The 61,894-nt window shown below is 34.6% G+C and overlaps 5 protein-coding genes and 1 pseudogene across 5 annotated transcripts; 4 read left to right on the top strand and 2 right to left on the bottom strand.

Annotated features, from left to right (window-relative positions):
* The first annotated feature begins 7,934 nt into the window (after nucleotides 1-7,934).
* On the top strand, nucleotides 7,935-9,527 carry LOC132551102 (uncharacterized). Its single transcript, XM_060215209.1, has one exon. The coding sequence runs from the start codon at nucleotides 7,935-7,937 to the stop codon at nucleotides 9,525-9,527; it is 1,593 nt and encodes a 530-aa protein (XP_060071192.1).
* A 3,439-nt stretch (nucleotides 9,528-12,966) lies between these two features.
* LOC132551101 (uncharacterized) lies at nucleotides 12,967-15,553 on the top strand. Its single transcript, XM_060215208.1, has 4 exons — nucleotides 12,967-13,007; nucleotides 13,499-13,617; nucleotides 14,714-14,881; nucleotides 15,420-15,553. Exons 1-4 carry the CDS (start codon nucleotides 12,967-12,969, stop codon nucleotides 15,551-15,553), a joined length of 462 nt encoding a protein of 153 aa, XP_060071191.1.
* Nucleotides 15,554-18,301: 2,748 nt separating this feature from the next.
* LOC132551119 (uncharacterized) lies at nucleotides 18,302-20,566 on the top strand. The gene is made up of 4 exons (XM_060215228.1): nucleotides 18,302-18,354; nucleotides 19,140-19,285; nucleotides 20,126-20,293; nucleotides 20,496-20,566. The coding sequence occupies exons 1-4, from the start codon at nucleotides 18,302-18,304 to the stop codon at nucleotides 20,552-20,554; spliced, it is 426 nt and encodes a 141-aa protein (XP_060071211.1). The 3' UTR covers nucleotides 20,555-20,566.
* Nucleotides 20,567-20,896: 330 nt separating this feature from the next.
* On the bottom strand, nucleotides 20,897-29,109 carry LOC132551108 (geranylgeranyl transferase type-2 subunit beta-like). Its single transcript, XM_060215217.1, has 9 exons — nucleotides 29,048-29,109; nucleotides 28,147-28,254; nucleotides 27,531-27,728; nucleotides 24,615-24,720; nucleotides 24,350-24,402; nucleotides 23,550-23,772; nucleotides 23,194-23,282; nucleotides 22,789-22,863; nucleotides 20,897-22,395 (listed from the first exon to the last, which is right to left on the bottom strand). The coding sequence occupies exons 1-9, from the start codon at nucleotides 29,048-29,050 to the stop codon at nucleotides 22,258-22,260; spliced, it is 993 nt and encodes a 330-aa protein (XP_060071200.1). The 5' UTR covers nucleotides 29,051-29,109; the 3' UTR covers nucleotides 20,897-22,257.
* A 2,013-nt stretch (nucleotides 29,110-31,122) lies between these two features.
* LOC132551100 (monocarboxylate transporter 7-like) lies at nucleotides 31,123-48,282 on the top strand (annotated as a pseudogene).
* A 12,496-nt stretch (nucleotides 48,283-60,778) lies between these two features.
* LOC132551099 (prion-like-(Q/N-rich) domain-bearing protein 25) lies at nucleotides 60,779-61,672 on the bottom strand. Its single transcript, XM_060215207.1, has one exon. The coding sequence runs from the start codon at nucleotides 61,670-61,672 to the stop codon at nucleotides 60,779-60,781; it is 894 nt and encodes a 297-aa protein (XP_060071190.1).
* Between the last annotated feature and the right edge of the window lie 222 nt (nucleotides 61,673-61,894).

Genomic DNA, 61,894 nt, shown 5'->3' with positions numbered 1-61,894 from the left:
AGAGAGAGAGAAAATACAACAAAACAAAGCAAACAACTAAATCGACTTAGTAGAAATGTAGGTGTGCACTAAATTAGAGTTAAATGTTCAGTGAATTGATCATGCAGATGTCCTTGAATGAAATCTATACGTATATTTTTATTTTACAGAACATCTTGGCTCTCGTCCAATATAGATAACTCTGTTTTCCATGGCTCTTATATGAGCAGTTATAAATTAGCTTAAATATACTCAACAAGAAACGAAAGGCTCAAATTTCCACCTGCAGTGCGCCTTCGCTGTAAGGAAATGATGGAATGTTTGGTTAGGAATTACATCAAGAATGATCTTCTCTCTCGACAATATACCCTAAAATCAGCCAAGTGTGGCAATGTCATTGTCTGACTGTACTCCAAATCACGCGGCGAGAGATTCATTCCCACTCAGCCAACATCTTAAAAAAACATTACCTGTAGTTACCAGTATTTACCTGGACAAAGTTGGCTATAGTCTATTTCAGTATTTATGAGCGAATCAAATTATCTGTTCAACTCAGAATGAAATAATATAAATTTAAAAAGTAGTAAAGACGAGGAAGAAGAAATAACTTCTTTTAAAATACACTTGCACATATGTCATGATAGAGACAAAGTTCAAAATATATATTCATAAAAGTTTAATAAATTATATCATTTTATACTGGCATATCAATGTGTTGTTTCAACCAAAGTAAATACTTGTCTTTTATAAACAACTAGATATAGTTTATTAATGCAATCATAGCAGTTTATCAAAACATTCATTCCGGTTTCTAAAACAATTTTTTGTCAATATAAAAACAATTAATTATTATTTACTCTAACTGTGATATGTAGAGAACAGTGTGTTTCCGTTAGTGTTTGCTTTTCTACCCCACAAACGTGAACAGACATATGTGAGATTTTTCACCCTCCTTTGGGATGCCATGACACATTGAAACTTAGCCTTTGATCCAGAATGCATAATTTTGGATTTCGAAATGGCAGTGAAGAACGCAATAAGGACAATATTTCCAGCAGTGACAATCAGAGGATGTTTCTTCCATTTCACGCAATGCATTTGGAGGAAGGAAGATCACGCCAAGCCGGATATTTTTTTTCAAACGAATAATTTCAACGGATACTATAAGTTCAGCCACATCAATTTCCCTCGTTTACATTTTGATTTCGCCATTGACCGAGATGCCATGCTAACCGCAAATTCAGAGGGTTAAAGCAATTGCGATGTTGACGGATGATCATAGCCAAATTGCTGTCGCACGATTAACTATCTCTATACACGTTTCCACGCTGTTGGGTTTGTTTCCGGTCGTCTCAAGAGCGGACCTCCTCGTTTAACGATCGCACGACAAGACAGGGCGATTCGATTGTGACACTTGCGCAACAGATTCAAGACTCCTGTAGAGATTGCGCCGCAGACGTTAGCTACTCATGGCAGAACCATTAGTGTTCAAACTGCCAGAAACCGCTTGCATGCCGAGAGAATCATTGCACGCCGACCATATGCCTGGTCATCTCTAACACCACGGAGACAATTACGTCTTGACTGGATGCGCAGACGTGGCCATGTTATGTTTTGGATGCGTCTGTGGAGGCGGGTGATATTCATTGGTAGTCCTGCATCCAAACTTCAATGCCGTTCGATACAGACAAGATCTTCCAACCACATGTTCTTCCACTTACCTGACGTCATAACCTAATTTTCCAGCAAGATAATGCTCGACTGCATGTTGCCAGTCTGTCGTGATTTTCTCACGGCAAACAGCGTTCTGCCTCTGGAATTAACCCTTAGAGCCCCGAAATGTCTCCCATTGGGCATCTGCGGGATGAGCTGGACATGCGTATTAGTAAACGTCAAAACCCCCGACTAACTGCGCCCATTTGATCGCAGCATTAACACAAGAATGGAACAACATTCCCTTAAGGTGAATTAATGTTCTCATGAATTCAACGCATAGAAGAATCCTTGCAGGGATTCGTGGAAAAAGTGCCCACACCAGCTACTGAATTGTCATTTTTTTTCACGGGTATACCCACTTTGAGTAACTACTGATGACATGAGTGACTTCAAACAGACTTTTCTTATACAGCATTGTAAAGAGTAGACTGGTTTCTTCACATTGATATAAAATTTTGTACACATTTCCCAAAATATCATAGGCTATTGATTGCATAATTTACTGATGCGTTTCGTTTTTTGTTGAGTATATATCTATTTAAATATCAATAGAAATTTTCTTTTCATACACTTTGAATGATGTGCGGAATGACGTATTCCACTAAATGATGATGGTCAACACGTCATCAACACAGAGCGAAAATAAGGTACAAATTATTCATTGTCAAGGGTATCAAGTTAAGAACCCTACCTACCTCATCGGTGTAAGAATGAAATTAGTATACCATACATGATATAAGCCAGATATCGATAATACTATTTTCTGAATCTGTTGATGCCCGTTCCTAATTCTGCCCCAAAACTGCCCCAGATTTGGTACAAACCATGAGAGCGGTGGTCAAAACAATCGCCATTTCTATTTAACTATTAGTTACAACAACAATGCCTGCCTGTAGATGATTTGAAAATTAAGTGAGATGTCTCGAATACCATCTATTTATACCTCAAATTTCAAGGTCACGGAGAGAAGACTAGCAAGTTAGTACAAACAGTCTATATATATCAACCAGAGCTGGAAATCAAAGAAACATCAGCTGGTTATCTCGAGTTTTCCTACAACGAAACCGACAGGGACAGCTTTGCATCAAACTTTATGATAAAAACGATGATTTCAATTCCCCTATGGTGAATTTTCCATTTCTGGATAGCAATACTCCGGCATCTCCAACCTATGGTCTTCACATGCTACTGTTGATTCGATATTCAAGGGTCTGTTCTCATTATCACGATTTTCGTCAACTGATTGAAAAACTCAAGAGTTCCATCGATGCAGGTTGATATAAATTATGGTTATGTTTTATGGTTGCCAAAGTGATCTCATTAAGAAATATCATATTTTTTGTGTGACATGAAGTTCGACGTATTTGATGCTCGTTAGTTTGCCTGTTGGGTCCGTTGTTGTATACTTTATTCTCATTTGAGAACGTGACAATACTTACCTGGATTGGACAAGCTTTACATAGTCGGTGTCGTCGATGAAGCAGAAGAACCTTACTCTTCCGAACACTTGGTCTTGTACTTGTACTTTTTCAGGAGTCTCCGTGTAAATCATTCTTTTATTCATATGTTCCCTAGATTTATGGAATGAGTTTGAATTATGATTATATTGCTATGTTGGTATTTTTGATGTTTTATGGACCAATACCTCAACCTCCAATAGATATGAAACTATTTGGATAGATAAATAAGACAAGAAGCGAGAACATGCATAGCTAAGTGAAAACATGAATATACCCTGAATGGGCATCTATAAAGTTAACAATGACATTGATGAAAAAAAAAACGATTAAGACACGAACCACCCAGTGAAAGGGCAGGTAGTTATCTCTTATTTTAAAGGTTTGTCAGTAACAATTCAAAGGATTTACCGTAGTCATGGTATTGCAACATCTATGAAACCTCACGAGACTATCCGAAATGTCCTAGTTAACCAAAGCGAACGTCACAGAACGCGTATACAAAATCGGATGCAATCACTGCGACACATCGTTTATCGGAGAAACGGACTGGAGATTCAGAGTATGCGATACTGAACAATCAGAAAGACATAGGATTCAAAAACGACAGAACATTCACCATATGAAAGCGAAGGTATTTCCATCCCAGATCAATGAATTGTTAAGGATTCACCGCAGCGGATTAGTACTTAACAAGTGCAAAGTTGGGCTCTCGCATATATATGACAAAGTGTTAAGCAAAGCGTAACCGAGTCGACTATGTACACTTTTACCATCATCTATAATCTGTTTACCATTATGTTTACATGATGCTAACGTGCACTTATTATCCATTATAAATCGATTCAGCTCTTCACTGACTCAAAATTATTCCCATAATAAATATATTTTCTCATATATATCGCTATTGTTCGAGTTACCTCCATTCTAAGTACAACACATCCCTCAAACGAATGTCGGTATTGTTATGGTTTCCTCCCTTTACATGTACAATAGATCCATTATGTATCGCTAGTGCGCTACTGTAAATACAACACGTTTCTAAAGCGAAATGTCGGCTTTATGACACTAACCCCAATTTTACATTGTACATATATAACCAGTTCACGTTATCATTACTACGGGTATTAGCATGATAAGTACAAGAAGTCAATTATATAGCGCTAATGCAGCGCTAACGAGTCCCTTTTTTATAGAACAGTAAGTCCCTCGACAGTAACTCAAATTTAAATACAATGACTCCCTCCAACACGTGCATATATTAGAGTAACCATGGTTTTAAGAACAAGAATTACTTCCCTCACCACTGTTATTATTTCAACACTCCATTGAAATACAATAGATATCTTACATGTGAGTATAGATATCATTACAGAAACCTCAATTTAATACAGAATTAATCCCTAATGTGTCGCTATCATAAGTTACCTTATAAAATTTAATCTTTTTGTGTCCCAATATATACAGTAACACACATTATGATAAACAAGAATTTTCTTCTGTACTGTTATACCTACAGCCACTCGAAACAGCAATACTTTAATTGTGTCGATATACTTAATATCTAGACAATCGGATGTGTAGTACTGTTCACATGTGTATTACAGAGTGTGGTAACATACACGTATACAATTGTGATTTAATCAAAATAATATCTTTGATAAAATACAACAATATGTTCTATCGTTTAACATGTCACTAATTAAGTTGCTGATTAAATCAACATTTGTGTAATGAATATACAAGTTGTGAAGCGCGGTATTGCTACTAGTCTACGGTACGATATAAAAATGTGGTGTATATAGATACGACACAGATATCTACCGCCGTGATCTGAATTAGAAACAAACTAGTCCCCCAAACCTACATACCCGCATAGTGTGACGTACATTTGGCCATAGTATTGGCTAAATACCGCTTTGTCTTATGATTTGATTAAATTAAGACACGGGGTACCTGCGTGCAGTCTGTTTCAGTCATTCCGTTTTTATTTCATTTTTTCCCGCTGATTAAAATTCAGAATATAACATAAATGATGTATATTAATACCAATTTCCATTTCTGAATTTGTCCGTTTAGGAAGAATGCTTTCTGAGGCCCAGCAGTCCCCTAGTCTGGCCTCCTATCAACAGTGCCCCTGGTTATAATACACTGTATATCTACCGATGTCTTTCAGTTATAAGCCCGTCATCATCGCTCCGGTAAGTACCGCACTCATCACCTATTGTAGATGTAAAACTGAAATTTTAAGGTATTTTCTTGATCATGAAAATATTAAGTTCCATCTTAAAACAACATCAACATTTCGTTTGTATTCTGTTTGATATAAATGAACTTGACACTAAATCGGCTATCATTATTTTATATAATGTTTCAATAATTAAACTATAATCGATAGATATTCAAACGATCAAAAAGAAATGGGCAGTTGTTATGTAATATCTACAGAAAGATAAACGATACAATATGAATAAAGTACGAACCCACGACCTATATCATTATACATTATTTCACGCCATATCTTATTACTATTTGAACATGATATCGACACATGTGGAATACGCATTATACTGCTAAATAACTAAGGTAACATTGAAGTATAAAAGTAAAGAATATGAAGATTAGCTATGCATACTAATCGTTTCATAGGATGAAAATGACAAAATATTTAATTATTTTTTGCATTAGGCGCCGTACATAAACATACTTGGAATAGTAATAACTATGTCGGTATGTAGCGAACGTCGTATTAGTAATCTTTTTGTATTGGGTACACGACAATGCGTATACCACTGGTTTGTTAACTTTATAGCTGGTATATTGTTACATATGTATCAGTAAATGCACGGGAGTCATACGCAGAAAATTTGAGAGAGATCTTCCAGGTAAACCGGTTATATTGTTCTTTTAAAAGAGAATCAATGTTGATATCACGCGAGTTAACATCAACACTATAAAAACTTAATCTTAAAAAAAAAAAAAAAAATGCAAACAAACAGGTGTCAGCGGTATACGATTCTTTCCAAGGAAAAAGAAAGCCATATTATTGAACTATTGTGTTAATATTAGAAAACGGTTCGAGCTAAAGAGCACATGTTACGACAGTATTACGTATTGTCCTTCGCAGTCTTGCTGGCAATGTGATATATTTGTTATTGAAATAAGTCAGAATTAAACACGAATCGAAAAAAAATAATTCAAGTTGACTATACTTTCTATTTCATGTCACACAGGTAGACCATAATCCTATTTAGAGCATGCTTTCTGTGCAATCAGCCGGTGAAAATAGTCGATAAAATTATTGATGTCAAAATTTTTGCACCAAATACAGCATAAACGTTGATGTTTTTTTTATACATTCACGTTACAAATCGCAAGTAACTGAAGCAATATAAATCGGCTGTTGAAAATTTGATGTTGATCGAACACGATATTGATTGTTTAGATCTAGCTAAGAGAAACCAACCATATGTAATTAATCCAAAACCTAACCTATTCTATGAAATGTTGTAACAACGTACACATGTAAAAATATCATCTATATATTTATATATATTCGGTCTGCCCAAAAGATTTTAAAAGATATCACTTGATAGCTTGACAGCAAATATTTCTTATTTCAAACTAAAAGAAAAAAGTGAATTTAGATATTTAAAGAAACCGAGATAATGTATGAATATATATCATACAGCTGTCTCGTCCAGAAATGACTATTTCTTTTGATACTAGGGATAAAAAGAGTGGATATCCTTAACAACATTTATTTACAACATTATTTAAATATTTATTGTCTGCTTTTTAAAAAAACTGTATGTTTTATTCCTCTGTCACACTTATAAGTATTGAGATTACACAGTACCATGCAAGACTATCTTATCGCTTCGCAGCATAAACTACAATGCGTTAATGTACCATTGTCCTTAACCATAGAAATAGTTTAAAGGTGTTAAATGTGTATACATAATTTGAAAGAATCAGATTATGAACAGTTTTATTTTAACTATTAGGTGTACACAAATACCGGTATCACAAAAGATGTAATATTGAGTGTTATCGAGTATCAACAAAACTATGTATTTTTGTTTGTGATTAAAGTAGTGTTTTGGATTTCTTACATCAAGTTGATTTTATCAAAAGGTTATAAAACGTATAAAGACTGTTTTTAATTATATTAAACTCCTACAGAACCCATCCACCCACTCACTCCTCGTCAGCCCATCTCCCCCACCCCACTCCCCCACTTTACGAATTCATATTCACTAGAAAATCCTCATACTTTACTCTTTACACTATTTTGAAAACAGCAGTCGAAGTGAGATTAAGGCTAGTCGTATATAATATCAATGAATCCATATATTTATTTTTGTCAATCCGATTAATGTCCTCATTCATTTCTAAAATAGGACAGAACTCAATCATGATTAGTCAGTTTAGTCAAATTAGCACGATAAAGCAAAGACAGTGAATGAATGTCTTCTTGTGAATAATATAGCATCAGTGTAATCCAGAGTCCACAAAACAAAACAAATAACCAAACCACAGAACCAACTTGAATGTAATTTTAAAAAATGAAGAATCTTTAATAACATTAGCTTATGTAAACGCAAATAGCCAGCTTTAGCATGGATGAAAACAATAAACATTAAAAATATAATACAACGCGGTTTTGATTTTCTTTGTTGTCTAGAATTATATTGACATATTTGTATTTCTGAACTTGCAGACTATAAAGAGAATCTGGAGGTAAAGAGAAAGATTTATGTGGTCTAGCTGCCAATTAACATGTCTGTATCTGGGCGAAGTTTCCCCTTCAGTGCCAGTTTCGGCACAAGCAACAGTTACAGTGAACAAGAGTGCACGCTACATCCCGGGAAGCCAATTACCATGGTATGTGTAACGTGTCAGGATGAACTGGTATGTCCCACTTGCATCAAGTCCGATCATCGGAAACACGAGTTCCTGGAGTTGGACGACGTTGTACAGGATCGTCAGAATCTCATATTCCAGCACCTTGACGTTTCTGAGAGCTCTCTCCTAAAACTGACCGACAACGTCGCCCAGGTTAATAAACGTTTAAGGGATTACAATGAGCAGGTGGATGACATCGTCCGTCAAATAAAGAGCCGAGGTGAGATAATCAAAAACAATGTGGACCGGGTCACTGAGGATCACATTCGAGAAGTAGAGCGAATCAGGCGAAAAAACGTTGACAAGCTAGCAAAGGTCGTCGACCAGTTGAAAAGACTTGAGACTGAAATTCTCAAATACAGCAAATCTGGCAAAAGCTTACCATTGTCAATGATAGATACGAGTCCAATTAGACAGGCTCTAGGCAAGAATGGAAATCGGCCACTGGCTAATGCATCTATACTGGAAGTTCCCAAATTTGTTCCAGGTGACTTCAATCTATTGGAGTTTCGCAATTTGTTTGGCGAACTTCGTAGAGAAGCAAAAAGTGTCATGGTTGTCACCAATAACCAGATGGAACAAGCCTACAGCTTTTTGTCCTCCAAAGACATCGGCTATCCAAACCCAGGCGCTGCTCTGGAATCACCCGTTCGGGTGTCGGAGCACGAGACGGAGGTCACCAACATCTGCCCCATCAACAATACGGAAGCATGGGTCGTATTGTGTGATACTGACGAGGTCAACCTCATGTCAACCATCAGCAAAAAACCTGTACAAGTCGTGACAACCAATGGTGTCGAGGTCATCGACGTAACAACTTCACCTGACAGAAGACGGACTCTCATGTGCTGCGCAGATAGAAGCATTAGAGAAATCAAGGGTATATACGGAAGGACGAAGGTCATTTTTTACACGGAGGCAGTGCCCTCTAGTCTGGTTGTCACGCGGGAAAACTTCATTATTGTGGCGTTCAAAACTGGAGGACTCATCATCAAGTTCGATTCGAGAGGGAACGTACTTCACAAAGTTCGGGGTTCTTTAGTGGGACGAATCGACTTTGATAACACCCCAAAACCAATGCGATTAAGACAGAATCCCCGGAATGGGGATTTGGTTTTATTCAACAGAGGCTCAGGATACGTGACAGTGATGGATAGTGAAATGCGCATACGATTTCACTCAGCCTGTGGTAAAAACCAGGTAACGGGACAGTTCGTGAAAAGAGGAGGGATCTCGCATTTCATGGTGGTCGATGCATGCTTTGACTCGCTTGGCAATATTTACGTTATTGATACACTTCGGTCTGCAATCTTGGTTCTGGACAAAAGAGGATCGATTCTAAGGACTGTGATGAACAGACAAGAGTACGTGCCGCGCCCCACGGCTATAGGTGTACAACCAGACGATCGCGTATGGCTTGGCTATGAGGATGGTACAGTGCAAACTCGGGAGGCCAACACGTTATAATATACATGAACGTTCACAAATCGACTTGTAAACAGTGATCCGGCAGGGACAATGTTAAGTGACATTTGTAAGATATTACGACAGAGGAGAGATGTTTAAAACTTTAAAACTGCCATGTATTCAGAATTGAAGTATGTTTTTATAACTCTTCCGTCGGTTTAAAGGCCTGTTCTGTTCAATATCTGCTGATTGCCCCATTTCATCATGTTTTTTTTTTTTTTTTTTTTTTGTTAAATGTGGTAAAGATATTGCAAAAACTCGTGATGCTACTGACTAGCAGTAAAGCGTCCGAAAGATAAACTATCAATTCCGAAAATTGAACAATGTTATCTTCGATTAAAACCAGCCACAGTATTATTTAATATGGAGATATCAATAAATACGCAGTGCTGATGAAAAATTGAATACCTGAAACATTCATGTTGGAATGAAATTGTTTTGTATTGTCGTGTCAGGAATTAATAGTTGATACTCTTATATTCTGTACAAATAAAAAAAAAAGTTAAATAAATCAAACACCTAGTAGTGTTTTCTTTGTGTAGACTCGTCTTATTTACTGATGTTTTATTCATACATTTTTCTAGGCAACCGATGGCGATCAATTTAAAAACAAACCACCATTAGTCGTGAGATGTCTGGTCGGTTAATCCAGCCGGACAGAAATGAATTACTGTGGTGAACTGCGATTGTGTTACCTGTTCCGGATTCTATGTTTTTCTCTTTGTTTATTAGTCCCGCCGTCAATTAGATGAGAGAAAGTTGTATATATCTTACGCTAAGTATTGATAAATACACTTATGACATCACAAGGTAATTAAAGAGATATATACGTGCCTGAATAAAGCTTTTCTGTATCGTTCTGTTGACCTGTAGTACCGCGATAAGTTCCTGTAGACTACGGAGGAATATGTTCCTGAGTTAAGGTTTCACTTCTCTCGTGACCGATACATCACTTTATACGTAAGCTGGGTACAATATCATTGGGTCTGTCCGTTGTTCACGAGTCTCTGAAGTAGTGAGTGTTCAACATAAGTGAGTACTCATCACGAGTCTCTGAAGTGTTTGGTTGACACGGTAGAGAAATCCTGATACCTCAAATAGGGAATTTATATCTTTGCTCAAGGAGCACTCAGTTTTGTATATAGTATAATTGATAATAATCCTATAGTTGTTTAGTTGTCATAGAGTGTATTCTTTATTGAGGATTGCTGGAACTGTGCAACAGTTTTATGTCATGCTTTATAGTTATAGAAAGTTATACAAGCTAGACAAACTGTCAATTCATAATACCTGTATATATTTGTACTGAGTGATGTTATTACTACATTAGACATTGTAAATCAACTGTAACGATAGGCACAAATCTTAGTTGGTTGTATCTATGTGTTTCCATAGTTACACGTCTCTTTCCTCTATATACACAGAAGGGTCACATTCTAACCTCTACGGTATAGTGTTATCTGCTAATATTTTTATATTACATGAATGAGACCTGCGTAGTTTTGTAGTTAGAAATCTAATTAAGAAACAGGTTTTCGTCACTCCATAATACATCATGCATTGTTAAGATAATTGTTTTAATCAGATTGTCGATGTAGACTGATTAATCTTTGTCGTTGTGAAATTGATAAAATCTTCTGTTTCGGAGCGACTACCTAGAAAAGATTGTTATAATTTTACAATAGTGTGACATATGAAGATAATACATCATCTTTATCTATAATCTACGCCAACTTATTGACAAATGATATTGATGATTGTACAAGAATGATTTGCAACGATTACTTTCGAAATCGTTTGACGCCGATTTACATTCGTAATTATTTCACTAACAAAATCAATAATGTGCTCTCAAATGCATTCATTTCATATAAAATAAAACATTATTGGAATATTAAAATTGCTAACTACCATAAGAATTGCTTTGTTTCAATGACTTGATTGACTTTAAATGTATCGGATTCAGACATGATTGTAATGTCATTAAAAATGTATGTTGGAAGTAGGCGTTGACAAGTTGCAATAACTAGTGCCTAATCCATTGTCTATCTTTTAGCAATAAATATATTTAAACTGAACTTCAGACACTATATCTAATTTGCTGTTTTTTTTTCAAAAGTTGAAACTGGATATTTCAGAATTATTAAGCTCTGTTTCAAACCCTTGTATTCCCCTGAACTGTAGCTGTGATGGATTTATCAATATTGGAATCTACAAAAATTATTTTCAAATTGATAAGAATTTTAACTTCAAACAAGCTCTAGTTGTATCGGGAATCGTTACAAAAATGTCTCTAAAAATTCCCTTGTCGTAAATGAAGCTGATAGAAATTTCATCAAACTCATACACTGGAAATTCCAAGCGATCAGAGGCCTAGAAATAGCGCCAGTTGTATGGCAGTGTTCGTTGTGTCATAATCTGTATACGTATCATATATCATCTAAACCAGAAAAATATTTATTGTGACCAATTAAAGGCCAAGAAATTGTATCTATTCCGTTTCGCTAAAGTTGTAGTGGTGTTGAAAAAGTAGTAACGTACCTACATACAAACTTGCAGCTAAATGAGACAATATCAACTAATTAGCAGCTGTTGTGGCAATCTTGGATCGATAAAAACGTTGTAAACAACCTATACGGTGAGAAATACTCACCTGAAATGCCATTTAAGAGACATCAGATCAGATATCAGAACGAAAAATGAATAAATGAAGCATATAGTTGTATAAAAAAGACAAATAGACAAGCACAACTTCCTTGTGATCATCTAGACTCGCGAGAAGTTTCGTTAAGAAAGTAAAAAAAATCACTCTTCAGTTTGTCTGGTGGACGTGAGGTTTTTTCTAGTAACATCGATACTGATAACGATTGAAAAAGTGGGCTATAAAATTGACATATTAAATGAACATTAGCCGGCTGTGATAGTGCTATCAGTTGCAATCGTCAGCTCTATTTTCCTTTTTGGGGCAAGGCATATTGAGTCTTATCTGAGGTCTCTTTCGAGGTTTTGCTTATCTAGTGCTTGGAACACGGGATAATAGGTCTCTGTATTTGTACCAACAGACAATGTAAGTACCCTATTCATTTACGCACAGCCATGTCGTTAAATCAGTATAGAAACACGGTGGTGCACAAAAGTTTGGTAGAACAATTGATAATTAAGAATAATTGTCGTATATTATTTCCTTTGAGATCTGAAATGAATTTCTGTGCTTAATAAACAAACCAGCAATACCGTTTACAGTCAAATGTTAGAACCCAACTTTTTGTATCAGATAAGATTAACAGCTATAGACTGGTGTTCTTTAACAACAAGTAGATATTTTTTACAGCTGACCTATAGACATGTTGTTCTGTGCTTATTCCAAGTGTTTCTATATTTGTTGTTTCATACAATATCATTTTTCTGTATAAGTACGATGCATTGATGTTTTTTTCAGATGTTGTTCCTGCTTGTTGTATGCGCACTAGCTGCGTCAGTGTAGGTATATTGTTCAATTTTTCCTATCGTAACTCTCAGAAATTATGGCGAAACAATATGCAGTGACTTAACATATCTACTATCGTAGCTCCTTCTTTATGGTACATAGTGAAAGTATTGTACGTGTATCTTCATATATACATAAAAGTATGCCTTTGTGAAAATGTGTTGTTAACTGCAAAAGAAAACAGCACGTGTATGATTAGGCTGAAAATAGTTACTGTACGGTGCTAATGGGATCGAGGAAGCATAGGAATGAATCGTTTGTTAATAAAATGTTCTCCTTTAGTAGTACTGAAGAGTCTTTGATAACAATTTGTCTGAAACACCCTGAGATGCAGAAAATTTAAATAATTTGTCCTGTAACATGCATTTATGTACGCAATTTATGTAATATGTGTATCATGAATCAGACACACAAGTTGCCAATGCTTTCAACAGAATACTTAATTAAATCACGTTGTTTGAGATCTACATTACAAACAAAACAGACTGTCGGATTCGGAACCACAAAGAGAGGTGATCCTGTTTGACAAAGTGGATGGTGACCAGGACGGACAACTAACTGTGTCAGAACTAGACAACATATTCCTCGCCTTTGATGTCAATCGTAACGTATCTTTCTAATTTTGTTTACTAACATCATGAATATTGTCAATATTTTGTTAGGACATGTTATTATATATAAGGAGGTTTTCAGTAATAAGAAATATACTTCACAAGTGTGTCTTCTATTTAATATCTTTTCACGAGTGAAATATATGTGTTATTACTAGAGACACTATTTCATATTCTAGTTATTACACTTTCACAGGCAAAATAACCAAATTTACTGGCATATTTAGGACATATACGGACAAAATTTGCCGTGGAAAGAGTTTAACCAGTGTCAAGTTACTGACAAGCTGAAGATATCGCGGCAACCTAACTGTTTATGACACGTATCCTCTTGAAATGTCTAGCGCAGAAGGTGTCCGGTTGGGGACTGGGTTTGATCTCTGTTAAATTTGAGTTGCATTGTTTGCTGACTTTCATAAAAAGGACAGTTTACCACGGAAATGAAATGTAAGTCTGCGAAAGTGGTATTTTTCATTACTGAAAAGTAAAAAAAATGTGTTACTTTTCACTTGCGAAAAACAACACTTTTATCAATGAGACATTTCTCTGACAAAATGTAATAAAATGTCGATTGCTACTTTGATAGTGTTACAATTTCAATGTCTTCCAACTTATTACATTTTATGCACGATCCAATATCAATATCTCTCTTTAAAAAACAAAACTGTTGTGATTTTAGGAAGTATTCATTTACACACTGAATTAGAAAACTATCGCTCGACCAAATAAAGAGGCAGAATAAACATCTCACCTAACCTTAAAATGAAATTATTCGACATTCCTTATAGAAATATGCGAAGGGTTCCGAAATGCATCTTCTTTTCGAGAACAATGACATCAACATACTGGACACTTCATTAGAACATTTCTCAGAGAGATGATTATAGTTTATGCAAACAGCGTCTATACTTGTTATACTGCCATGCCATGGATTCCATGTGTGTTTTTTATGCAAATTATGACTTTGATGGAGAACCCTCGTCGTTTATATGCCAACATTACCTTATAATACACGTCTTGATAGTTATATGCTGTATATCAGAAAAAAAGGTGAAAACTACGTTTAACAGTATGCTTCCGACTTTCAGACGACCGTGAGGTAACATCAAGTGAATTTGAGAATGACTGGACTGTACTTTACAATCTTGGAGCCCCGCTAGAGGCACGCACACTGTTCTCTAAGGCTGACACCAATGACGACGGTCATATAACCGCACAAGACCTCCCAGAGATTTTTATGTATTTTGACATGAACAGTAAGTGTTATAAATAATTAAAATACGTAAGATTTTCTGGGAACCATTATGGTTTTATATCTTTACAGATTCGACGGTGTAACGAAATCCTGTATCGTAACCCGGGTCTTCGAAATACTGACATTCGAGAAACGATATGTCTGTGTTACTTCTGATCCAGCGGACACCAATCGACGTCAAGAGATGTCTACAGTAAATTTTTAATATATGGTTTATATGTGGAAATGTTACAAAGACACCGCGGATTCTTCTATATCAGTTGCTTACCTCGCTCTTTTCCAACAATGAAACCAACAATGAACAGTTTTCCACCGAGCTATATGATAAACGTGATGATTTCAATTTCCCTAGAGTGAATTTTCCATTTCTAGGAAACAATATCCCTGCATCTCCAACCTGCGGTATTTACATGCTACAGTTGATTAGATTTTCAAGGGCTTTTTGAATTTGAGTTTGGATTATGATTTTGTTGCGATGTTGTTATTTTCTTCTTGATTTTTTTTTATCCGAATACTTCTGAATCTATCCCCAATTATAGGCGATTCATCCATTAGTCTTGACGAATTCCTGACTCAGTGGGGAGATCTAAAGAATGCACCGGTTGACAACGTTCACATGTCTGTTGCCACTACGTCAACACCAAAACCACCCAGCTCCAGTCAGCCACACTAAAACCGCCACCCTATCTCCAAAATATCTGTCGTAAATAACATATCATGTAAAGAAACCTTTTGAAATAAACGGTTTCTTTCTCATTTGACTTGACGTTTTGCTTCATACATTTTGGATTTCTAGTGATTCACTTACATCGTCGCACATGACGTCTCAAATTCTATATACGGGACTTTCATTCTTCTCAATATGTTTAGGGACAAATACAAATGTTTTTGAAGATGAAACAAAAAAAAAATTATAATGAATGTAAGTAAGATTATTTACCGCACTAATTATTCAGATGTTTAAATATCTTTAAACAATAGAACCTTACATTTTCGTAGGTAAAATAAACTTCATTCCATTTATTTTAGAAGAATCATATGTTTTATGGTATTTGTCAGATGATGAGAAATGTCAAAGCGATATCGAGAGGTACTTTCACGATTTTATCTAAGAGACCTTGGAGAAGCCACACATTTATGTCGAAATTGACTGATCGCATCTGAAAAGTCATTTTATTTATACTATCGCAGCTCACAGATTTCGCACGATCAGCAACACCATCTGCCTGTCAGCACATTTTATGAAGGTCTGACATCAACACGTTTCGCTTACCTTCAATTTATTATATTTCGAATCGTAAAAGAATTATTATTATTCATTGATTTATTTTTCTTTAATAACACGGAATAACATATATACAGCTTGCTTGCAATCTTACCTTTCAGCTGTTTTGAAGAAGTCTTTATAGCATGCTCATGCTTATTTTGCGAAGCTAAACGTGTTAAAAATATACCTGCAATGATGTTATTCTAACGTTAGACTGATGTTTTCGAAAGGATGAGAAGTGACCAAACAATAATGATTATGTTCTCAAGTTTGGGTTACAATGTGAGATCCTGGGAATAAGTTTGAAATATATGCCTTATACTTGATATAGTCGCTTTGCAATGAAATAAGAATCGATCTGTCTTTTAACGTCGTCAAATTATAAATTGATTCGGAACATAGCATAAAATGTAAACGCCCGCTTTTTTTTCGTAAATCTATTTTTTGCGCTCTTCAAGCGGCAAGTATTGCGCTAAATCATGACTGTGTTCATTGTCTCTTTTGAATGCTGTTATATGTTTAGCAATTATTTCCGATGCGCGAAATAACCATTGGGCTAATTTGTCAAAGACGTGATAACGCGCTAAAATTTGTTTTCGCTAGATTAAGCATGTTTAATGTAACTAATATATTTTAAGTTAACTAAATCTATACCAACCTGTTTCCGCACTCTCTGTTTTAGTTTTTAATCTGAACCTTGATTTGCATTATGACAGGTTATGTTCATAGACATTTACTTATTGAATGTTTTTGTATTACCCTAATTTGTATTATGGACCTAATGTTCTTAGCATCCTAATTTTATATTGTAAAACATGAATAGTCACCAACGGTATATCATTCTGGATGTCAGCACATCAGAACAAAAATCAAGAATGAAAGATACAAATAAAAGAGAATCACATCAGGAAACTCCCACGCAAAAAGCATGGAGAAGACAACCATGACAATGTACCCCTAAAAATGAAGCATGTAAATAACAACTTCCGTCATCTAAATATTTATAGTAACAACCACAAACGTCTAAAACACATGTTAAGGTTCATAATGTGTACGTACAGCACTCATGCGTCATCAGCATGTTCACTCAAACAATTGTCCTTAACCTGTCGTGACTACGTGTAGTATATACGATAGAACAATCTTTGGAAGACAAGAAAACTGTTTTAACAAATTAAGTTTAACTACAATTTTCCACTAAATTCTATCTTACACGGACTAAACATTGCGAGACAAAGCGTTTATGTTGATGTTTTCTTGGACGTTGATTCAAATGATAGCAAAGCTGGATAAATAACGTATTTTATACATTTAAAATAAAACCAAGACAACATTTTTTATTGAACAAACACTATTAATATTGCATCTAGTCATATAACAAGACTTGTGAAGTATATGATATCATCATTATCTTATATCTAATTGCTTTTAAGATATATTTTTGTAATGAGATAACCACATATTTCTCTCATGAAATCCAAATGTATTGATATGTTTCATTTGCACTTGAAATCAGATATTTATCCACTGTGAAAGATGATATCAATTCTTCTGAAGAGCTTTATGATTCATGTATTTCAATGAAGCATATTTTTCATCAAAATATATTACGCATGTAATGCATTTCCTTTTGATCACGAAGACAATAATTGACGCGTTTTGCTTTCCGAATAAATGTAACATGACTTCCGCATTTATTCCATGATGACAATGCTGTTATAACTAACTATACCATTGAGGTCCGACCTGCAGTCTTTCCAAGATGTGCACTTAGTCAGCGTTTTGAGAATAAAGTGCAGACAGTCCATTAGACAATGTGCTTGGTCTTTTATCAGTGGTTTTGTCAACGATCGCCACTTGTTCATTTCACACAGTCAAACACAAGTCCTTCCTGTTGTCTGTTAAGTGTTGAAGTAACAGAATATCCGACCAGGTAAGAATATGTAATTAATGCAGTTAGTATATACACGTTTCCGTTTTATAACGTTTTTCATAAATCTTTTTACCTGTATGTTATGTCACAGAAACTATATCATGGTCTTTAGAATGATTATGTCCCTTTTCATACCAATGTTTGTATAGATAAGACATCGTGTTATAGCTACTGCTGGCTACACGAATGTACAACATATACACAATTATGATATTTTTCAGATGATTGGGACAAAGGGATATATTCTTTTGGTAGCGTGCGCTGTTCTGTGTGGGTAAGTACACATGTATGTTCATGTGTGCTATGGTAAAAAATAAGTGTACCATGTTACATTTCTACATTCCATGAAAGTAAAAATGTTAGTCATAAATATTGACACTTATATCAGTAGGATTAGATATACTTTGATAAATGTTATTGACTACAATGCGGATGTATGATTACAAGTATCATCAATCACGTTATAGAGTAACATTTACATACGATATGTAAGTAGTGTATCTATAATTAAAATTACATATCTGAAATACTTGATCGGTGACTTGCATATGTATGTCAATAAAATGAATAATTGTCTGCAATAGGATAATGAATGACTTATGGTGTAACAATAAATATTTTTCTTTAACCCAATTATGTGAACATGAAATTAACATCTTACTGATGAATATGCCTTGATGCCAATTCGTAATCTAGTCTTTTGATGTACACATAGGTTATCTTAAACACGTGATTATAAGTATATGTTAATGTCATTTGTTGGCAAATGTAAAGCACTATGTAAGTAAGTAAGTATATATGTTAATAAACTTAAAATGAATTTATTGAAATACGAACATTCTTATTTTTTTTAATCCGTTTCGAATGTGAACCAGAGTCATTTACGTTTTTTTTTTTTCATCTGTGGTATTTGAATTGAAATTACAAAATGTAGCGTGTATACAAATAACCAAATAGGCAGGCAACAATGCTCATTTGAGGTGTTTACATGCCTGTGAAAGCGATTTTCTCAGGGCTATTTTATCACTCTGTATTATTTTTAATTCTGTTTTAATTTAGTGTATTAAGTCACCCTGACCGTCCCGCCCTACCAGACAGCCCAGAGGCGCGTGAACTCTTCCGTTTGGCGGAACAAAATAGAACCAATGATGGCTTTCTCACAGAGGCCGAAGTTGACGACATATTCACCGACTTTGATCTAGATAGTAAGTTTCACTTCTTACAAACAGATACCATGCTTCTGACAATCATTACTTGTATCTAAGACTAAATAAGCGCTTGATTGCATGATACAACTGTCATTAAATCAGATTTGAGAATGAGTCACCGAAAATCGATTACTGATTCAAACATGTTTTATTCATTTAGAAAACAATCAAAGGGATTGGGCACAAGTTCTGAAATTTACTAAGCCCTCTCCTGAATCGACTGCTTGTGAATCAAAGTGTATATGTCAGGCATCATACTTACTATATACTTCCTTTTGACTTGTCGATAAATGCTTTATACCATTAAATTTAAACTGTTGTTTTTTTATCTATAATTTAACCACATTTGGACAACGACAATACATTTTAACAAAATTTCAGGGACAACGAAATGGTTATCGTTCAATGAGATTCAATTATTTAGACCAAATGAACTCCGAGAAAAGTCTAGTTCATCGAGAACATAGTTTTAAATGAAAATTTAGGTGAACACTATCAAGGTTAAATAGTTTATCATAACTTATCAGTACAATGTACCTTCTGTCTGCATATCTTGTAATAACGTTTAGTTGCGCCAAAGACCAACACAGTGCAAAGGTCATCAGTCAGACAATTTATAAATATGAATCAATGTGGCAAACTTTTAATTTGCACATGAAATATTTTAAAATATGAAAAAATAAATCAAAATCTGATTGAAATACTCGACAGAGCTTACAGATATCTTCTTTTAACCATTCATGATCAATGCATCGGTATACGAAAATAATTTACAGCATTCAAATGTATGTTTTTCCTCTTGAGTATTTGTCAACTTTGTTTGTTTCCATATTGCAGTGGACGGGGATGTTAATGAGGCAGAGTTCTTGCAGGTTTGGAAGGACAAACATTTAGGGACACCGGAGAGTGGCATGACGCTCTTCAGACACGCTGATACAGATCAGAACGATGTTCTTTCACGAACACCAGACATGAGCAGGGTGTTCTACTACTTCGACAGAAACCGTTAGTGAACACTTTTTACATTTTTTCAAGATATTATGTTGATGTTGACAAAATCAATTTTTGGTAAGTTGTCATTAATAAGCAAAACATTAAGGATAAAATCTGTTCAATGAATCTCATATACTTCGGAACAATAAGATTTGTATTAATCTACAGGATAGTACATCATCACTTTAGTTCAATCTGGAGTTATATATTTCAGAGGATTCCAGAGTAAGCCAAGCCGAATTTGTAACAGTCTGGATAGAAATGTCCCTGTAAAGACATCGCCAACCAAAGGATACAGTCGTGAACATCATATCACATTAGAATAATTAAACAAGCTTTTGCGAAAAAAAAATAAAAATCTTTTTGTTGCCAGCATATGTTTCAGTTGAAAACGCTTTATGCGAAAGGTTTAAAGATAAGTAAAAAACAAACATTAACACTCATAAGCAGATGGCAAAATACAAAGATAATTGACAACGAACAGACATCGGGGGTTAGATAGAAAATATTTTCATAAAAGAGCTGCTAACAGCTTTCCGACCGAGTACGGATTAAAAGCAACAGTATTGTGATCTCTGATAACCTTGAATTTCAACCGATACAAAAAGAACCAGGTTTTCAACATATGGTATTCATTTTATTATAAATAAGACGATCAACAACTAGTAAAATAACTTGTGCGACATTAGTATTCAAGTATGTACTAGTTAAACAGAATATAATCATGTAACATAGACTGATCAAAAAGCATGCGCTATATCAACACACAAATTGCTGATAATTGACATATCTTTGGGAGGGGTAGGTGGGGGGTGGGTGGGGGGTGGGGGGTGGGGGGAGTTGTCTAAAGGGGAGAAATACTGAAATTGATCTACTAAACAATCAATGAATCGGAATCAAACATGATATTCATGAAAACTACCACATGTACAACGTATCTATGGTAGAGGCTCATTTGCATAAATTTTTCTTCATTTCAATTACCGTTTGTGTTACCTTTTATACGTATCTATTTTTGTACATAGACAATTGTACAATTCTTCTTATTTTTGTTTAAATCATGACCACAAATTTATTACTAATAAGGATATTATCATATAATACTCATACCCCTTGCACCCCGACTCAAAAAGTACCACGTCTGGTTTGACATGGCATTTCTTCAGCTGTACGTTCATTAAACTTGCTGGGTTGCATCAATGAAATTTGGATTTCTGTTCGTCTTTTATTCGTCTTTGCTTCAATAAACATGTACATACTCGCATACACTGAAACCTCATGAACATCCATATTAAACTATCAACTCTTCTGGATAGATTTCCCAAATACATTTCCAACATATGAACATCTTCTTAACTTTTCTTCACTCAAAATGTGTGTTAATAGATTTCAACAGTTTATAATCTACTGTTACATTAAGAAACAATGCTTTGCTTGACTTTGAAACATTATCAATATCAAAACAAGTAATTCAGTTACTGCGTAGATCATCCTTCATCCGTACATTTTTTTTACATTGGAAGATAAAAGATAGAATTAAAAACACCTACACTCATACTACACTAAGCAGCATGCTGATCATATAATTATAATGAGCTCTCATTCATGATACAAATCAGATAAACTTAATCAAAAGTAAAATTGCAAATATACCATTAAATAAATAACATTCATCCACTGTTCTGACCTAAACAGATTTAGTTCCCTCATAATCATACTGGATCCTGTCATTATTTCAGATAATATATTTCACTTGATCTAAAGTAATTAGAAAATTCCTTAAAATTCACTTGCTTGCAGAAGAACATCCTGATCAATATATCCTATCCTATACATTGATTGGCTGGTGTCCTTACATGCAATTTACTCCACATTTACTCTGTTACAAAGTTTCAGCATGTAATAATTACTACCACTGCATTATCAAGAAATAGACAGACAGACAGACAGACATAACATAAAATCACACTAAGTTATCACAACAGTTCAAGTCTTATTCCCACACGCTGTATCACTTCCTCAGGCATACAATACACAGGGTTCACATTCTTAATGTTTTCATTGCCCAGCAAAGACAGGCCACATACACCAAATAAAGTGTGAAAGGGGTCAACCTGCAAAAAATATATACACACAAATATAAATTTCAATATAATCTCTTTTCATATTCACATAGAAAATATCATTCATTCATGTCACTAACAAACAAACTTTTCTGTAAAACGTTCATGTCAATGACATATATCTTCATTAAGTGTATTGCTCCCCTTTAAAGATGTTTGGTTGCAGAATTGGTTTGACATCTGATAAGGTTATTAAAGTTACTGGCTTGCCTTGTTTGCTGACTTCCATTGAAATGAAAATTTATCAGGGAATTGAAAGTTGTCTTACAAGTAAACAACCCTTCAAGGTTTCTGGTCTTGTTTTTGTTGCACAAAAATGTAATAAAATGCTTTATTTACAATCAGCCTAAGATAAAATGACAAATTTCTGAGTGTGTAACTCACCACATCACCTGGTCTGTCAGATATGCCCCCTGTTTCATCATCTTGACATGCTAATATAAACTTCTCAAGCTTTTCCTGAAACAAAAGTATTTGCAATAACTCATATGGATAAAAAACTATTTTTCTTGTCTGAAAACCATGATCAGGTTATTTGTTATTCTGTTGACAGGAATAAAATCCAAAACTCTTAATGACACTATTGATTCAGATAATGAAAGCAAACCTGTAATCAGTGAAGAAAAAAGAACCTACAGTTGTAAATAAGGTAATAGAGTGGTAGACAACAGTCATATTAAGAAAGAAAGGTTTTCAGAATGAAAAGTCAACAGGAGAATTGGCACAAGAATTTCCAACATAGCATATAATAATGTAAGACAAAATGATAATACACAACATTAGAAATACCTTGTCTATCCAGTGGATCTTGCCAATAATTTTGAGAGAAGCAAGCACCCACCAAGAGTAACATACATCTGGCAGCTTTTCAGGTCGACCTGAAATCAAGATTTTAAAATGCAACATCATTCTTAAATGAAAAAGGTGTTTTTCTTTACTATAAGAATGTAGAAAGATATGTTCAATGAATTATAAAAATGAAAAAACATAATATTAGAAAGAAAATTTATTTCCACAAGTTATTATTTGATCACATTTCGTTCAAATTACTCACCAGTTGATTGATACAATACAGTCATGTTGTATACAATTCAACACAACACTTACTTTATCTATATGACAAAAAACAAAACTGACAGTCTTACCATTAAGGCCCCCTGAGGGAAGCTGGCGTTCACAGAGCCACCAGCCTAGGAGGTCAGCACTGATAAGGTGGAGGTGACCGGTGATGGCCAAGGTCCCCACACAGCAGTAGATCTGGCCAGCATGGGACTCACTGCCTGGGCGACATCCGAATCCACCGTCAAAGTTCATACAGGTCACCACAAATTCTATAGTGGTATCTACATCTATTGCATCCAGCCGACCCTTATTAACATACAATGAACAGCTACAGTAAAAGGCATTACATATATTACAAGGTACAGATTATTGCCATTAGAATAGCTACTCTCAATTTTGTTGCTATTCATTTTTTCCCCCACATTTTTCTGTTTAGCATTAAACTAAGGGAGCTAACTAATTTTTTATTTTCAGTGGAGTATTTGGGATTGTTGAAAATAATGGAACTGAATTTGTTTGCACTTTATAAAAAAAATGAACATATTTCATGCAAGTATAAAGTAAATAAACTGTACCTCACATTCCATAGTGTAAAAGCAAGTCAATACTGTCAAATTGTTTCAATAAAAATATCTGCTACATGTTGGTGCTACAAAATAGCCTCATGCAAGCTTAATCTCTGACCTTCTGACCTATAAAAACTACAATGGGACACAACAAAACATGTGAAAGTGACAAGTGAAAATAGTTTTGTATATTGTCAAATATTGTTTGCAGAATATATATGTATACATTTTTCATGAAATCAATTTCAAATTTAATTCAGGTCTTACCATACATTATCATTATGTAGTCCTGTACATCATATAATTATTTGACTTACCAGTAGTGATAGGCAGGCCACAGCACAAAAGGAAAATCTTGTGTCCACCTCGCCTGAAAATCAAGATGTTTAATCTCATCAAAATCAAACTTCAGTAGTTCTTACAGCTTACAACTTGTGTACATATATAATATTATAATATTATTATTTTATTATCATTATATTATATAACATGTTATATGTTATGTGCATTTTATTGTGTATTGATATGAGAACTATACAGGAACTGTTATAACTTGAAACTTTTCTGTATGTTTGTTCTCACCCCATTTGTCACCATAGAAACTGCCATCATCCTGTTGTAGAGAGCGAATATATTCCACAACCTTCTCCACATTCACAACATCGACAGCATCATATAGAGTCAAAATCTGGGAAACAGAGGAAAAAGTAAAATTTGAATCAAGAGAGAATTACTAATTTAAAAAGTACCAACCAACCATTGCAAAAAATCTCAATAACTAAATACAAATCATATATAGTATGGTTAATGTACCAGATACTTGTGACCTACTTGGCTGGTTTATTCATTGTATCAAATAACTGTGACCTTCTCATTTCGCATCACAAACTTGAGGGTTGTGACTTACCTGTAGCAGGTTTTACTTGAATTAGGCAGATATAGTGTTTCAGAAATAAGGGAGTGAGAAGAATCCCTCCTACATTGTGTATACACTGGGTGCAACATTTATAAGTTGCTGACTGCTGAGAAAGTGGGATTTATAACCTATTTGTATGGCATGTAATTGATATACAGTGGATTCAAGATAATCCAGATGTCAACAGTGCAGAAAATGCATAAACTGGATGGAAATGATGGAGAATTGATTTCTGTAATGTTAATTGTACTAATCAGTCAGGAAATTTAGATGCTGGTTATGGAAATATTTTAGTAATAATAAATAATAATAATAAACTTTTCAAAATGACAGTAGCCAGTATAATTTTTTTTTTAATGATAAGAAGAAAATCTGTTGTGTTCAGTCACCTGTATCAGAGGTGTACACCATGCCTCTTGACACCATGCATAGTCATAATGACTGCTGCAGATCATTGCCTGAAGCTTTTACTTCTGAAACTTGTGCTAGCGTTAACAGAACTTATATGCAGGCCCGTTTGAATTAATAGTAAAGGAAACATTGAAGAGAAAGTCTTAGTCCTTTCCTGTTTTCAAATGTATGATAATTAATGCTGAATTATCAAATGTTTATACATGTACATGACAAGTTCCATACAGAGAGATACGTTATTGTTGTTCCGTAGGATCATACGATTTTAAACGCTGATAGTATCAAGATTTAATATAAAGAAAAGATGTAATTTACATTTGATATAAATCTTAGGAATACAAGGGAAAACTTTAGAAAAAAAATGGGGAAATCCTTATTCAATATTTCTACTTATTTGCCACACCCTTTTTAACACAGGAAAACATGGTACAGATATCCATTGTATCAGTGATTTATAAGAAAGTGAACCAAAAGAAAAAAAAAATTATTGTTCGCTTTTACATTGCAGCATTTTATTTCTCTGTATATGAAGGGTACAATTGTAAGTGCTCATCATGCAGTAAAAAGTGACTCATCTGATTCCAATAATCGAATAGTTCCAGATGACAATAACTTGTTTTTGGCAAATAGAGAATTAGCATCCAAATTATGTCAAAAACATATATGAATACACTGTATACAATGCATATTATATTAAATTATCATTATTCCTAATTAATTAATTAATTCCCAATTATTATCTTATCCTATTACATTATTATATATTATAATAATTAGATATTTTTTGAGGAAAAGATCACAAGTAGACATTGAATGAGCCATCTGCAGTATCATATACAAATGAATAAAAACAACTTTTCTCTTGGAAAACTTTAATTCATATACAATTATCTAAAAAAAATAAAAATAAGACCATAAAAGACACTATATATAAATATATATATATGTCTCTTTGTAAAACTACAAAGACATTCTGAATATAACCAACAACATCATACTGACAACTTTATTGTGATATAATCAAGGGTGATAACTCCAGCTAGACTGGCCAGTTCTATAATCTGGACTATTTTGGCCAGGAGATCAAATGTGTCCAGATTATCACAGGCCCCTGGTCTGCTATCTGTGTACTGTGTGTTTAGTGTTGAGTGACATGTGTAGAAGAATGAGGGTTTTTTTTTGTGTGTGAATTATCGTTATATACCTGTTTTATAAACATTAACTTGAAAGTGTGTGCAGGTAACTTACCTGACTAGAATACATTAGAGAGCTAACTAAGTCAGTAAGTTTAAAGGGACATCATGGTAAAAACATTAATTTTATTTTTTATTACAAGTGCTTTTATATTTTCATTTATGTGTCTATGCTATCCCAATAGTCACATGCCAATGTCCAGCTTGACCACCTCTTTGGTTCGGGAAACCCCTCTCAAATTTAGCGCTGATAACATTATGAAGTATTTTTTGAAACAAGGCAATTCATTTTGTAAACATTAACACATGATGGCAGACAGAAAGAACAGTGACAGTTAAGTGACACACAGGGTTTTCCATAAGAGACGGTCGCCGGCCAATTTGACCGCCTACTTTGATAATTTGGCCGCCTACACCTATCCAGTTCCGTAATAATGTCCATACACGACTACACATACACGGCAGGCCAGCCTCCTACTTTTACTACACAGCTTACTACTAACACAATTATGGAAAACCCTGGACACAGTAAATAAAATCCCCTTTTTCAGTACTAGATTTTGTTATGGGTGTGGCAAAAGTTATTTGATAACTCTTAGTCAATTCAGAATTCGTAATTATGAACCTCTTTATGTGCATATTTCAGCTACCACCATGTGTCATTTCTCATAAGGTGATACACTTAATATAAATGCAATTTTAAAATAAAAATCAGTAAAAAAGTTGGGTTTACTGTGATGCTGTTTTAAGTACTGTGAGGACCTAACTATACAGCATTAATGTATGTACAGTGTTGTGACCTACCCATATAACATTTAGGAGATAAAGTTGTGACCTACAATGTATCCAAATCTTATTTGCACTAAGAGCGTACATGAGGAGTAGTCAAGACTTACTTGTATGACAGTGATTACAGGAGATTAAGGCAATGACCTTCTTAAAGAACAGTGACCATTGAAGATTAGGTTAGTGACCTACCTGTATTGCACTAAGCGTGTACAAGAGATGAGGGTCATGACCTATACTTGCACTGATTCCACCACACTCATGTTGACACTGCTGAACAAACTGTAGAACCTGGTCCTTGTCCATGCGATGAAGCTGTCCCATCAAATCCATCACAGTCAAGCCCCAGTACATGCCACTCATTCGCAGGTACTCTGTAATACAGTACTCCTGCAAATGTCAATACATGTATCATTGATTACAAAAACATTATCTATATATGTAACTTAATAAACAAACATCCCTCACAATGATGATATAATTACCTTCATAATTGAATTACAGGAATCAAAAATTTGTAATCTCATCATTGATATTTAAATTATATACAAACAATTCTCTCTTCTGTTTATGATACATATATGTATCATACAATACATTTTCTTTATTCTAATTGTAACATGATAATTTGATTTGTAAGTAAATTTGAAATAGATCAGTTTTCACGATATTATATCAGATCAGAAATGTTTTACCTACATGTCAAAAGGAACTATAGATTTCTAATTTAACCTATTAAAAACAAAACATCATGAAAGTGATACACACATACCTATATGACATAGGGCAGACCAGTACATATACTCACATAGTCATCTTTCTTTGTTCCATATGCAGCTATATAGTCACAATGTTTCTGTAGCAGTAAGGTTTTCTGAGCACTGTCTGGTATCACAACATCTTTTATTGGTGTACCCTACATTAAAGATTTATGAAAATATTAATAAAGGGCCAAAGACTAAAACTTTTGAGTACCATAAATAAATGCAATTCTCCTTTAGTTAGCTCAATGGTCGTGGGTTTCCTCCTCTCCTTTGGTGGAAGCACACTATTCTCTTTCCGGTAACAATCTTAATTGGATATTAATAGGAATAACCTGATCAATGCATGCATGTCATTACAACTAAAACAATCAAGGATTAGTAGGATTGTCTTTGTTTTTCCTTTTTGTAAGCACAATACTTAAGAACAATTGTTAAAAAAAGAAATTATCTTCACAAGATAAGGGCTTAACATGTACTTTATGTCACATAGGTAAAATTACAGGTATCTATGGAAACAGCCCAGGACATGTAGTGGCTTTAAATGCATGTCCTGTTTGGAGCTTTTTGTAACATATATCTATCTATTTGCATTGTAAAGTACGAGCCTAAGCCGTCTACACAAGTTGAAGTATTAATGTATCAGGTATGGCCAGCAAAGAATAACCTAATATCAAAACATATGAAATAATATCGCCCAGGAGAAACCAAACCGCATCAAGAGATCTCTCAGATTCTACTTGAGCGCTATACATCTCCTCAATAGACTACGACAAGTGTAAAATGTCTTTAAAATGATCGCGACGGTGGTCATGTTGTCATATTCAGGTGTGGTTAAACTGGATTATGCAATGAAATATGGAACACTCTTCTCAAAGAATTGACCATGTCCTTCAGGTGGCTAGTTTAACCGATATTCTAAGCATGTAAAGTTATGAAAATGCTTACCATGTCTGCTTTATATAAAAATTGTCATTTCATTTCGTCTTAATGTTTTCAGTAAGGAGAATCCGGATGTAGCATTTGGTTATGTAAACGTAGTAACTACAAGGACGAATATCCGGAATTCTGGAGGTGGACATAATTGTATACGCATAATCAATTTAGAGGTGAAAATGCTGTTGTTTAGGAGGCAATAAGATTTTTTATCCTTAAAAAGGTATATCAGATATATACACGATGTCTGATCGGTTTGATGTGATACAGTTGCATCAGAATATACCAGATAACGAGTGTGCATGTGTGACCCGCATGTGTGGTGGTAAAGTGAAGCCTACCCTTCAGGTGAGATTTTATTATTTAGATTCTCAAAGTTATACCAACCTTTAATATTTACAAATATATATAAATTGTGGGTTTAGTACTATTGTAGTTATATTTGAACATTTCTTTGTTTAGATGAGTCGTGACCGTCAACGAGTCCGTTTATTCACGTCGCTCTAGCCGGGAGCTTGTGACTTTAAAGCGTCGCGTGCCGTTGTTTTCTGAATCAGAAAAATATAAATTAATACAAAACCAATTAAACACCATACGATGTCTTTCGAGATAAAGGAAATATAGAAAAACTGTAAATTTGAAAAATAATTTTAAATTGATAATTATGAAGCTGCTTACCGATACATTGATATATGTACAAGTCAGCACAACACAAATATTTCAGGTGTGATATACGGATACAACACAATAGTTGTGTAGGTAAAATTATAAGACAGTCTTGTATTTAACCCCTTACAGATAAACCCTCATGTATGAATAACAAACTTGTATCTAATAGATTTACTTATACACAATGGATTGACCTTATACTGTCCAATGGAGGTAAATCGTACATAGACATATGTAGTTTCCACTACACTGCCTTAACATCATTAGTTTTGAGTGATTAGGATATGTAAAATTATGTCACGTGGTGGTAAAGTGATAGACGTGTCTTAAAAAATCAAATGATCAAGATTTTGTGTGTATTAGTGAAGAAAAACGAAAACTGAACACATTTTGAAATTTACGATTTAACTACACACTGTAAATTGCCATGTAAAAAGTAGTGTTTAAAAAATACAATGGTATATGTTATTGTATTTTCCAAATTATATCACTATACCATATCGATATCTACAATAAATAGATAAATAAATAAACATACTGCAATATGTACAACTGGTGTTTTTAAAATGTTGATAGTATCACTTTTAGTGCATTATTCACTGTCGTAATTCTGTCCTTACTGTGTCAAGTGAGGATTGGACCATTGGTCTTATTCTGCAATGAAAATTTATTTTTGAAAAAAAAAAGATAAAATCAGGAGTATTTTATTGTTGCACCATGTGTTGAGAGTATACAGTTATATATATATACATATGCTACAGTGCATGGCATAGAAACACCAGCAATTGTCAATATATATGTATTTCACTTTGAAGAGTTAATACTTCATGACGCCATCGTAACGAATTAGGTCTTCATATCTTCCCTGAATAGAAATCTTGTCTGACACACCTTTTAAGCAAATTTTATAAGATATGAATTGAAATAAGTCTTTTTCGAAATATATTTTATGGGTGGTAAATATAATTTACATAAATTAATGTCAACAGTTCACAACACTGTAAAATCTGCAACAGTACAGCGTAGTTTTTATAATGCTTTATTCACATCTTGTAAGTACTGTTTCCCTGTACTGTAAAAGTATACAATTCTTTGAAAAATAGGGTCAATGTTCCCTTTTCAGGGGATGATTATTTCATATTTTCTAAATGAGAGTTTCTATTAATGACACTTCTTTGAAGTTTTTTTTTTATTTTTAGCTTTTTTTTTATTGTTGCGTGTATGTTTTATATATCAAAATGCATACGATGTACACAAAGGAATTCATACTCTACATATTGCATGAAGTTAAGATTGTTTTACACAAAAATAAATTATTGCATGTGTAAATGTTTTTATTATTAAAATTTGAATTTAGCCTTAAACATATAAAACAGATTTATAATTGTATATATATATATATAAGGACCCTATAAATTATGGACACCAGACCAGACGATGATCATTGCTGTCATAACACCCAGGAACAGGAGACTAGTCAGTCCACTTCGATAACTGATAAAAATATGCAGGAAATGAAAGCGTCTATCAGAGAGCAGTCTGTCCGTGGTATGAAAGATGGAGATAACACAACATTGGACATTGAAGATCCTGTAAAGGTGAGGGAACGTGATCCTTTAGTAAGTGGAGATTTACGGGAGACAGTCAGTGCAGAGGATGGAGAGACTGATGGTAAAGAAGCTAGAGGAACAGTGGAGAGGTCTGATGAAGAAAATGATCCCGCGATAGAGGTAGAAGAAGAAAACATGGCCCCTGATGGAGGGTTTGGATGGTTCATTGTTTTGGGCAGCTTGCTGGTTCACCTCTTTATAGGTATATATTTTCAAAACTGTTTAATTTACACATGTTTAAGACTGATTTGTGTGTTTCAACTGTATTTCATTGATGATCGATCAAATATTTTTTATGCTGAAATTAATTGTTACTATTTCTGTTTTTATCTGGTATGTCAACGCCATGGCCAACCGGCCCGTCTTAGCATTCAGTCGTGTCCCTTCCCTTCCCGTACAATTATCACATATAAAGATCCTCTCAATGGACTTCAGCTATAATAAACAAAGTAAATGTTGTATTTCCACAAAGTATCATAACACCACGTCTTACAACTCACACGGTCCTGGTTTTCATAGGAGCCAGGAACATTCATGGCTGTTTTATTATTACATATAAACTTTTTTATTGGACTATCAATATCATCCATGTAATTGCTGTATATGCAATGATTTGAACAAGAGAGACAACTTTGTTTTGAGTTATAACAAACACCCTTTGATGTATTAAATATTATCATTGCAGGAGGAATAGAACGATCAGCTGGAATTATATATCTAAAGTTTGAAGATAAATTTCAACAGTCTGCTGCCGCTACAGCCTGGGCAACCTCTATCCCAGCAGGTTTGAGGTTAACTCTTGGTACGTTGACTTCCGATACTTATACTTAATAGTGTAAATGTTAATGATTGTTTTACTGTTTTACCGAAAGCTTCAAACAAAACGGGTCATTTTTTTGCCTTAGTCATGTAATGACGAATGAATGGTTTCATTTGTAAGTTTTTTCACCCACTGGCCTTCAAAAATAAAGTTTACAGTGCCTATGGGTAACGGGTTTCTTCATGAAGTTACAATTGTCTTGGCAACGCCAAGGAAACACAAGAACACTACTTTGGTTATCACATTCAAACGTGAAAAAATCATGAGCTAAATGCAATGTTGGAGTATGCTGATAACTATTCCCACACCCGTTCTGTCAGGGGTGTGTAAAACACAGTTTACTGACAACAGTGAGGAAACACGATAACTATAGGGGTCAGCCCCTTTTTTGTGACTTCCGGTACTGATCAGTGGTTCGTACGTACAGAAAAAGCTGCAGCTTTGTATAAACATGAGACAGAACACACATTCAATATTTATCCATAGGGAAACTGGATTTATATCAACGTTCTCATTTAAATTCTTTTCGGTGCCATCAGCATTGAAGATGTCTTGAAATGAACTGTGACAGCGATCAAAAGTACATGTTTTATCTAATCACGTTCTCAATTCCGTTGTTTATGTAAGCAATATGGTCCTTCGTACTTTGTTGCTTATTTATTTCCTAAATAAGCGCATTGTATCTTTATAATGAAGAGAGCGCTGAGGTCATCACTGAGAGAACCTTTCCTGGCACAAAGACCTGTGATTTGGATCATTGGCGAATAAACCCCATTCCCAAACAAGATAAAGTTTTGATGAGTTGATGAAAGGGTGTCTTTTTAGACCCACTTGAACAATGGTATTCAGAAAACATTACATGCAAATAGAGGCCACATGTAGCCAATGTGTGAATTTTATGTTTATTTAGTTTGTGTTAAAGCCCCGTATTTAAAATCCAATTCGCCACTGTAACAGTTTCACTGTGATATTTCGTGTTTTAGTCCCCGTATTAATTTGTCCGATACTTTGTGATGCAACGTCAGTTTGCAGTGTATTATGTAACAGTCCTGCATGTAGTTCAACTTTGTATGATTATAACAATATATATTGCCTTTTGTTTGTTTTAGGTCCTGTTTGTAGCGCGCTATGTAACAAGTATTCCCATCGGTCGGTGGTAATCACAGGAGGTGTTGTGTTATGTACAAGTCTGATCATCACTTCGGTCTCACCTAGTCTGCCTTTCACCTATGCCAGCTTTGGAGTCTTAGGAGGTAAAGTAAATGAATGCCAAGATATATAATAAAGTAATACTTAACGTCACTTTTTTAAAAATATATTTTTTGTCTGGCAAGTCTTTATTAAAATTATTTTAATTTATTTTACTATACGCTAATTATCTGTAACACTTTTTTTCAGAATATCATAATTAGACATTCAGAAGACCAACTTCCTAACAGTACTTTCATGTAAATCATTTTTGGCTGAATTTCATTTCTTCGATTTTTCTATAATATCAAAATGACATTAATGATTAATCAGCCTTATAAATGAGCAAATGTCACTTTGCTATGTTGTGATGGGTATTTGTAAGGTAAAGGAATAAACTAATTCCTGATATTATGTGTGTACTTGGTGTTAACAGGCTTAGGCAGGCTTCTAGCGTACGCCCCAGCAGTAGTTATAGTCGGACAGTACTTTAACAAAAAGAGAGGTCTTGCTGTTGGCATTGCAACGTCTGGTGTTGGATTTGGCTCTTTCTTTTTCCCCACCATCATTGAGACCCTGTTCAACTTTTACAGTTTCTTTGGGGCTTTTCTGATTTTGGGAGCTGTGATGCTGAATATTTCTGTTTGTGGGTGTTTGTTTAGGCCCCTCTGGCTCCATTTAAAGATGATTGCGCATGAAACAAGGTATGTGTATGACAAACGTGGATATTTTGCAGCATGTTTTTGAATTAATACATGTAAGATTTTAAATTATATATCAAAAACCTTCAGTTTTACAAATAAATCAATATTGATTTATAAGGTCTTTGCATAAATCACATGTTATTTGCCCTTATGTGATATATAGTCACAGTAGTTTGTATGGAAATATGTAAGGAGCAACACTTTTTTGTTTTTAATGTTTTAATGTTATTGAGGAATAACACAAAAGCGGCTGCTACTATAAATGGCAAAACGGTTTGTGCCAGTAATTAAAAAGTATTTAAAGTTAAATTAGAGATTCCAATATTTTAGACACCTGTAATGGGTTTTTTTCTGTGATAATTATTTCTTAATACGACTTCATTGGTCAAAGAAATCATTCGCAGAGTTCCCATGAAAAAATACATTAAACAGTAGGTAAGATCGCAAAAATTAAAAACCATCTAAAAAACCTTTACATTAATGTAGATAAAATATGTAACAAAAATTATCAACATATATATTATCTCTACGTTTGTATACTGGGTTTCTTATAGGAGGAAGAGTGTCAGGGAATTTGACGGAAGAGCCGAAACAACTGCTTTATGTGAGAACGGATCGGATGCGATGAATGGTAAAAAGCAGATGCTAGATAATGAAATGAAACAGAAAACAGACTGGCAACCACAAACAAAGATGTCAAAATTCGGAAAGCTGTTGTCCTGTTTTACCCCTAGTAATGACAGTAAGCCTAAGACAAAAATGTTCGAGCTGTCTTTGATGAAAGATTTGAGATTTGCTTCTTTCTGTGCTGCAATATTATTATTTACCATATCATTCCAATCGGCCTTCGTTTTTTTACCAGCCTACGCCAAATCTAAGGGTATATCTGAACTTCATGCTTCATATATAGTGTCTATCATCGGAATCTGTGATGGAACTAGTCGTATAATATCTGGGTTTATACTGGACATGAAAAGAGTGAAGAAATATCGGATATATATCTACAATTCCGTGCTGTTCCTTGTGGGTTTTGTATCGCTATCGGTACCCCATTTTGACACCTTTTTGGGTCTCAGTGTACTTTGTGCTGTTTACGGACTATTGGTTGGGACCTATATCTGTCAGAAGTCCGTCATTATTGTGGATATCCTTGGAGTGAAGAAACTTGTGAATTCCTTCGGAATATTGATATGCTTTCAGGGTATTGGCATGTTTCTGGGTCCACCAATAGCAGGTAAGTAGCGGAAAAAACTATTTGCATATTTCAAAATTTACATGTTTATTCATTAGTGAAATAAACATGATATAGTTTGAATTAAAAAAATATGTACACATGGAAAATATAATGGCCCATATCTATACAACTGTATATTTACACTGTTACTTGAAACTTTATTGAAAAGAGAAAGAAAATTATATGTAGACGTATTTTGTAGATGATAGTTTTGTCAAGAAAATGCGAAAAATTAGCTATGTATGATTTATATGATTGTAGGTATCTAAATATTCACCTTCCCCGGTCACCCTTCCTGTGTTTCAGGTTTTATGAAAGATATAAATGGTCATTATGACACGGGGTTCTATTTTGGTGGAGCATCAATGTTTTTAGGAGCTTTGATCTTAACAACAGCCAACATAATTCATTACCTAAGAATAAAGAAACAGCGAGTGCACGAGGAGGAAGCATGACGGATGGAATATTACGATCAGTCAATCGTCAATTTTCATACCTGTGAAAATATTTCCAATGTGCTATTTGTAAACTTTTGCCCTGTTTTCCTATGATATGTCTCATTATCATAACATTATACTGTAAATTGATATATTTTTGTGGGACTCTATTTTCGTGGTTAAAAATTATTTCATATCGCGGATATCATAATTCAATAAATTTACTTATACTTTTTATAACAGTTGATGGATTAAGAGTGCCCACAAAATAAGTAAATCCCACACGAAAAATAATGATTTTACATATATATATGTGTGTGTGTAAACATGAAACATTAGCAAGACAAAATAATACACATTTTTTTCTAGAGGTTATAATATGTTTTATATAACTTTGATTTTCTACTGCCTTCTCCAACATTATTATGTTATGATATTTGCTGCGTGACAGTCTTGTAAGTCTTGTATTCATATTTTGCGCTAGTTTTATTGAATTTGAGTTTGGATTATAAGATGTTGACTTATTGGTATTTTCTTGGTTTATGGTCGTTTCATTAAATGCAAGATCGGCCAAATAATGCTTCTTCAATGGCAATGTTAGCAGTGGAAACGTTCATTATCAATTGACCAAATCTATGTTTTCACTTTACAAATTCTCTTTTTAAAAAATCTTGGCAAATCAGAGGCTTGTTTATGCATGATTTGACTTGCACTTTATTGTGTATTTAAAAGTTGTAAATGTGTGCCATGTGATACTAATACTCTACCCAGTGCTACACGTGTATTTCATGTGCACGAAAGGAACCAATAATTTGACATATATACTAAAACGAAAAAGAAATGCCGTGTAACCTAAAAAGATTCTTTTAAATGATATAATTTAATGTTACATTATTTCATTCATTTTTGTATACAATTTCATCTGTTTGGAACCATTTGTTGAAGGTTTTATCGATTATCAATGCTAATTATGCCAAAAATATCCCCCTTTTAGCGATGACCCTACTTGTATTGCGCAACACGGCCGGACATTTCAGTATCTTGTGTGTCCTCCATGCGCAGCTGTCGCAGCCCTGATTCTTCTTTGCATGGAATTCATCAAGGTGTTAACCCTTGCAATGGGGATGTTATTCCATTCTTTATGCAAGGCACGTGTGAGCTGGACCAGATTTGTGGGGGCATTTGGACGTCTCCTAACTCTCCTATCCAATTGCTGACAAACATGGGGCCGGGCATTGTCTTGCTGGAATATCAGGTTCCGTGCTTGCACACATGGCACGGCAACTGGGCGAAGGATTTCGTCTCTATACCTTACGCCGGTTAAATAACCGTCAATCACGATCAGGGGTGATTTAAACCCATAGGAGATACCGCCCCAAACACATACTGAACCACCGCCAAACCTATCTCGCTCAGCGACGCACGCGTCGATGTAACGTTCCCCTCGACGTCGATATACACGACGTCGCCCGTCCGAACGGTAGAGATTGAACCGGGATTCGTCAGTGAAGAATACCCGTCTCCATTGCCTCATAGGAAAATTTCTGGGCGAGTGTGATTGTAACCAAGCCAATCGGCATTGGCGACGCGCAGGAGTTAGGGGCAGACCAACATAGGGACGTCGGGCTCTTAGGCCATTGACGCGTAATCGGTTTCGAACCGTATCAGGATGAATATGGCGGTTATGACTGCCTATAGTGTTATTTGCAGTTTCGGTAGCTGTGAGATGGCGATTACGTAAGTGAGAAAGTCCTATAAACCGATCCTGATGTGGCGTCGTGACGCGTGGACGTTCACTTCGCGGTCGGTCGATGACCCTCCCCGTCACTCGCACACGTTGGACAAGACGTTGAATTGTCCGAATATGCACACCAAAATGTGCAGCAACCTGAAGTTGGCCCTGACCCTGCAAAAGCATTCCTACAGCCTGTCCCCGCTGGACTTCCGTGAATCGTGGCATGGATGTAAATTGCTAAATTCGAATCAAACTTTGAAAAATCAATCCGAATACTTGAACAGTATCAAATAGACTGAAAATTTCCATTGGCGAACTCAATGACCTTCCCCTGCACGGGATTCTTGTATTTTAGCACGTGCCTCGCACGGAGCGCGGAGGTCAGGTATTGTGTGATTTTAAACACGTGTACCTAGTGACCGCGAACAACATATCAACCTGACCGAGTGTCATTATTCTAGGCCAAGCAATAAATCATTTGTAGTATATTTAGTGTACCCTGCGTTTCTTTTTCGTGTTAGTATATATTCCAGTAAATGTAACCTTCACAGGAAAAATACTAATAGTACTCGGAATTCATATTTACGTAGATCCATATCTATATGATCAGTCATATTGTTGTTTAATTCATCTTAGTAATCTAAGATATAGCGCTATATCATGGCAACCTTCCGCTGTTTTTAGTATGGACCAATTACTTGCTTGCTTATATACATGGTAACAGGTGCTGTTAATTTCGACTTGCCAGATGTTGATGTATATATGTATTAATTGTTGGTATGTCATAAAAATAACTTTTTCAATATATCTGTACTTGATTTTGATACATAAGCAATGTTTGTTACTTATCAGTGTGTCATGTCCCAGCTTTCTTACATGTACATTGAAAGTGGGCAATAGATTCATTTGACAAACAGCTGATAGACTACCTGACCAAGATAGCTGTTAAGCCATATCTATATCATTAATAAAAAAATATACTGCTCAGAGATATGTGTTAGCCGTGGGGTTGATATTCCAATGTCTCTGGAGAAAGAAGCAGACAAAGGATGTCCTTTTATACCAGTATTATTGTGACGAAGTGTCTCGGGATGATGTTGCTAAATTATAAGAAGTATTATGATTTTCTTTTCTTTGATCAAGGAATTGATTGTCAAAAGCCCATATTACTGACTAGCTTTCAAATACTGCTTGTGTAGAAATAGACTCAAGGTTATATTTGCATTCATACACCTAGATTTTACGTGGAGTTTCATATGACCTGAACGTGATAAAGAACACTTCTTTGAAGCGGTGATTTGCAAAACCAGGCCGGTCCTTAACTATAAACGTGTGTCCTTTTCTATTATTCAAATTTCACGTTGGAATCTGGTACGATATTGAGAGTTATCACATTTAAATGTATATTTTAGTATAGTTATTTTTGCTTTTTTTTCTTCTTTATTGTTTTGTCAGTGAAAATAAAGTAATGACACAAATCATGGAAAAATCACCACCAAGAACATTATTTAGACTATCAATAAAACAATATATTTGATATGAAATGTATGTATTATAGATTAATTTGAGATATATGTTTTGATAATCATTTAGTTTTGTAATAACTTTGTTAAGTTTATGTCCTTTTTGTCAGCCAACTACTTGAGAAGATTGCAAAGATCTAATTATATTGTAAAGTATGATTTTACATATCATCCAATGATAACGATGTTTTGTGTTGGACATTTGTTGTGTCATTATATAATGTTGTCGTGTTTTATAATATTTAAACATGACGTCACAACACTAACACATTGGTATTAAGATAGAAAGCCTGAAGTCAAAATGGCTATGTTGAAGACGTTTTGTTCAAATGTGTTCGAGATACATTTGTACAGGATTTTGCATGAAACATCTTCGTTACAATCTCTTTCGCTCTCTGCAACCCTGGAACATGAAATGGTAAAACTAAAGGCACAAGCCAAGTAATTTGATTGGATCAAGGAGAAAACACTGACCTATCACAGGCTAATACGCTCCGTTTGAAGATTACAAAGGAGCGACACCTCGTGATTCGTTTGATGAACATCAAAAGATCAAACTAGTCTTTTCGTCTTGTCCAAAAGATATCATACATAGAACCTTCAGTTTTGCCATGACATGTTCCAGGGATTCAGAGAGCGAAAGTGATCGTAATCCATGAAGTATCGATGATGTGCCTTAAGTAGTTATTAGTGTTTCTGTTTATTTTTTTATATATATGTATCTAATGTTAAGCATGTGTTTTCCTAATCAGATAAAACAGATTTGATAATAAATTTACGTTAAAAACGCGACTTCTTGCGCTTAAATCTTCTTTTCTAACTATAATGATTGATTCTTGGTTGTGATGAGCTTTATGGGAGATGAAAAGCTGTGAAATAAAGCAATATATCAGTATAAAATCATTAAATCTTTTTTCGAAAGAATAAATAGTCGAACTGTGTCTCTTTATACTAAGTAAATTTTTCTCGTTCAATTTCCTTAGAGATCATATCATTTAGGAGGAGTTGTGATATCAGACTGTCGATGTATAATGATAAGATACATGCTAATTACCTATACCACCAAAGGGGTATTGGAATCATTGCAGATACAGTGAACATTGACATTAAATTGTTTTTTCGAAACATGTGATACCGAAAGTCCGCAGCGACCCACATTTCTGCTTTTTACACAATCTGTATGATTTCAGCTCTATTATTCCCGAATGTACACGTATCCTAACGCACAAGAGTAGATGGTGTAATTAGTGTGGTATAAGCAATATTTATAAAGTCCCCGTGCTTGTTTCTAATGGTATAGAGGAACAGCTTTTAGCTTAATCCTCTTGTAGGTTTCGTTACACGGACAAAGCGAATACAACGTGATTCGAACATGAAGGGCACCTAATGGTATCATTTACGTTTTCTTCATGCCTTCGAGTACATCGCCGTTGTCTGTGCCTACAATTAACTCTCCAGAGAGGAGTGAATAGAGCCGTAACGTTAGTGTAATTGTGTCTGGGACAAGATACATTTGCAACGGAATCTTGTCAACTGTATGGCACGTAAGAGCTCTGGAGTCTAATATGATTATGTTCCTCATTCTGTTTACGGTGCGGTGTGCTACATGTCAGTCATTAAATATGTTGGTTATTTAAATGTGGGATCCCTAGAGATCCTGATGAAAATCCTTTGATTTTATATCATAAATTTAAATTTGATTTTGCATGTGTCTATACATTCATACTTTGGGTGTAATTTTCATACCAAGGAGAAAGAATTTGACATATTTTATGGATTCATGTGTCTACTGTCATAATACAGATTGCACAATATATACTATTATATATACGCATATAGTGTGCACTATATGTTCTTCAGTCAAGATGTGTCCCGTTGCATATAACACTCAGGTTACTGATCATCATTATTTTCACTGGACAATGATAAACGTCTTTCTACGATGGCTTATATCATACAAAATGCAGTCTACACATTAAAACTGCCTGTGTATGCAGTGTATGCAGAGTTTGTCGGTTTGAATCTGACATGGTACAATCAACCTTTATTCTCATTCTCAATACAAAATGATGTGCTATTAGAAAATATCAATAGCTTTTTTACTAGAACATTTGAGATTTGGATAGATTATACGTACTGTGTAAGGAAGAATGACACTCTTTTAATATACAAACAGCTGGTAATAATTTTAGATATCGCATACTATTATTTATTTATCATCATCATCTTTAAAAATACAGGACTAGTTTTTAATGTGATATTAAAGGCTAGATTTATTGAATCCATTCCACACGCGCCGAGGTAAGTGATCAAGGTCCTGTTACATAGTAGGCAGGCTACTGTAACTACAATCTAGTATATATCGACAAGAAATTAAGTAAAAGTTGTGATCTGTCAGGGGTGTCTAATCCTTTTGTTTCTTTCAAAGGGAGATAAGGTACGAGGATAATGCAGTTAGAGAATACATAACGAAACGAAGCATCGGATAACCCGTCTTCTCACATCAACCGGGTTCTAAAATGTTATGATATTGCCGAGTGCGTGTAAAGAGGTCAGTATTTATTGAGTAACTAGTTGTTTTGTAGATGGTAGTTTGATAGGTTAAACATGTGCAGGACAAGTGCGTTTGAGCAGATGTATGTATGAGGTGAGGGTGTTGGAAACCAATTGATATTAAACGGTTATGTATATGTGGAAGAAATATGGAGAGTACATGAACTAAGCTGGTGAACATGTAATTTTATCTGATTAGTCAGAGTTTGTTATCAGCAAAGGAAAGCTGACAGGGTTCAACACATGCGTGTGAGTTTTACACTTCTTAATTCATTCGAATAACACTATTCACTTGTGTCTTTAGTACGATCTTTGAGTGAGCAGGTAGATGACCCTGCTGGTTGACTTGAAATTCCCGAGGTTTAATTTAGTGTTTTAATTCTATATACAAGTAATTAAGACTGTTATCTGATATATGGAAATTACGACATTTATTTATCATGGGGCTGCTGCACCCCCAGTTTTTATTTTGACTTTTCTTTCGATCACTGACTTTTCCTCAGTGACCTTATAGGCTACAAACTTTAGGCCCTTAGCATCATTGACGATACCTAGAAGGATGAAATAGCTGTGTGATGCAGTTTAATTTACTGTTTGACTCTACTGTATCTACCTCTGAATAAGTTAAATGTGTTATTCCCTTGTGTGTCTTTTGTCCAATTTTATTACGATAAAAGTATAGAGACATCAATGTTAGTTTTCATTAATACAATAATGTAGGTTCTCAGTATATATCATGACACATTTATGTGGCTAACTGAGATCCGGAATTAGAAGTGCTACAACCTGCTTCTTCATTGTCGAGAAAGAAGATCTATGTCATAAGTTGAACAGTACAATACCTGCACTCATGTATTCTAAATTCTTAATAGAATACATTGGTATGTACATTTCGTCACCTTTCAGATTATCCTAATTGTAATTTTGATATTCCTCTAGGACACTGAATTATTTTAAACATTGCTAAATAATACACGTGTCTGTCACATGTAAAATAAGGAAGGTGTATGTTTGTAAGGTGACCCAGATATTTATGCAGTCCTGTAGATAGCCAAATCAGAAGTCGTGTAGATACGGAGTTATTTTGTAAATGAACAGTTTGCTTTGTCAACTGTGTTGAAAAGCTCTTGACATAAAGACAATTGTTTTGTTCATCTCATTTTCTCCATTAACTTGGCTTCTACTGCGGTGGGAAGTATATGTCCTTATTGACATGTTAGGTTTTCTGCTGTAGACCACGTGCTGATTACCGATAAAATGTGCTCAGTTTATAGTGTAAATGACACTGCGTGACCCATATATAAATTGTACAGATATAACTCACGTACTTTGTTATTTCGACATAGTTAATCCTCTATAGCAAAGTTGTAAGATGCAATGCTGACAGCGATTGCACTAGACTCCTAAGACATATATAGAACAGGTGTGACGTGCTCATGTACCAATGTTGAGCTGGGACAGAAGATGTTTTCCTGATCCCGTATGTGAGCTGTAGGTATACATGTTACACTTTCGGTCACATTTATAAATGTATAATGCTATGTCTAAATATAGTAATGAGCATGTGATGTAATTGGTCGTAGATCACATGGTAAATCGTACATTAACGAGTCAAAATCTAATGGAAATACATTGACTGATATCTTCACTTCGGCTGAGGAATATTAATGCTGTATTTCATTTAAATGTAAATCATGCACATAAATTATCCTACTGTGTACCGTATAAGTTAAAAGATTTACTTTGCATATAAATTCGGCATTTTAAACCATGGTTTTTGTGAATGTTTATATTTTTTACTATTCTGTCTGACTGAAGCACTATATAAACTTCCTATATAGTATTACACATATGATAAGTGCCTTCTTATTTCAGTCTGTATAATGATTGTTTCGGTAAAACACGTTGTGTCCCAGTGCGACACTGACTTACTTTTAAGAGGAGACAGTTTAGGCTCCCCTTACTCATATTTGTGATTTTCTCGTTTTGTGACTGATAGTCCTATCAAACTTTTGTTCCAGGTACAGTATGCAACATGCACCATGTTTCCCTGATTTATATTTTCCTCTTGTGAAACGTTCCTGTGAGAAAAAAACCTTCCTTTATGTTAACATCCCTACATGGTGTTCTTATGATTTCTCTAAAGAAACATTTGCCGGTATGTAAAAGATTGGTTGGGGCCATTGTTCCTTGACCTTGTTTCACATTTGACTTTTTCAGTAGTCATTATCTGCTTTGCATAGCAGTAATGATACTCTCAACAATACGATAATATGTGCCTCTTAAGTGTATGGTACATTGAATACTAACTTTTAATATATTGTTTCTTGGTACTGATTCAGTGCAAAAAGTGACGAAACGTCAACAGAGCACGATGGAAAACAAGGACAGACACGACAATGAAAATGGGGAAGTGGAATCGCTGTTGAAACATCCCTGTTGGAAAACATCACAGGCATTAGGTAACGACTTTGAACAAAACAAATTAAAGACCAGTAGAATAGACAAACAGGAAATTAGAGAGTCGGTAACTGAAGAATCAAAGTCAGTAAGCAATGGTGCAGCCTTACCAAGAAACGATGATTTAGAAACAGAGTTAGTCGATGAAGATTCAAAGGGAATCTTCAAATCTGATGGCGTGTTGTCGACGGGACAAGAATTAGACGATACCAATGAAAATGTTGATATAAATGAGGAGACAAGCAAGATTGAGGACATCAACCTAGCCCCTGACGGAGGGTATGGCTGGTTTATTGTATTTGGGAGTATGCTGGTCCATTCATGCATAGGTATGACCATTTGAAACTTCGCCCTTTCCTACAGTGGTGAAATTCTTCAATATCAATCGAAGCTCGAATACTGCGAATGTTGTACTATGTGTGTTTTTTCAAGGTTTTGTTTAACAATATTGTATCTTAGATTAATTTTACATCGAACTTTTCACAAAGATGGTATTTGTACAGTTATGTAGAGGATCCTAATTGGTTCAATAGTCTTGACAATTTCATGTCATGCATAATATCTAGTAATCAAACATCTACACGAATATAACTACTAATGTACACAGCGAATTAATCAATATCAATGTGTTACAGGCGGACTTGAGAGATCCTCGGGTATATTATTTCTAAAATTTGATGAAAAGTTTCAACAATCTGCTGTGGCCACTGCTTGGGTGCTTTCTCTTTCTTCCGGTTTGCGATTGACACTGGGTAAGTGTACATGTACGTTAACTATAAGGCTTTTTGAATAAGTGATTTCGATAGAATCTTATGTCGGCAAATAACCTAAAAGCCATAGTTTCATTACAAAATTTTATTTCCATTAAAACTTTACCGTACGTTTTACTTGGTGATGTAGAGGTTGATTCTGTTATATTGCTCTGCTAGTTAAATTTTTCAGCAAGACCATTTTACTGCACTTTAACTAGGTCTGCATATGGTACCATGTAGGGCGTGGTCAATGAGCACATTTTTTCATGAATATGACTTGAAAGGGAATGAAACGGATGAATGTGATGGAACCTAAATATTGAGCACAAAATCATGATATTGAGAATGGTTTTGTGAATGCGGGACCTGCTGTTGTGTGGATGAATTGATGTTTTCTTCGTTTTGACTGACATGTTTTTGTTTTCAAACGAGGCCGGCTTTATTGAAGAAAAACATATCACAAATATCTTGCATAGTCGTTTGATTTCCATTGCCGATATATTGATGACTTGTTGTCTTTTACAAGAAATTTGTTACCTACTGTTTATACACACCAAACTTGGAAATCAAAATAAACGACACTCTTCTACATCTGCTGCTTACCTCGATCTCTTTTTACAACTGAAACAACATGGACAGCTTTCCACCAAGCTGTATGATTACCCTATTTTGAATTTTCTGTGTCCGAATAGCAGTTACTCTGCATCCCACACCTATGGTGTTTACATGTCGCAGTTGACTCGATATTCTAGGGTCTGTTCCCTTTATCACCTTTTCGTGTAAGAACTTGTCAACTGACGGACAAATTCGTAAAACAGGGTATCAAAAGATGCCGGTTGATGAAAATTATAGGGACATTTCAGGGTCATCATAGTGATCTCGTTGAGAAATATTTTATTTCTTTGTGCAATATGAAGGTGGATGTGTTTAGTGCTCGTGTGTTTGCCCGTTGGTTCCATTATTTTATACCTTGTTCTCATTTGAGAACGTAACATTAATTACTTGAATTGACCAAGGTTTACATGGCGGGTGTCGTCAATGTAGCGGAAGACGCTTACTCGTACGGTACATCTGGTCTTCTTCTCCTTGTACTTTGTCAGGCGTCTACGTGTAAATATTTCTTTTGTGCATATTTTGCCCAAGTTTTATTGAATTTGAGGATGGATTTTGATTATGCTGACATGTTGTTGCTATGGTTTTTTTACACGTGTTTATATTAAACGGATAACATAGGAAATGGATGTTATTACAGTAGGTTCATAATTACTTTTCATAAATTCAGAAATAAATCAAACACGAATTTGTTCCTTGCAGGTCCTTTGTGCAGCATGCTGTGTAACCGTTTTTCACACCGATCAGTGGTTATAGGTGGAACTCTTGTTATTTTTATCAGCATGATTTCGACAGCTCTTTCTCCGAACCTCGCATTCACGTACTTCAGCTATAGTGTTCTAGGAGGTAGTTTGTATATCATTTCATAACACTTATTATTGATATCACTTATCAACTATATAGATTCTTATTTGATATAAAGAGATATTCAGCATGTGTATGATATGTTTTTGTATATTTAAAAAAAATCCACAAAAGTATATATGAATGTTGCACGGAACAATTTGACATAAAAACAAATGTTATTTCATTTTTGAGAATGTTAAATAGACATACAGGACAAATCGATTTACTATCATTATCCCGACTGTGAATGAGCCACAAGTTTGTATTTTACTAGCCGAATGGTGTAAAATATTATCTTAAATTGTATATTACAAAAATCGACAAGAAATAAGCAAGACAAATAACAGCGTACAGATCTGTTTATGTATCCAATCATTTTCATAAAATCTATTGTAGAGTCGGTGCTGAGTTCGGATAACCTATTGAACTATATCTTGACAAACTAATTTAACTAAATTATTGATGCTGACAGCAGGTAAAAGTCAGTGAAAAGAGTGCAGGAAAGATACAAAAAGACAAAAATTTGCAAACTTGTTCACAATATCCTTCTAAGAATTTAATCTGCTGTAAAATGCGTGATTTGTTCTGATTTTAATTCCATTTCTACGATATTTCAGGTGTTGGTAGGTTATTTGCGTATGCCCCTGCTGTGATAATAGTCGGAGAATACTTTAACAAAAAGCGAGGACTCGCGGTTGGATTGGCGACGTCTGGAGTAGGCTTTGGGTCATTTATCTTTCCTACTATGATCGATCTCTTGTTCAAATTTTATGGATACTTTGGTAGCTTTTTCTTACTGGGTGCTGTGATGTCACATTTGTTTATTAGTGGCTGTCTATTTAGACCTCTTTCGCTTCACATCCAAATGACAACACACCACGTCAGGTAATTTAAAAAAAAATGGATTTTTTCTTCAGTAATGTTTTTCATTTTAATAACTTAAAGGTAAGGCCTATGTACTTTTATCTCTCAGACACCAAGAATTTAATCTGTTAACATTTTAAAATATCTTTACAAGCATTATTTGAAAATATTATTAATCTTTTCCTTTGAAAACTGCATTATTATCTGTTATATCGTATTGTTTTCCAGAGATAAGGATTTGGATACGGAATTAGGAACAGAATTGTTGGAACAGAAGCTGAACCATGATATACAAAAACATAATAAAAACAAAACATCGATTTCTTCACGTAAATCTAACAGCACGCCGAAAAAGAAAATATTGGATTTTTCACTGTTAAAAGATCTACGTTTTTTTTGTTTTTGCGTCGCCATATTGTTATTTTCCGTAGCATTTCAGGCTGCATTTGTGTTTATACCACCTTACGCTAAGTCAAAGGGAATGAGTGATCTTCAGGCGTCCTATGTCGTATCCATTACTGGGATTTTTGACGGTGTAGGAAGGATAATAGCAGGGTTTGTAGGAGACTTGAAGCAAATTAAAAAATACAGAGTATATATTTATAACGCTATGATGTTCATGATTGCGGCGATATCATTTATAGTGCCAAGTGTGGACACTTTTGTAGCACTCGCTGTAGTGTGTTCATGTTACGGTTTGTTTGTCGGGACATACGTATCACAAAAATCTGTAGTTATTGTGGATATCCTTGGTGTGAAGAATCTTGTCAGCTCCTTTGGAATATTGATATTTTTTCAAGGACTCGGGATGTTTGTCGGTCCACCAATAGCTGGTGAGTATTTTTATCGAAGAAATTGATAAAAAAAAACAGAAAGAAATAGCGATTATTTATTCTGTGAGAAACAAAATGATGCAAAAATATATACAGATCAAACCTTATCATGTGATGAATGCCTCGATGTCAATAACATGAAGATGCTGGAATTAATTATATTCATATTGGTACTTCTACAAAATACGACAATATAACAAGTTTTGTATATATACATGCATGAAAATGTACGTTTGTTTTTGCTTATACTTCGTCTTAATCTTCCTGTTTCAGGTATCATGAAAGATATCAACGGCCATTTCAACGACGGTTTTTATTTGGGTGGTGTGGCCATGATATTTGGTGGTGTGGTTTTGGGAGCTGGAAATTTGTATCATTACTTCAGGCAGTCAAAAACTGTTTCGTGAAAGTCAAATTTCATGTACCAAAAATGTAGTTCTAATATGTCGGCATCATTTCATTTTCATTCCTAGTTGAATTATTTGAGACAGCCAGTAAGCAAGGATTCAAAGGAAATAGTTGGACCCGGAAGTGAGTTTGTCAATGTATATAAACCTGCCTCCATCAAACTTGTGTAAGATGCAGAGTGTCTACAAAGATTGGTAATGCTGCGTAGATGTATCAGCAAACTCACTGTTCTGATCCTTCATGTAGATTATATTCAATGAATATATAGTCTTGTACACAGTCGTTGGGGTTGAAGATGGTAGGCACTCCGAATTCTGCATTATTCTGATAACCACTTATTCTTTCATTCCAACGTTGACACAAATCATAATATTCTCTTAAGGTTGACATTCTTTTGAAATAATCCAGTATTGGAAATTATGACATTCGGGAGTGATTTATGCTGTAGTGTACCTCCTAATGTTGTTTTCCACCAATCTGAATCTTCATCCTCAGTTGCCTTCTAGGTTTCAAAAGTCTACACTGAGAGTTCCAGAAGAAGATATGGTTGTATGTTGCAATCTAATGTATTATTTTGCTAAATTGTATCTAATGTTGATTTTGTATTCAAAGGTGGTAACCACTTGCGTGTCTTTTCTACAGTCTATGATTTTCATAATCCAACATTTATCTATTTTTCTTCCTAATGCACACAGTTCGTAAATGTCTGCATGACCTGTTACTCTCACATGTATTTCGCCTTCTCATACCTCAGAATATATACCAAGTTCCATGCAAGATAATAAAATTCTTTCACAATATCGTCACCGGACATGCACTGCAGTCACTAACACACATTTAAGAACGATAGAGTCAACATTATTTGTCTGAAGAGGAATACATGTATAAGATTTATAAAGTTCCAAATAAATTTTATCAGGATGCAAAATATAAATTACTTCTTATCTTCAAAATATTAATTTAACTCTTATTTCAAAATTATCTTATCAAATATCAGCTAAGAAATGTTATGACGATTTATATCAAAATTGATACCCAGTAATTTATGTTTCCCCATATTAAAGATTAAATTTCTGGAGCAGGAAAACATTTTATGAGATGGTGTTGTATATGTTAATATTTCTGAAAATATCATTTAATCCCATAAAAATAAAACGCTTCTTTTGTTATTCCAAAGATAAAGAAAAATGCTGTTTCATAATTCATCATCAGAATCATAGCAGGTATTTTATTTTCTACTATATCATATCGTACAGTAAACGTGTATTCTCTCTCGGCATACCATCCGGATCATAATTCAGACTGATCATGATATATATATATATCGATGTAAAACGCTTTTTGTTCTGTATGCGATCACTCCATGTAATATTTTACCTAAGTTTAAAAAAAAATGAAATTGGACACCGTGTGGTTGAACAACAATTTATCGATCTTCCTACCAATTTGCCAGTAGCTTTCCTTTGAGGAACCGGAATTTATCGATCTTACTACGAATTTGTCAGAAAAGTCAATGGTTAATCAGATTCTGGGACTATGTTCTTTCCTTTTGAAGTCACTTCTTTTTTAATAGTGGCCTCCCCTGTTAGAGATCGTGATTCAGATTCTTAAATACGTTTTTCTTTGTACCATCTTTGTAAAGGTCCTAAAAGTCTGTTTTTCATTTTAATATTTAATGATTTTTCCTATCTTAATTTTGGACATTTTTTTATGAGTGATAATCCTTTTCTCTAGATAAAAAGTAAGCTTTTCTCGTTCTTTTCACATTGAATATGTATATGTTTATATGTATGATGCTTCCTGTTGGTGCTTTTTATAGGGTAAAGGATTTAAACAGGTTTTGAATTGCCTCGGCTGTATTTGAGGTAATTTTAACATTATTTAACGTGATGTTGTCGGTGAACAACCAAATACATTTTATACAACTTTGTTACATCGTGTTTTTATGACATTATCGTGATACATGCACAAGTGTATAATTTACCTATAAGGATACCTAGAAAATATGATAGTTTTTATACTGTACCGTATTTGTTGCGAGAAGTATTAGCATGTATTCGATAGGTTGTCGGTGTGTTGTAAGCTGTTGGAACACACTCGTAAAAGCAATTGTGTGTGTAACCTTGTAAGGTCAAGCAAGAATGCGTTTGTGAGTTATCTTGTAACAAGAGAAGTGTCAAGTAATGATATATGAGTAATGTGTATGTGTGCTATATGTGTTATACCTGTTTAGACTAAAGACTGTTTCTTTACATACCCTACGAAAAATAGTTTTCACGGGTAAATGCTTGGGTGATCTTTTTTATATCATGCAACGTTTATTATTTACTAATATAGTGAAACCTTTCTATAAAGGGCATTCAAGGAGCACAGAAAAATTGTCTTTATACACGGGTTGCCTTTAACACAGGCTTAGTTACTATGCATTGCATTACATTGGGAACCTAAATGTCGCCTTTATACACAGGTGACGTTTGTAGAAGGGTGACCATTGACACAGGGTTTACTGTAGCGGGTACATATACTGTATGTTGTTACGTCAGGTTTTGGAAATTTCTTTTTGAATGTTTATTGTTACATCACTACTGTTGTTGACGGTTGTTTAAGCAATATAAAAAAGAAAATAGTAACACTTTGTTATTATCAATCAACACAAGGGAAACTTGGTTAACTGACAAACTTTATGATTGGCCCGCTTTTCTCCCCAATTTTCAGCCATATTTCACAGTCGATTTGTACTGTTTGGATTCACAAAGTAAAAATCGTCACACAGGTATCCACGATAGCTTCACTTTAATTTGTTTATATAACCAGATTAATGAACGCCAACGATATGTAGTCTGTTAGCTAGTCGATCACAAACACCAGTTGATGTCATCATTCTCATAAAGGTCTGAAATATCTTTGAAATATCACTTGTCAATGTTTTACTCGATGACATAATGATTGAATAAGACACGAAAGAAGTCATATACGGCGCTTCAAACATGTTTTAAGGTTGGTAATTAAATATCAGATCTATTGTACACTTGAATCTATATATAAATATATAAAAGATAAGACCAAGCGTGGGATATGATGGAAACTACTGTCTTAGAATAGACATAAACTTGTAATTGTATTGATAAAATTAAGCCTGAAGCATCAATGACAATACCAGCTGTATGATGAAGTCTGATTAAATAATTTTCTATACTGTATCTAATTCTGGGGTGTCTTTTGTACAATCTTATATTGCAGATCTGTTTCATGCTCCCGATGCATAATGCCAGGGAACGACAAGAGGGTTCAGCTACACCTATGATATAACGAAAATCTTCGCGAACGATAACGAAGATAGTGTTAATTACCTCAATAAAACAGGGATGCGAAAGATTCCTCTAATGTAAGATTATCAGTTATATCTAAATATCACGGTGATGTATCAACTGACAAATTTATACTTAAGGTCAATACTTAAAATCTTCAAAAAACATTTATCTTAATAACGTTTTGTAAGGATTCAATATTGCTCAAAGTTGGATTTTGTATAAAGTCTGTTAATATAAAATTACATTATTTAACAATAACTGGCGATCAGTTTACTTTCAGATATAAATATAAATATGCATGTAAGAGTTATCTTTCTTCCATTGGCTTTAGTTGGGATTCTTTCATGAACATGAAATAATCAAATTATATTACATATTTAAAAAAATGTTCCCATTTTGATTCTGTCTCAGATCACTATACTTCGTATGGATAAATGAATTCTGGTCTCATGTATAACCTGTAATTAGGTTTGCAATGCTTTCAGGGATGTTTTAAACGTATAACGGATAAAAAAGGCACAACTTTCAAAATGAAAATTTAAAAAATATTATTAATAAAATGCATTCTCTGTAGTGCAGACATAATTGATTTCCTTTAATGCGTTGTGGCCAAGTAAAGTAATTAAGTAGTCTATTTACACAATGCCTTATATTACGTTGAAATGTTTGTTTATAATCCGCATGCTAGGAACTGACAAGTAAATTAATTTGTTCTTGGACACCGGCGCGTGGGATAATTGAAACGTTAGTGTTAGCTTGTTATTGTCGAAATCGATGCGTTATTGATGCAAAGATAGAATAGTAAATTACTCGTATTAACTCAGAAATTTAAAAGCCAGGGTAGCTGCATTAGTTTGTCAATCCATAAAATTAATTGTCATCCATTCAATACCAACAATGACAATACCAACATATAAACAGAATGGTAATTCAAACACAAATCTAATTAACCGAGGGCAAAATAAGAACAAAGGGAGATTTAAACAGGGACTCATGAAAAAGTAAAAGGAGAATGAAATCAGGTATTCCAGAAGAGCAAGCGTCTTCAGCTTCATCGACTCCACCCGCCATATCAACCCTGTACAATCCAATTAAGTATTGTCACGTGCACAATTAAAACCAAGATATACAACAAAGCATACTTTTGAGCTTCAATTACGTCAGGCTTCATATCGTGTTAAGAAACAGAATGTTATACTTTAGGATCATTATGACCAGCATAAAACTTCTTGTTTAATCTCCATCAACGCGCAATTCTCGAACCATGTATTGTACGTTTTTTTTCAGTTGAAAAGGTCGTACACGTAAGTCGTAATTTTGGGAACAGGTTCTACGATGTCGTAGCAATCGCGTCAACGAGCGATAGTACAGACTTCTTACAGTTTGATGTAGTAAAGATTACTACTATGTCTTTGAAAAATGTCAGCAGTTTGAAGAGGTCAAGTTGAAAAAACAAAAAAAGAAAGTAAGGACAGGAGGTCAACAGAAAGTACATGTACGTTGTCTATGAAATTAGCTTGTCATTCAGTTAAAGCCAGTTCGGCACCCTAAAACAGATCAACAAAATGTACTTTTATGCTGCAAAACTTAAAAAATGGTTTAGAAATAACTGAACGTCATGTCTATCATGGAAAATGTTGTAACAACGAATTCATGTTCGTCACCCATGGAAACTGCAATGACAATGATTACAATCGAGTTCATGTGAGTCACTATGGAAACTGTAGTGTCAATCTATCAATGAGCACATGCGAGTCGCCATGGACACTGTCGTGTCAATGAGCACATGTTAGTCACCATGGAAACTATCGTGACAATGAGCACATATTAGTCACCATGGAGATTATCGTGACGATGAGTGCATATTATTCACTTCTGGAAATTGTCGTAGCAACGAGTTCCTGTTAGCCACCATGGAAACTGTCGTGTCAGTGAGTACATGTTAGTCGCCATGGAAACTATCGTGACAATGAGTACATGTTAGTCATCCATGGAAACTGTCGTGAAGTCGAGTCCATGTCAGTCACCCATTGAAACTGTCGTGTCAGTGAGTACATGTAAGTCACCCATTGAAACTGTCGTGTCAATGAGTACATGTAAGTCACCCATGGGTCGTTTTGTTATTGGGGTTATAGACGTACGATACATTCTGATACAATCAATTGAAAATTCATTTCGCGATTCATTGTTCCTTTGTATGTAAAACGACGAACAATGTATCATGGGAATTTTCATATTGCTGTTACACGTCTCCAATGCTTTGTGATACAGCAAATTTGAAATTTATTAATTTCCTTTCAATATCCTTAGGATATCTCGTACATATGATAGGAAATGATTAAATCAATCTGTTTTACTTTTTGGATCGACTTCATTCGCAGGTTGATAATAATAATGTATTCATGGTCATGGTTGAAATATGAAGACTTATTGGACTGAAGGCATCATATACAGCAACCATATTGAGACAGATGATCGACATTGGAGAATTTTTTTCTAAAGACATGCTGAAATGTGTCATCGAAATGTCAAATGGAAAAAACAATGATAATTTCAAATTCTTGTCAATAGGTTTTCTTGTCATTTGATCTAAGACGTGCGATAGTGTGTTTGCCATACGGAGGCCATTCAGAATCTTTTCAATAACAAAATGTAACCTGGTGTTGTTCTATTTTCTATATTTTTTAGGTCGGTTAAAATCTTGCTCAAAAGAAACAGGGATGAAAAGCACATTACAATGTAACATTAGTATAAGAAAGAGTGCAAGCTTTGATGGCTGATATATGCCAATTCGCCTATTTGCGTTGTTTCTAACGCGAAAACAGTAAAAAAAGGCGACAAAATACACATGACGTAGCGCCTTTTCATGTTCATTTTGTCGCCTTTTCGAGTTTTAATGTAGAAAATGGAAGATGAAAACCCGTCGTTCCGCAGGTTTTCGCTTTAGAAACAACGTAAAAAGGCGATATTGCACAAATCAGTCACCACAACACGAAAATATCGCCTAAAACTGCACCATCAATGTGTGAAAACATAAGAGTTGAGTTAGGAATATAAAATATAGACCAGACAAATCATATCGCATAAATGATAACTTAATTTTATGATTTGATTTCAATTAATTTGGTAAACTGAAATAGTGGATGATTACAAAATAGGGGAAAATATCACGAAATAAAGACTGAGTAGAATACATTTAATTTTAATAATATACAATTTGTTTTGTAGTAATTAATATTCTATAATGAAAATATGCCGCCAATTGAATGCTTGCTTCATCAAAACGTAGATAAACAGAAAAGAATATTTGCTTTTCAAAAACAAAAAAAGCAAATAAAAAAATGTAATACTAAAAAGTAGACAATATTTAAAAAAAAAAAAACCCTCTTAAATGTTAATGAAATAGTTGTAACAGAATCAAAAGAGAGCACTTACGGAAAGACAAACGAAACCCCTTTAATGCATGTGGTAAATTATAATATCTATGATTGAAAAGATACCTTTTTAACATGTTTGGAAACAGATCATTAAAGCTGCTTAAATTTATCTAAGAGAGGATCTCCGATTTTATCTCCGACTATCTAAGAACGAAGTGCCTCAAAATTAGAAATACATCCGATACACCTAAAATCGTTTCTCATTCATCACTGTAGCTACTACTTAAACGTGCTTCTTTGTGTGTCGGAGGATACTTTGGTGGATTCGAGCTGGTGTGTACTTAACTTAAATGTCTATATGATGTATGTGTTTATAGATCGGTTGTAAAGAAAACTATGCACTACATAAACTATGTTTATGAGAGATGCTTGCGATGTACTTTTAATACATGAACTTAGCTGCCTAAGCTTCAATAACGTACAAGAAAAAGATATGAGTATGAGATTTAGGGGATTTTGTGCTTGTTTTTATGCATATACTGGAGATTAGATCCTGAATTTTTGTTTTGCAGCCGAGTGTTAAAATGACAAAATTAATTATCTAATTTTGAGTTTATGCATAAAAGCAAGTCTACTACTCCCTAACTGATAAAGTTTGAGTCTAAAAGGGATGTAACTTTCGCAATTTCAATGAAATCCAACAAAAATGGAGGCTTGCAAGATTTTGTTCAAAAAGGTCGTAAACCTCCCTCCAATTTCCAGTCAAGCTGTCGATAATTTCGGCTCAGGGTGTAGATTGAAGCAATAGAAAAGACTTAAATTTTTCTCTGTGTGGATTAACAGTCTAAATTGTTGTTTATGTTGATTCCTGGTGTACATACCCGGAATTCGTCGTGTCTGTTTCTGAGTGATAAAGTTACTTGTTCACTATAGTTAATCAATAGTAGTCGGAATTGTGGAGAGTCATCCGAAGTTGTCAGAACGGTTTTTTCAAATGGAGGTTAGGATTTTTATACCATTCTATGTTGAATTATTCAGTTAGGGTATGAGGCAATGTCGTGTGATATTATTTCATTTAATTGTGATGTTATTAACTAAAATTGATATCTGGATTGCGAATATCGTCTTTATCGACATTTTGACATAAGGCTTACCTTCAAACTGACTGCAGCGGAGACGTGAATCGGAACATGTCACAAAAGTTGTAATTATCGTATTCTCCGCTTAACATTTCGATGACTCATTCTAGTATGTCGTCATAATTTACTGGAATGTCCTTGCCGATCATTCGCCTCAACCGGAAAGGTGACCGCCATATTTGGGCAAGCGTCAGAAATCATGAGTATATTGGGGATTAGATCGTGAAAATTATCCAGTGGAAAAAAGCGTTACATATCTATTGATTTAGAAAAAAAGAAATATCATGCTTTATTAGCCACTGTAATTATCGAAAGTGTAGTTGTGAAAAAAGTTGCAGTATTTTACAGATATTTTGGTACCTAAACATGTTCATTCTCATCTACTAGAATTATTGCCCTTCGTTTTACTCTGACAGATGGGTCTGGGGATAAATTTGCCATATATTTTGTTGTCGTCACGTAATTGAAGCTGATAATAATTTGAAATACAAACAAATATAGATAAATGGATTTCGTTTCAACAAATTGTTCAATGGACAAAGTTTTGTATATGAACATGACGCAGACTTCCATCATGGTAATGCTTATCTTAATTCGTCATCAGTTCTGTCTGGTTACCAAAAAGAGAATACGTCTCTCTCAGAGACATGCGGACAGCATTATGTCATCTGTGCAATGTTACATCTCCCGATTAATTGGCGCGTGCTTTGTAATCTGCACTTCCGGTTCTGTCAGATTTGCATAAAAATCGATCGCAACTAGCGCCGGTCTGTATGGTTGTTTGTTAGAGTCAATTACGTATATGTGCCGCAACGCTAATCTAATTTCTGTACGAGAGAAAAGAGATCACCATGAAGCTTTTCTATGGGAGTGTACTTGGTATTATTAACAGTGCTCAAAAGTCTGTTCAAATATTAATTTTTGAATTGTCTTCGACTTAGAGAATGACGTTGATAATCATCAGTTATAATTATTTGAAAACCTTCCATTTTTAAAAAAGAAATTCAAACTGTTGTCGAAAGCTGAAAATCTATCGATGTATTATACAACCCAATGACGTGTTCTGCTGCTTGGCGATACCATCAATGGATGTCAGTTACTGCACAGTTTACTACAGCCTAATTAAATCAACTCTCTCTGTATCAAATTGTTCGAGTTATGTTATTCAATAATATTTTATACGTTTCTACATGATTTTGTAACCCAAACAGGGGCCATATAGGGTCTAGAATCAATAAACCAATCTAAACCATGAAACGTTTAGCCAATAGTGAGAATTGTTCGACGATAAGAAGTGCACGATTTGTTAAGTATGTGCGCCAACCACCCTTAGTAATAATTTGACTCCAAACAAGTGTCTTTTTAACAAATTTGGAATTATCAATCACACGATATCTTTAAAGTAAAACGATCTAAAATGTGTAATTTTCCTTAAATGGAACCTCATTCACACCCCTGTAGTCAGGATAAAATATGCTTTTTATCGTCCGTGATCTGTAGATGTAGATATGGGCTGAAGATGTTTCAGCAGGAGACTGCCGACCATTACCGTGTTATCAGAACGCCTGTCACTGTGTATTACACGGCTTAATGATTTACATTTTAGCGAAACTAGTTATGTTATCGTGTTCGATGTTTTACGCCCCACACTATCTGATTAGTATACGTTGTCACACTCGGAGCAATTTATACGCAGACAATAGTTCACAAATCAAAAGTTCTACAAATTATCTAGTCAAGGGAATGTGTCTGTTTACAATCATAAAAATAAAAACGGTTTATGGAAATCCGTAAATCGGTAATAGTTACAAGTGGCAATACTTATTGGTGTGATCGGAATCTAGAATTGTTGTTAGACAGTGTGAAAATCCGCCTGCCGACTGCCCAATTTAAATTCAAATTCAATTGTTTATCGCACATGTCTAACTATGTAAGTAACTTGATGGCAGTACATATTCAAACATACATGATAGTTTAACGAAATAAGAAGAATTCATCTACTTTTTTCTGTTTAATTTTTTATATTCAGACCATCCAGTTTTTAAATTTGTTTGTTTATTTTAAATTTTCTTGAAATGATTTCATTCTACCGTATGAAATATCAACTATCCAGTAGCATTATCATTCAATGTCAATATTACTACTAAACTAGGTAGAACGCAATCTAGATTTAATGTTAAAGTGATTAGTACATGCACAATGTGTAACCCCTTACACGTCTGTTGCTACATGACAGAACTGGTTACAGTGGTTCGATGTTTTGGTTATGATAGAAATGTATCCGAGTTACAAAGTGTGGACGTAGTTTCCGTCTGATAGGTACTTAAGAAGAAAAGAATGCATGAATTACGAAAATGGGAAAATGATGTTTCTTCTAAATGTTAAGATATACACGATTGCTACATGAACGAGACCCCTCCGCTACACCGCAGCACTTGCTGATTTAAGAGGTATGCAGAGTTTTACACTTTTAGAGTAACGATGGTGATTCCCATGTAGCAAGGTTACTTTCCTTAATAGCTAGTCAGTTAATTTTAATTGTTTAAACAGTATTAGGTCTATTTCATCTGTTTTATATAGTATTTAAAACGTAAAATACTCTTATCAATGCTGTCGAAGTTATGTTTTAGTACAACACCTCTGTTATCCGAAATTTGGACATGTGGTTTACCAGACCTGCAGTTAAACTGATCGAGCTAGAGAGGATGTCTTTTGCCGAATGACATTTTATGGCTTGTAATTAACCAGAGTTACTTTAAATCCGTTTAACCAGAGTTACTTTAAATCTGTTCATATCACTGATGTTTGCCATATTCGGTTATCTATACTTCATTGAACCGATTATTAACATATACATATCTGTAAGGGGTCTACAAATGATTAAGTCAAAGTCATAACATTACATGTAAGCCGATCTTATTGGCTGACACTATTTTGTCTGGAAATAAAACTGGTTTGGTTTATAAAACCTTAAGCTACTGGAAATAAACACAATATATGGTAAAATAGAGATAACTTCTAAAAATAATGATATTCTACAACCTTCATTTATACAAATATCATAGTACGCCATTGGAGAGATCGGTAACCTGAGATCGTGATGGAGACATCATAGTCCTTATAAATATCTATTTTTTGAAATTTCCCTATTTTTAGTTTTATCTAGGAAACAGGCATGCTGCTATTTGGAAACGGGAGATTCACAAATGCAAATACCTATCATACCGCCTTGTGAAGATTTATTCTTCTTGGTTGAGATACATTGCACGTGTTGTCTGGTGTATGTGGTAGAAGGATAGCAATTATTATAAGTGTGTGGTAGAACGCGATAAGATGTTTGATGATATTAGTAAAAATAGAAGAAGACAAGAATAAAACACCACGGAATTTCTTTTAATTGTGTTTTTGTTCTATTTTATAATTAAGAGACACTTCATCCGTACCGTGTTTCATGCAGAAGTACATTAGTGTGGAAAATTTGGTATACTTGTCACAAATGTAAAATGCTTCATTGATATATGTAATGAATATTTGCGCTCAGTAACCTGCTGATAGAGAAGGATGTTGTTTACCAATAAAATGTTGATGAGAGTTCATGTAGTAGTTGTGTATTACACGTCAAGTATAAGGTACGTGTAGGTTTTTTTAGAGAATATGTTTAACACGTGCGTATTAGTGTACTCTAGGGATGAGGTTTAGCACGTGTTACTTTACTACATAATATAGGTGTTTAGTATGTGAGTGACAACGAGGTTGTTAAGTCCGTATTTATATAGAAGGCTTCAGTACCTGTCTGATATGTGGAGTATTTGTACATGAATGCATGTTGGATAGGGATCATCTCGTCCATAGACTTGTTTATAGTCTGCTGTCTAACATCCTAGTCACTCAGACACTCCATTAGCATTGTCGAGAATTACACAGAGTGTTATGATTACGCGGAAAAAAACAATGATCTATCCCAACCATAGTAGCCTTCATTGTGGGGAAACAACACAGCATGGGCTAAATAAGCTTCTATATAGTTTTACAGATGTTAGAACAGAAAACCTACATTAGATCATATTTAATAGCGTCAACACACAGTAGAATATCTGTCATTGCATCAACACACACTGGAATATCCATCATAGCGTCAACACAGCAGACTATTTCCATAGCAACAAAACACACTTGATTATCTATCAGAGCGTTAATATAGTAGAATATCTGTCATAGTGTTTCAACACACAGTAGAATATCTATCAGAGCGTTAATATAGTAGAATATCTGTCATAGTGTTTCAACACACAGTAGAATATCTATCATAATGTTAACACAATAGAATATCTGTCATAGTGTTTCAACACACAATAGAATATCTATCAGAGCGTTAATATAGTAGAATATCTGTCATAGTGTTTCAACACACAGTAGAATATCTATCATCACGTTAACACAGTAGAATATCTGTCGTAGGCTCAATACGCACTTGAATGTCTATCACAGCGTTAACACAGTAGAATATCTATCATTGTTTTTTCAACACACACTTCTTGAATATCTGTCATAGAAACAACAGTGTAGAATATATGCCCTTGCATCAACACACACATGAATGTCTTTCATAATGTTCACACATTAGACTATCTGTCATTGAATCAACACAGTAGAATTTATGTCATAGCATCAACACACACTTGAATGTCCGTCATAACGATTACACAGTAGAATATTCATCATAGCGTTAACACACACTTGGTTATCTATCATAGCGTTAACACACACTTGGTTATCTACCATAGCGTTAACACACACTTGGTTATCTACCATAGCGTTAACACACACTTGGTTATCTACCATAGCGCTAAAACACACTTGGTTATCTACCATGGCGTTAACAGACACTTGGTTATCTACCATAGCGTTAACAGACACTTGGTTATCTATCATAGCGTTAACAGACACTTGGTTATCTATCATAGCGTTAACACACACTTGGTTATCTATCATAGCGTTAACCCACACTTGGTTATCTATCATAGCGTTAACACACATTTGGTTATCTATCATAGCGTTAACACACACTTGGTTATCCATCATAGCGTTATCACACATTTGGTTATCTATCATAACGTTAACACACACTTGGTTATCCATCATAGCGTTAACACACACTTGGTTATCTATCATAGCGTTAACAGACACTTGATAATCCATCATAGCGTTAATAGACATTTGGTTATCTACCATAGCGTTAACAGACACTTGGTTATCTACCATAGCGTTAACAGACACTTGGTTATCTATCATAGCGTTAACACACACTTGGTTATCTATCATAGCGTTAACCCACACTTGGTTATCTATCATAGCGTTAACACACATTTGGTTATCTATCATAGCGTTAACACACACTTGGTTATCCATCATAGCGTTATCACACATTTGGTTATCTATCATAGCGTTAACACACACTTGGTTATCTATCATAGCGTTAATACACACTTGGTTATCCATCATAGCGTTTACAGACACTTGGTTATTTACCATAGCGTTAACAGACACTTGGTTATCTATCATAGCGTTAACACACACTTGGTTATCTATCGTAGCGTTAACATAGTAATATAACACAGTATCAACAAACACTTGAATATCTGTAAAATATTTTCATTCACTCAACATACAGACATAAGAGAAATATATCATGACGTCAACACACATACTGGCCAAACGTGTTATAAGGTCTAGACACACAAGAAAATATATCACAGCGTAAGGACATAAAATAATTATTTGATA

The sequence above is a fragment of the Ylistrum balloti genome, unplaced genomic scaffold (genome assembly GCF_031769215.1).
Source record: "Ylistrum balloti isolate Yb309-2 unplaced genomic scaffold, AGI_CSIRO_Ybal_v1 Utg370176, whole genome shotgun sequence".
Taxonomy (NCBI): domain Eukaryota; kingdom Metazoa; phylum Mollusca; class Bivalvia; order Pectinida; family Pectinidae; genus Ylistrum; species Ylistrum balloti.
The sequence above is the reverse complement of the archived record's forward strand: the minus strand, read 5'-3'. Positions and strand labels throughout refer to the sequence as shown.

Bases quoted from the DNA above. Each gene is read 5' to 3' on its own strand.
- LOC132551101 (XM_060215208.1), top strand. From the start codon at position 12,967: ATGTTGTTCCTGCTTGTTGTATGCGCACTAGCTGCGTCAGT. The intron at 13,008-13,498 runs GTAGGTATATTG...CAAACAAAACAG, and splicing joins TGCGCACTAGCTGCGTCAGT to ACTGTCGGATTCGGAACCAC. The intron at 13,618-14,713 runs GTAACGTATCTT...TCCGACTTTCAG, and splicing joins CCTCGCCTTTGATGTCAATC to ACGACCGTGAGGTAACATCA.
- LOC132551099 (XM_060215207.1), bottom strand. From the start codon at position 61,672: ATGATAGATAACCAAGTGTCTGTTAACGCTATGGTAAATAACCAAGTG.
- LOC132551108 (XM_060215217.1), bottom strand. The intron at 27,729-28,146 runs GTGAGTATATGT...TGACATTTGCAG, and splicing joins GAACAAAGAAAGATGACTAT to GAGTACTGTATTACAGAGTA. The intron at 22,396-22,788 runs GTGAGTTACACA...TATTTTTTGCAG, and splicing joins CTGACAGACCAGGTGATGTG to GTTGACCCCTTTCACACTTT.
- LOC132551102 (XM_060215209.1), top strand. From the start codon at position 7,935: ATGTCTGTATCTGGGCGAAGTTTCCCCTTCAGTGCCAGTTTCGGCACA.
- LOC132551119 (XM_060215228.1), top strand. From the start codon at position 18,302: ATGATTGGGACAAAGGGATATATTCTTTTGGTAGCGTGCGCTGTTCTG. The intron at 19,286-20,125 runs GTAAGTTTCACT...TCCATATTGCAG, and splicing joins CACCGACTTTGATCTAGATA to TGGACGGGGATGTTAATGAG. The intron at 20,294-20,495 runs GTTAGTGAACAC...TATATATTTCAG, and splicing joins CTACTACTTCGACAGAAACC to AGGATTCCAGAGTAAGCCAA.